At 37.6% G+C, this 72089-nt stretch overlaps 1 protein-coding gene and 2 non-coding genes across 3 annotated transcripts; 2 read left to right on the top strand and 1 right to left on the bottom strand.

The window, feature by feature from the left end:
• The first annotated feature begins 43605 nt into the window (after positions 1-43605).
• Positions 43606-43712, top strand: LOC114388856. The gene has a single exon (XR_003661646.1). It is a non-coding gene; the product is annotated as a small nucleolar RNA R71 (small nucleolar RNA).
• Positions 43713-49544: 5832 nt separating this feature from the next.
• Positions 49545-51672, bottom strand: LOC114386093 (the record flags this gene model as incomplete). Its single annotated transcript, XM_028346101.1, has 3 exons — positions 49545-50354; positions 50407-50562; positions 50782-51672. Coding segments are annotated over 3 exons (1857 nt in total), but the record flags the coding sequence as incomplete, so codon positions are not given.
• Positions 51302-51408, top strand: LOC114388855. Its single transcript, XR_003661645.1, has one exon. It is a non-coding gene; the product is annotated as a small nucleolar RNA R71 (small nucleolar RNA).
• Positions 51673-72089: the final 20417 nt, after the last annotated feature.

Raw genomic sequence — 72089 nt, 5'->3', positions numbered from 1 at the left:
AGTTGAGAAGCCTGATAATTACCCAGTTATACGAACAAAATGGGTATTTAGAAACAAGTTAGATGAAAATGGCATAGTCATTAGAAGTAAGGCTAGGTTAGTAGCCAAAGGATACAATCAGGAAGATGGGATAGATTATGAAGAAACATATGCTCCAGTTGCTAGATTAGAAGCCATTAGAATGTTATTAGCCTTTGCATCCATAATGGATTTTAAACTTTATCGAATGGATGTGAAGAGTGCCTTTTTGAATGGCTTTATCCAAGAGGAAGTATATGTAGATCAACCCCTTGGTTTTGAAAATTCAAATAAGCCTAGTCATGTTTATAAATTGAAAAAGGCTTTATATGGCTTAAAACAAGTCCCTAGGGCTTGGTATGAACATCTGAGTATGTTCCTTTTTGAAAAAGATTTTTCTAGAGGTAAACTAGATACTAATCTTTTTATTAAAATAAGTTAAATGATATATTATTAGTTCAAATCTATGTTGATGATATTATCTTTGGATCCACTAATGATTCTCTATGCAAAGAATTCTCTCAAGACATGCAAAGTGAATTTGAAATGTCAATGATGGGTGAACTAAATTTCTTTCTTGGGCTGCAAATCAAGCAAACCAAGAATGGAATATTTGTCAATCAATCAAAATATTGCAAAGACTTGATTCATAGATTTGGGATGCAAAATGCTAAGCATATGGCTACTGATGTGCCATTATTTTCTCCTATTTCTTAACCCTTTTTGCACCATTTTAAGTACTGATTAGTCTTAATTGTCAAATTAATTAGGCAGTTTTATTATTTGGGCCCATTAAGCTAATTTGATGTTTTTAATCTAATTTCAGAAATTAATGAACCATTGGGCTTGAATCCAGAATTGGGCTTGTACTTGAAGAGGACAGACTATTTTATTCTACAAAATTAGATCTTATCTTATCTAGATATTATTTAATCTAGATCTTATCTTATCTAGATTTGATTTTATTTTATTTATGGGCTTGGATTTAAAACAGATTTGTAAGCTTTGGGGCTGGAAAACTATATAACAGCACCAAGGTTCTAGTTTAGGCCCTCTCTTCTCTCTCCTTTCTCTTTCTCTCTCTCTTCTCTCTCCTTTCTCTCTTCTATTTTTCATTTTTAGTTTTAGTCTCTCTTCTCTTTCTCTTTTATTTTTGTTTTTTTTTTACAATTCCAGTTCAGACTTTTAGTTTTATCAATAAAATTTCATTCTCTATTTGATTAATGGAAGGCTAAGTCCGCAGCGTTGTTTTCCCTTGAGGATCAAGCACAGTTCTCTTTGAGGTTCTATTATTACTGTTAAATTCTGTTTAGTTTTTCCTCTTCACTAATTACTCTGAATTTGTTGCTATTAATTCATGCATGCTTAGTGCTTGATTAATTGTCTTTGTGCTTAATTTACGTTCATGCTTAATGATCGTTTATGAATAATTGGTGTGTGTGATGCTTAATCACATAATGAATGCTTTATGTTAAATTTTGTTTAGTAATTTAATTTAGGATTGGATTAAGTGGTTGAACTGATAAAGGATAAATTCTCGCAACCTAGGATAAGAGACTTGCTTGTGAATCAAGGGGAAGCAACGTATTTTAATTCTGATAGTTTCTAATTTTACTCGCTGTTTAATTTACAAAAGCAAACAATCCCCCCACCCCCCAATTTGTTACTATTTCCTACTATCTGTTATGAACATTTGGTGTATCATTGCTGGTTGGGAAACGACCTAGGATCATTTCCTAGTTACTACATTTTAATGTTTATTTGATTCGGGTACGGCCTCGATCACTATACCAATGAGTACTACTTGCTATTTGGATAAAGATGAAACCGGTCAGTCAATAGACATTAAGAAATATTGAGGTATGATCAAATCTCTTCTTTATTTATCTGTTAGTAGACCTGATATAATGTTTAGTGTGTGTATGTGTGCTAGATTTCAATCAAATCCCAAAGAATCACATCTTAGTGCAGTTAAGAGAATTATAAGATATCTGTTAGGCACTACTAATATAGGATTATGGTATCCTAAAAATTCCACATGCAATTTAATAGGATATTCTGATTCTGATTTTGCCAATTCTAAAACTGATAGAAAGAGCACAAGTGGAACTTGTCATTTCATTGGATCTGCTATAGTCTCTTGGCATAGTAAGAAACAAAATAGTGTTGCTTTATCCATTACTGAGGGGGAATATATTTCTGTTGGCAGTTGTTGTGCTCAAATACTTTGAATGAAACAACAACTTTCTGATTATGGAATATTTCTTGATCATATTCCTATAATATGTAATAACACAAGTGCTATAAATCTATCTAAGAATCCTGTTCAGCAGTCAAGAACCAAACATATAGAGATAAGAACATCATTTCTTGAGAGATCATGTTCAAAAGGGAGATTGTGTACTAGAATTCATTGATACAAAGAATCAGTTAGCTGATATCTTTACAAAACCTCTCCCTAAAGAAACATTCTTTGCAATTAGGAGAGAATTAGGTCTTTTAGATATCAATGATCTAGACAAATAGGTAACTCAATTGAGTATCATCTTCCTTATTCATAAGTAAGTTTGTTTCTTATGTTCAAATGATTGTCTTTGTTTGTGTTTTTGATAGTCATATTAATTGTTGTTTGTCATTTAATAATTGTCTTTGATTACCTTTGTTTGAATTTTTAATAGTAATGTAAATTATTGTGTGTAGTTCATTGATTGTTGATTGATTGTATTTGTTTATGCTTGATTATTATAGTTAAGTATGCATGTGACTTAAGAATAGTTAGTTTTAGTAAAAAAAAGCCTTGTTTAAGGGTCAGTAATCGATTACCACTCCCTATAATCGATTACCTTAGAACAACAAGGCTGTAATCGATTACACAAGCCTATAATCAATTACCAGTAGGCATACGCAGTTACAGGGTATTTCGTAATCGATTACAAGGGTTTGTAATCGATTATATAATGTCCGTGACTATAAAAAGCTGTGTTTCTCTCTCCTTTTCACAGAACCCTCATTCCTCTCACTCTTGTGGCGGCGCCCAAGTTTCCCAAATCTTCAAATCATCATATCTTCCTTGTTTCTTAACCAAATTGCATCAAACAAAGCCCAATTGTCATCCTTTTCAATTCTCTACAAAGCCCACCAATTAAAATCAGATGAAACAACCTCCAATGGCAGAATTTTTGAAGAAACGAAAGGGATCTTCCTCCACCACCACCGTTGCTGGCCACCACCGCCATGGAACCTCCGGAGACCCACCAGCATCAGTTCCTCCCTCTCTTTCATCTCCCCGATCATCCACCTTATTTTCCTACGATGATCAGCGTCAAAGGTATTACTCTCAATTTTGTAATAAAGTTATTCTTGACCCTAAGTACCTAGACCCTGAATTTTTTTATGGAGAAACATTTGATTGTTACCAAGTGTTTCAAAACTCTGCATTTGTCGAATTCATGTCTCTCAAACTACCTTATTTTCCTGAATTAGTTAAGGTTTTCTATAATAATTTGAAAATTCAGGACGGTGTCCTTTATTCCGAGGTGCATAAAATTCCTATAATTGTTGATCAATCTTTGTTCTATTCCTTAACTAAACTGCCCAGTCAAAGTGTTCCTTTTAAAGGCACTCTTGTTGATGATTGGAAATTTGATTATTCAAGTCATGATGCTCGCAGAATTGTCTACAATGACCATTCTGACATGATCGGCAGATTGCTTGTTCGATCATTTACTTTTTATTGTCGCATTTTGCTTCCTAGGTCCACTAACCTTGCCCAAGCCTCTAAAGAGGATTTGATTCTATTGTGGGCTCTTCAAATTGGTCGTTAGATCGACTGGGCCCATCTTGTTCGATACCAGATGCATAAGGCATTATGGGCCAATGCACCTCTGCCATATCCCCATCTTGGTACCCTTTTTCTTCATTATTTCAATGTTCCTTTGGATGATGAACCCTTTTATGAAAATTAAAAGGTCTTTTTCCATTGGTGCTGGTGCTGTTACATCTTTTGGTTACCGAAAGGACATGGATGGTCAGTGGGAACGCAAGCAAGATCTGCCATCGCCTATTCTTGATGAGCGTACACCATCTCCTCCACCACAACGGGACGCTTCCTCTTCTCTGCTGACTGAAGTCCTCACAGAGCTCTACGATCTTCGAGTATTTGTAGGTGAGCGTTTCGATGCCATGGATAATCGGATCACTCAACTTAAAGATGATATGAGTTTCATTAGGCGTTGCTTCAATCCTCCCGCCGACTCTTAGTTATGTTTCTTATGCTTTATGTCCTTAGTTTTATGGTTATTTCTTAGCCTTGTATTTTGGCTTTTGATACTTAGTACTTTGGTTACTTTTTTATTATTGTGTTCTTGATTGTCTTTGTCTTGGATGTTTCAGTTTTGAGTGGTTCGTGTTTGGATATTTTAACCTTTGTTTGGCTTTTCCCTTGGTTTGATTAGACTTGCTTCGATTATGTTCTAGATTGAATTAGTTTGTGGTTGGATTATGCTATGGTTTAAAATTGTATGGATATGGTTAGGCTTCTAATTTAGTTCTTTTCTCCGGACGTTTTTGGCTTTTTGATGTTGCCAAAGGGGGAGAGAACTTAAGGGTAGAATTTATCATCAAGTTAGGCATAAATTCCAATCTTAAGGGGGAGTAAGGAATGAGAGCACGCATTACCAATTGTGTATCGTTTATCTTGATTTCAGATTATTGTCATCATAAAAAAGGGAGAGATTGTAGAAGCATATGTGATATGAAGTTTTCATGATGCCAAAGATGAAAGCTATTCAAGTTTGATCCAAGTCAAGAATCAAGAAATTCAAGAAGAACGATGAACTTAGTCCATAATTGTTAAAATAATTTTCTTAGATGATGTTGCACAGGTTTGGCTGAGGAAAATATCTTACAAAGCTTTTTAGTAAAACTCTATTTTCAAAATAAGATGTTTTTCTCTCTGGTAATCGATTACGTAGGTAAGATGTAATCGATTACCAGTAGCTAAATGTTTTTAAAATAGTTTAAAATTTTGAATTTGAATTTTAAACTGTGTAATTGATTACACAATGGATGTAATCGATTACTAGAAGTTAAAACTATTTTAACAGCTTTTAGAAATTTGAATTTAAATTTTAAAAGTCTGTAATCGATTACAATAGTTGTGTAATCGATTACCAAACACGAAAATTTCAAATTTCAAGTCTTAAGAGTCATAACTCTTCAAAAACTAATTGTGTAATCGATTACCACATTTATGTAATCGATTACCAGTAAGGAAATTTTAAAAATAACTCCCAAAAGTCACAATTGTTCAAAAGATTTTTTAATGACCACCAAAGGCCTATAACTAGGTGACTTGGGGTTCGAAATTCAATAGAGAGTTTTTTAGAACCAAAATTTGTATTTTCATGTATTTTTGCATGGGGTAGCTATTGGAGGGGTGTGTGTAGTTCCCCCCTCTAGCTTCTCAAGGAATAAGCTAAGATGTCTTTGGCATATTCTTGGAATATTCTTGTGGCATATTCCTTTTGTTGGACAAGTGGCCTCAATAACTTAAGAGGAGGGGATGAATTAAGTTTCAAAAATTCCCACTAACAAACTTTTAACTTCCTTCTCAATGATAGGCTCAAAATGCAGAAGAAGAAGCAACAATCAATTTAATAATGTTCTTTAACGTCTAAGACAAAATTGATTGCAATAAAATTAATAAGATAAGGGAAGAGATAAATGCAAATTCGATTTATACTGGTTCGGCCACTTCCCGTGCCTACGTCTAGTCCTCAAGCAACCCACTTGAGATTTTCCACTATCTTTGTAAAAATCCTTTTTACAACTTCTGAACACCTAAGGGATCCCTTTCCCTTGTGTTTAGGAATCACAATTCAAGAGACTACCAGTCTCATGAGTACAATTGACTTTCTGAGAAAAACAGAAAGATTTCTCTCCTTTAGAGTGGATAATACAATTTGAAGTTCCTGGATGAACTCTCAATAGATTTGCAAGTGTTTGCCCAAGAGTTTTTGCGAGGGCATTTTACAATGAAGTTCTCTTGGAATATCTCTCTGTTTCTTTTTGAAGTCAGACACACATATATATATAGACCCTTCATGCCTTTTCAAAATGGTTTGAAGAGATGTGTCTTTTCAAAAAGCTTTTTCTGAAATTTTTCACCGGTAATCGATTAAAGGTTTCTAGTAATCGATTACACAGTTATATTTTGAAGGGTCATGGCTTTTGAATTTGAATTTCAAGAGTTTCGTTCCTGGTAATCGATTACAAACATCTGGTAATCGATTATAGGTTCAAAATTCAAATTCAAAACCCTTTGCAACAACTATTTTTTCAAACTTGTCTTCTAGTAATCGATTACACTGCCTGGTAATCGATTACCAGAGCCTTGGATGTCTTGGAAACACTTTGTTTTGAGGCAAGGCTTGATCTTGAGTTAATCTTGAAACAAGGCTTTGTTTGTTGAAGCAACCTTGTATTAATCATGAAGCAATGCTTATCCTTTGAAGCAACCTTGTTTGATTCTTCTTTGGCATCATCAAAATCATGTATTCATACATTCACATTCTCCCCCTTTTTGATGATGACAGTCATTATCAAGTAATTTTTGTTTAGCATCATCAAAACATGCATGATTCACATTCTCCCCCTTTTTGATGATGACACTCATTATCAAACAAATTCTTTTTTACATCATCAAAACCTGCATGATTTACACCTTTCCCATGTGTTAGAGTCACATCTTCCATTCTTGTTGCATCTAAAGGGAATATGCTAATGTGCCTTTGGCATATTCTTGGAATATGCTATGATGCACTTGGCATATCCTTGGAATATTCCTCTTAGATTCACATGAGATGAAAATGAAATTCACAGTGAATTTCATTTAGTTTGTGACCTAAACTATAAATAGAAACATGTGTAACACTTATCTCAACTTTGATGAATATGCAACTTGTGAGACACACTTCAAAGTTCAACTTCTCTCCCTCTTTTTGTCCTTCAATTTCGTGCCCCCCTCTCTCTCATTCTCTTCCTCCATTGAAGCTTCCTCTCTAAGCTTCTTATCCAAGACACTCTCCTGGTGGTGGAAGCTCCTCCTTCCATGGCTTATTCCCTAGTAGTTGGTGCCTCCTCCCACCCCTTTTGCTTTATCTTCTATTGCAACTCCATGGTTGAAAATCACCATTGAAGGACCTCATTGAAGCTCAAAGATTCAGCCTCCATAGAAGCTTCTCAAGCAAGCTTCCATCAAGTGGTAATCAGAGCACAAGAGCTTCAAGAAGGTGATCCTTAAACCTCCATTAATCTACAATGTTGTTTCTTCATTTTTCTCCATGTATTTCCTCACATGTCTTGTGTTGAATTTTGTTAACATGATTCTTTAGAATTTCCACCGATTAAACTTTCTATAGAAGCTAAATTTGATTTTCTATGGTTCAAATTTCTTGTTCTTGATCTTGAACCATGAATTGTGTTGAGTTTAGGTTCCTTCGAGTTTTGTATTGCTATTTTTGTGTGGATGAAACCTAAACCATAAAAACCTTGCAGAAATATTAAAGTAGAACAAAACCATAAAAATCTAGAGTGACATTTTCACCTATTGTAGTTATGTCATAGAAGTCATGTCTAGTCATGAAACTTGTCACATAAGATTCCTTATGTTGTGCTAAATTTTATTTTTCTTGTTCCTTTGCCTAACTTATTTGTTCATGAGTGTATGAAATTTTTTTTAGTCTATTGTCATACCCTAATTTCGTCCGGGGACCATCCGTTTGTTGGGATGCGACCCTTGTTTGACCACTTCGAGGTACTTGGCACCCATCGTTAGGCAATCCGTGAAGTTCCGTGACATGCCAGAAGTCAAAAGGAAGCATTGTTTCACAATCCGTGAAGTTTCGTAACATGCTGGAAGTCAAAAAGAAGCATTGTTGCACAATTTGTGAGGTTCCGTAACATTCTGAAAGTCAAAAAAGGGATGATTACGTAATTCGCAAGGTTCCGTAACATTACGGAAAGAAAACAAGTATCGTTACGAAATTCGTAAAGTTCCATAACGTTACGGAAAAAGAATCAACAAAAAAGGCAGGGGTTGTATTTAGTAAATTAGGGGTGCAAATAGCAACCAGGCCCACTTAGGCCTTCCAGGAAGTTCTCCAGAAGGGGGTGCCTTCTGGAGGAAGCAACCTAGCTCGCCTAGGCGAGCTAGGTGGCAAGATCCTCCCTCATTTTCCTATAAATAGGGGGAGGAGTGAAGAACAAAAATGTTCAACCCTCCTGGTATCTAAGAATCACTTAAAATTAATCAGAAAAATTGTTTCCGTGAAGAAAATTCAAGTCGAGGCACTTCCGTAATGCTTCCGTGATGTTTCCATGGGTGATTTCGCGAAGATTTTCAACCGTTCTTCGTCGTTCTTCGGTCTTCAACCGGTAAGTTCCCAAAATCGAACTTTTCAATTCATTCTATGTACCCTTAGTGGTCCTCATTTGTTTCGCGTGCTTTTATTTTAATTTCATTTATTTTCCGTACCTCCTTTTGACATGCTTTAGTCATTTATTTAAGTCATTTTCTCGCCTAATCAAGAATAAAATAAATTTCCACCGATCATTCATATTGTAACATCTCTTAATTTCTGTTAAAATGAATTCCAACCGTTCGGTCATGCCATAACCACGTTTGAAACCAAAAAAGAGTCAAAATAATAATATAATAATAAAAAATATCTTTTAGTAAAATAATAAAAAAAATCAATCGGACGTTTTTCTTTGGGATTTTCCTTTCTTAATCGAATTGACTAATAACCAAAGTGAAACTAAGACTAAAACCAATTCATAAATCAAACTTTTGTCATCACCTAAAAAAAGCCATTTTTAAGGTCCAAAAGCCTTAAAATGGTCTTTTCCGCTTTTATTGGTTAAACGTAGATTTCTAAAAAAGGCCAAAAAACAACACGTAGCTTCATTACCTCTTTTCAAAAATAAGCAAGAGATCATTAATGGTCCAATGCCTTAATGTTTTCTCTCCTTTCAAAAAGAATCGAAAGATTGTTTAATGGTCAAACGCCTTAAATGACCTTTCATTCAATAAAAACATATTTTGCAAAAAAAGGATAAAAACAAATTAACCACCGTTTAGTTCTCAAAGAACTACGTAGGTCTGATTTCCTTATCACAATTGAGGAATACGTAGGAGCAAGGGAAACACCCTCGTCGACCACAAAAAGATAAAAATATAAAAGACATAAGAACGTAAAAAAGGGGGAAAATAACATAAAATTGAAGTCATATTTGCACATTTGATTAAAGGTTGTCGTCTCTTGCGACTGACATGTGGGGTGTTAATACCTTCCCCGTACGTAAATACAACTCCCGAACCTTTCACTTAAAGTTCGTAGACCACGTCTTTTCCGGTTTTTCTGACGTTTTCCTCAAATAAACGTTGGTGGCGACTCCGCGCGTATTCCTTTCTTGGAAGATGCACCTGCGAGTCACCCGTCGCCTTCCCGCCGAAGGGTAAGTTGCGACACCTATTATTTGAGTTGAGTAAAATCTTGCATGTTAATTAGTCCTTAACATGTTCATGTATAATTCTTAGAGAGTCTTTGATTGTGAACCTTTTCTTGAACTTCTAGGTTTCCTTATGATTGTGTCTATTGTGAATTTGAGTTTTGGTAATTGAATTGCCGGCTGAAATTTTGATCGTAAGTGTATATTGAAATCCTAAAAATGTGGTAAACAAGCCTAGTGAGTTTAACATACATAGGAAACTTGAAAGTAAGCCTAAAGCAATCAATATACCATGCTTAACAAATTTGAAGCCTAAAATCGTTGGTGCTGGTAGCCTGAACATATGAACTTATAAACATTACTGGGAATTTTTCACTGCGAATTTTGAGCTGAAAGTTTTACTAAATTTTCTAGACATCTGAAAAAAATTAGAAAAAAAGAAACAAGTGATTTGGATAAAAGTAAAAACTAATAAAAATCATACAACTTGGCAGGAAAATTAGTGTCTAGGAAAAATTAAAAAAAAGTGGAAGGGAAGTGTGCTTGTTGTTTTGGCTCAAAACTTGTTCTATAATTAGTGCAATTAGTGCCTATTTTGGACCATCTTAGTTCTTAAATTTCAATTGAAAAGTAGTGTGAAAACAACTTTCAAAACTAGAGGTTTCTTGAGTCTTTTTTTGTTTTTTTACTCTACTATAGAGCCATTCTAGGTTTCTCTTTGAGTCCTAGCTTGCTTTTATGTGCTTTTCATTGCTTTAATTGTTGAATAATCCTTGAAAATTTGTCTTATTAAAACTCTATAGGTTTAGCTTTCATTTCATTTTTTGGTCTTTGGTTATTGTTTGTCTCTTTGTTTCCTTGTTTCTGAGTTGGCATATATGCAATTGGAAAGGAGGATTTGTGCTATCCCTTGAAGAATTTGAGTCAAGAAGCAAGGGGCCAACCACCTTAAGAGATATTGGACTAAGAAGCACTCCAAATTGAGTGAAACACCAAAGAGAGAATAGCCACCACAATTGAGGACTTTGTTTTTGTAATTGGCAATTTGCTTTGCTTTCAAATTTTGTAACAAAAAGGTCTTTCATTGGAAGTAAACTGGGAGCCTCTAATAGGTCACCTACTTCCATTTGTGTGTAATAATTTTTGGCAATTTTCCCTTAGAATAGTGAGTGTTTTGTTGGGAACCTTAAATGAGGTCATCCAAACACTCTTAGGATCCGCCTAGTTTACATTTCTTGCACTTTAATTTCTTTCTTACTTTCATAGCTTAACTTCTTTACTAGTCAGTCCTAGTTTATCTTGTTATTGCATAATACTTTCTTCTTGCTTATCACACTTATCTTAAGTTCTATTGAACCCTAGATTTTACCTTTTTTGCAAACCCCCAATAAGAAAGAACCACAACTTAGGAACCAACAAGAGTCATGATTCATCTAGTGCTAATGGTGAAGGTACTAGTCATAACGACCCTCTATCTAAAATATTAGATGATTTGAGTTCCCTCAAGTTATGGAAAGAAAAACTAGAAAGAAAAGAAAAAGGAAAAGAGAGGGTAGAAATAAGTCAAAATGAGAGGGAACAAATAAGGCAAGAAGAAGGGAGGAAAATACTAAAAGACTTAAGAAAAGAAAAAATTGCCTCCTATAGTAGTCATGACTCTTGCAAGAGCCTAAGTGAAGAACTTAGTGACTATTATAGAGGAAGACATAGGTCACATCCTAGACCTCACTCCCATAGGAGAGAAAAGGAAAGAAATCCTCAAGAGGCTAACATTAACCTCCCATACTTCCATGGGAAGAACAATGTAGAGACTTATTTAGATTGGGAAAAAAAGGTTGAGCAACTCTTTGCATGCCATCATGCAAGTGAGAAAACGAAAGTTCCTTTGGCTACCCTTAGCTTCTAGGGGTATGCCGTCTATTGGTGGACTTCCCTTATTAGGGAAAGAAGGATTCGTGGGGATCATCCAGTAGAGTATTGGAATGACTTGAAAAATGACCTTAGGAAGAGGCACATCCCATCCTACTATGAAAGAGAGCTTATGGACAAGCTCCAAAGGCTTAGACAAGGGAGTATGAGTGTTGAAGATTATAGGCAACAAATGGAACTACTCCTTTTGAGAGTTGGGCTTAGGGAGGAGGAAAGAACAAGTATTTCTAGGTTCCTTAGTGGACTTAATATGGAAATGAGGGATAAGGTTAAGCTCCTTCCATATAGAGACCTAGTGACTTAGTCCAACTTTTCATAAAGGTAGAGCAACAACTTAAAAGAAAGCATACTTCAAAATCTTATGGCTCTCACTCTTATCCAAAGAAAGACCAAGGTCAAGGCATCTTAGGGGCTGTAAGCCTAAAGGTGATAAGAGAGATGAGGAAGAAAAACTAGAAAAAAAAAAGAAAAAGAAGGATAGTAAGGCCTTGTTTTCAAAGGCCAAGGGGGAGGAAGAAGAGGAAAAGGATTTTTCCAAGAAGATTGTTAAGAAGGAAAACCATTTTGCAACAAAAGGTGATATCAAAAGATCACTCCTTCTTAAATAATCCTTCTACCTTCTCCTATCAAGGAAAATCTCCCTTAGCACTACCATACCTCTTGAGCTTGAGGTTATTCCTCAAGTAAAGGAGTTGTTGGATGAGGGTTTGGTCTGTAAGAGCTTAAACCCTTGTGCTTTGTTGGTGCCCAAATTAGGTATTATGAGGCACCAAATCCCTATGATAGGTGGTATGATGAATGTGTTGAGTGGTGCAACCCTCTTTGGTAAAATCACCCATGCATCCAGCGTCTTCATGACTCATATACATGGGGACTCATTAGGTAGGTTTGTTCTTATTTTTGGTTTCAATACAAGTGAAATTTGAATAGAAATTCAAAGTTCCCTCTAATTTTGTGTGACACTTAGGCTATAAATAAAGGCTTTGTGTGTGCATTTTTCAACTTTGATCATTTGAGAATTACACTTCAAGGTTCAGACCTCATTTGAGACACAAAATTTCGTGCTCTTTTTCTCCTTCTCCCTCCACTCATCTCCTACCTTCAAGCTTTTATCCATGGCTTCCTATGATGGTGAGCTTGTTCATGACTCATCTTCTCCTTGAAGTGGCCTCTCCAATCATCTTTCTTCCTTCTCCATTCTGTTGCCATTGAACTTCAAGAAGCAAAGGACTTCATTGATGAAGAAGATCTAAGGCCTACAAGCTCCACATGGAGCTACATCATGTGTAATTCTCAAATGATAAAAGTTGAAAAACTGCACAAACAAGGCCTCTATTTATAGCCTAAGTGTCACACAAAATTGGAGAGAAATTTGAATTTGTGGAGCCAAATTTGGAGGCAAAATTTCACTAATTATGATTAGTGAATTTTAGCTATGGTTCAGCCCACTAATCCAAGGTCAAGTCCATGATTTTCCACTAAGTGTGCTTAGGCATCATGAGGCATGTAAAGCATGAAGGACATGCACAAAGTGTGACTATATGATGTGGCAATGAGGTGTAGCAAGCAAATGCTCACCTCCCCCTTAGGAAGGTCCAAATTTAATTTGATTAGGCTTCTCCCAATTCAATTAAACTTCTCTCCCAACACACACATCAAATAGTGCACTTAATGCATGTGAAATTACAAAACTACCCCTAATACAAAAACTAGTCTAGGTGCCCTAAAATACAAGGGCTGAAAAATCCTACATTACTAGGGTACACTTCCTACACTATGGAGCCCTAAATGCATGGTTAAAAAATAATGAAACCCTAATCTAATATGTGCAAAGATAAGTGGGCTCATACTTAGCCCATGGGCCCGAAATCTACCCTAAGGCTCATGAGAACCCTAGGGTCTTCTCTTGCATCTCTGGCCCAATCTTCTTGGAGTCTTCTATCCAATGCCTTTGTAGGGTAGGATTGCATCACTCTCTCTCTCTCATTCTCTTCCTCCATTGAAGCTTCCTCTCTAAGCTTCTTATCCAAGGCACTCTCTTGGTGGTGAAGCTTCTCCTTCCATGGCTTATTCTCTAGTGGATGGCGCCTTCTCTCACCTCTTCTCCTTTATCTTCTGCTATAATTCCATGGTTGAAAATCACCATTGAAGAACCTCATTGAAACTCAAAGATCCAGCCTCCATAGAAGCTTCTTAAGCAAGCTTCCATCAGTAGGCTTATTTGGCTAGTGGCTAAAAGAAAAAAGGCCTAAATCATCTCAATAAATGCATGTGCAACAAGGAATGACAAGAGAAGCAAGGAAAAACCTAGAGTAATCTAGCACGAGGGTGAAATCACACATAAAAGAACATGAATGGAATAATGCAATCCATCCACAAAATCCCAAAAAACTCACAAGGAATTATTTCATCACACATGATCCACCTCAAAATTTTCAAGCTTATTTATCACTTCTACAATTGCAACAATGTTTTCACATCAAGCATGAAACCTCTTAACTAAAAGTGATACATCTGTCACAATTTATACAAGCTAGAAATCCTATGAAAAATATGAGAAAGTGCCTAAATTCAACAAAAATATTAGAAAACAGTAGTTTCAAAATCTGTATTTTTTATTTTTCTATATGTAAAAATAGTATAACAACAAACTAAAACAATTAAATACAGCAAAACAGAAAACATAAAAACATAAAATAGAAAATAGAAAATAGAAAACAGAAAAATAGAAAACATTTTTTTTCTAAACCCTCCCCCCACACTTGAAATGCACATTGTCCTCAATATGAGCATTCAAGAAATATAGACAAAGGAACAACATATAAAAGAAAATGGAAAGGAAATTCCTCAAGTGCCCTTCAAGGCACATCATAACATAAAATTGGTGGCAAGACCAAAGAGAGGTTTGCCACAAATTCCTCCTCCACTTGGGGGCTTTCATGACAAAGTTTGATTTTGTGAGCATTCACTTTGAAGAATTTGCCAGTAACTTCATTTTTAATCTCAACTACACCATGGGAAAAAACATTAGTAATAACAAAAGCATCTCATCTAGATCGAAGTTTACTAGAAATAAGCTTGAGGCGAGAGTTAAATAAGAGCACTTTTTGGACAATATAGGGTTTAGGGTCATGAAACCTCTTCACTTGCTTATTTCCCTTAAGTTTCCTCATATGGGTTCACAAATCCTTCAAGAACTTTGCATACTTAAGGTGCTCAGGTAGCAGTTTCAGCTCTAAGGAAGGTGGTTGAATGGTGGAAGGCAAGAGAAGGTTAACGGCGAATGAAAGAGAACTAGGAGGATCAGAAACTTCACCTGCATCACAATCAGAGTGAATTGCAGAAGAGATCTCTACACAAATACTACAAACAGTAGCAAACTCATCTGAATTATCACAATTACAATCAAAAGAACCAAGATCAAAGTCATAAAAATCAAAAAGTAAATCTGTACAAATATCTAGACTGGTAAAATCTATTTTGGCACCAACATATGTTGGCTTTTGAAGCTTTATGTCACTCTTCAAGGTAACAACACTCACATCATCAATTTTGGCACTAGCATCTATTGGCTTTGGAAGCTCTCTATCATTCTTCAAGGTAATAGCACTCACATTCTCCTTTGGATTGATAATTGGTTGTGTGGGAATATTGCTTGAACCTTGTTGCTATGACTGATTGACAATTGTAACTAATTGTTCAATATGAGAATGCAGGTTTTTATTGCTGGCCATCACCTCTTGCTGAAACTGGATGTTGTTGATGTTCATTTGCTTTAACAACTCCCCCAAGGAAGGTCCAAAACTGCTATTCTTCACAGGTTGTGCAGGTGGAGGTGTAAACTGCTGGAATTGTTGTTGTTGTCTGAAAAGTCGGAGCATGATATTTGCTAATGGAGGGTTGGAAGTGTTGTTGTCTAAATGGCTATTGTTGTGGACCAGGACCATACCTCAAGTTTGGATGATCTCTCCAACCAAGATTATAGGTGTTGGAGTAAGGATTATATTGTTGTTGTTGAGGTCTGAATGACTATTTAGGTTGCATGGTGGAACACACTACATGAAACTCATTCAAATGGTTGTGCGGATCTTCACCCACGAAACCATGAAACTTTGGCAACAAATGGGTTAGTCTAGACATAAGCTTATAACTAACCTCAGTCTTAGAATATTGAATACACCAAGGTTGATACACAACATCTGGTGTAGCCCATTCCTCGAGAGTTCAGCTGTTATATGCCATTATACCAACAATATTTTTTTTCAAAATCAAAGGCAATAAAAAAGGCTCAGAAATAGAATCAAAAGTAGATTTGGCAATGAATTCAGTATGCACTACACTATTATGCAAAACTACACTATCATGTAAAACTACACTTCACAAAACACTATTCACGGTATATGCTGAAATGCTACAAAAAATGGAAAATTGCCTCAAAAAAATTCCAAAACACCACAGCATATGTCTAAAATCATTTTTGAGTTTTGGTAATTTTTTGGTGATTTTTGAAAATCATGAAAATAGAAAAAAAAATTCCAAAAGTGGTTCAGATCAATGAATTTGGCAATTTTAACCCAAGCCAAACCCCAAAGTGGTTACTTTTGCTTGAAATAAGGGATAAACTTTGGACAATAAGTTGCACAAACAAACTCCACAAAACAAATCACTTTCACGACACAAAATACACTACACAATGCACACACTACTCTCTACACTACTTCAACGTTTTCTTTACACAAAAATGTGTATTATTTTTTTCTTTTTCCAATAACAGATGTGAATGATACCTATACTACTATGCTAATATCAGTTATGAGTGAATCAAACTTGGCACACAATGAATCATATCCGTTGCAACATAGGCCATGATGGGACAGAGAAATAAAAATTATTTAGATAAATAAATTGTTTTCCAAAAATTGGAAAACTTGGGGCGTCGCCACCAACGTTTATTTAAGGAAAATGTCGGAAAAACCAAAAAAGGATAAGAAATAGCCTACGATTTGAGAAAAATGATTCGGGAGTCGTTCAGGCATGGGGAAGGTGTTAGCACTCCACGCGTTCGTCATGAAGACGACAACCTTTAATCGAGTGTGCTAAAAATAAAATGTCTTTTAATTATTTATCTTCCCTAGAAAACATGAATTATATTTTGTTATTTTTTTTTCTTTAGAAAATGAAATCAAATTTTTTATTTTATTTTATTTTCTAAAAAAAGGATTTTATTTTTTTTATTTTTTATTTTGGTTGACAAGGGATTTGACCTCGCTCCTACGTATCCCCAAGTGCAATGAGGAAATCAGACTTACATAGTTCTTTGTAGAAAAAAAGTGTTTGTGTGTTGGGTTTATTTTATTTTATTTTGAAAGATTTTGGGTTTTGTGGTAAACTTTGTGAAGTCAAGCAAGTCGGATGCCTAACATGGAATTCACAAAATTTACTCACACTTTATTGAAACACTGCCAAGCAAGTCGGGGACCCAACATAAAGTGCATGTAACGTGAAAAAGAAGAATTGAGTGATCATTTATATGAGAATGTTACCTTTTGGAAAAGACTTTAGTTTTATGGTAAACTTTGTGAACTCAAGCAAGTCAGAGACCCAACATTTCATTCACAAAATTTACTCACATGTTATTGAAACACCACTAAACAAGTCGAAGACCCAGCATGGAGTGCACGGAACGTAAACAAGTACTAAAGAATGCTAATGCGGATTGGCTAAATTATATATATATTTGACATAGTGCTATGAAGTCAAATAAATAGAATGGAAATGGAAAGGGATAGAATAGAAGTGGGGAGTACACTTAATAATTAAAGATGCGGGATTGGAACGTGGAAAAAATAAGATGAATAATGAGATATTTACAATACAATATTAATTAAACTAACTAAGAAGCTGTGATAAAAAAAGAAAATCACATTGAAGAATAAACGATGGAGACAATAAAGAAATACAATAAAATAACGAGCTATTTACTAATATGTATAATTATTTTTTTTCTTTGTTTTTTTTTTGTTTTTTTGTCAAAGTCAAAGGGTTGACTTGGACTTAGTCACCACTAACAGAGTGCTGATATGGCGGGCCTAGTAACCATCCTAAGTGGCAGGGGTGCACATATAAAGAAGAAGGTGTAACCATCAGTTTTATTTTGTTTCGGACTTCAAAAAAATGTGTTGGTCCCAAAATGGAAAAGCTGCATGAATGAATCAAGAAATGGGTGTAAATAGTAGTTGCTCATTTTATATCAGATTCCACAAAAGTGGGCTAGGCCCAAAACAAAACAATGTGCATGCGTGAAAAAAATGGTGTGAATAGAATTTCCATCTTATTACATACTTTGCAAAATGGGCTAGGCCCAAAATGAAAAAAGGGTGCATGTATAAAAATGCGGTGTAAACAAAAATTGTTGATGTTGTTGTTTTTTTGTATGTTTTTTAGGGTTGGGTTAGAAACGTGTCAAGGTAACCTAGCCTAACTCGCATTTAGGCATCAAGGTTGAAACAGCCCTAGATGACCTAGCCCCAAAATGGTGTTGCAATAGGAAAAGCCACCACGGAGGGTGGCATGCCTCCCTGACACCACTGGTACATGGCACTGTAGCGAAGGAGGCTGATGTGCCATCATTTTCTTCTATTTTCTGAACCCTTTTTGCACCATTTTAATTATTGATTAGTCTTAATTGTCAAATTTATTAGGCAGTTTTATTATTTGGGCCCATTCAGCTAATTTGATGTTTTTAATCTAATTTCAGGAATTAATGAAGCATTGGGCTTGAACCAAGCCTAAGAAAAACATATGTATTAGTGGTGTTGGGTATGTTAGAGTAGGGTAAGGACTGGAAACCCCTTTCCTGGCCATCTTCCCATGAGAGAACATAGTTCCTCACCAACTCAATGAGTGGTGCTACAAGTATAGAAAAATATGGGACAAACATTTTGTAAAAGTTTCTAAGTCATCGAAGCGCCAAATTTCCCTTATACTTGGTGAAGTGGGCCACTCAGGAATGACCTTTATTCTCTTAGGGTCCGTGGGAACCCCTTGATCACTATGTGAAAAGTTAAGGAAAGTAATGGAATAAAACATACCTTTTTCTTTATTTTCATGTTGATTATTCCTACAAAAAATTACGACAAACCTAAGGTGTCCCATATGAGCAGCTAGGTTTGAATTGAAACCAAAAATAAGAACAAACTTACCTAATAAGTCCCTATCTACACGAATCTTGAAGATGTTGGGCGCATGAGTGATTTTACAAAAGAGGGTTGTATCACTCAACACATTCATCATATCACTTATTTTAGGGATTTGATGCCTAATAATACCTATTTTGGGCACCAACAAAGTACAAGGATTTAAGCTCTTACGAACCAAATCCTCATCCAACAACTCCTTTACTTGAGGAATAATATCAAGCTCAAGAGGTGTGGCATTGCTAACAAGTGTCTTTTTACAAAGGAGAAGATATGGAGGTTGTCTAAGAAGGTAAGTTTCTTTAATATTTGTCTTTATTGAAAAATGACTTTCCTTCTAGGCTAACCTCTTGGACAAGAGGAAGGTTTAGATTTCTCGGGGGTAGATTTCTTCGCTAGATCCTTCCTTTTTTGCTTCTTCACTTTCACTAGAGGAAGGCGAAGTACTAGCCTCATCTTGGCTACTATAAATGTCTTGGCCCCTCATAATCATAGTTTTCTTGGTGGGGCATTGAGAAGTAATGTGTCTTCTTCCAAGACATTTAAAGCACTTTATGTGGCGTCCCTAAATTAATGACTGGTTTAATAGTAATAATTTAAATAACAAAAACCATGGAAATTTTTTTTTTCTTTTTCATTTCTTTCTCTTTTCACCAAAACAAGGTTTAGAAGGAAAATCCTCACTATAGAGTCCTGAATGGCCAGTTCACAACTCTATTCGAAGTCATTTCTTTCTCACCGCTCATAATCTCTAAACTATTTTGCTTTTTCAAAAGGAATAATGTACCAGCCATTACTTTAGGTCGTCACGTGAAAATAAAGGATAAAATACAATCGATAAACTCTTTTACAAATAAAGTTGCTAATGCTTTCTTTTCAAATAACAAGATCGATTATAAATGCATTCATCATTTAAAGCTGTCCAAAATATGGGAGTTTTACAAAATATATAGTGTCATCCAGAGCAAAGGTGTCCATAGTGGTGGCTTCAGCCACATGTATACAATCATCAAATTCCTATACATCAGGTCTACCCATACAAAAACAAAAGAGTAAACCTAACAGTCAGTCCTAGATACACCCACCCTCAAAAGTATACAAAACTAATCCAAAAAGCTGTCCACTAGGATGAAGAGCCTCCGCTGATCGCCATCTCCCCCGGGCCACTATCCTCCGTAGAGTCTGCCTCAGATGCCGACATGACTTCCTCGGGAGAATCCACCTCAAGAAGTGGATCCTCATCACCCTCTAGAAAGTCAAGGGCATCCACAGCAGGCTCGGGAGGTAGCTCCTCCAAATCCTCCTCAGGGTCTTCCTCGGATGACATTACCTCGATCACTTGGACGGGCTCCACTAGACGATATGGTGTAGGCGTGGGTAGTATCCACTCCACCGTGCGCTGAAGCGTCCGTGCAGGTTCATCTGGATGCACCAAAGAAGTAGCCGTGAATCGAATGGTGCCCCGAAATCGGCACCTCGTGTTGCCTTCTAGGGTCTCCCAAGCTCCCTCTAGGCACTCCATCTCTACTCGATCACGGATTAGCTGCGCCGCCATCACGATCTACAAGGAAGAAAAGAAAGGGGTAGACTCTTTCACAAGAATCTAACTATGCCGCGACACAACGCTTCTCATAACCATTACATGCAAGTAAAACGGGTATCTTAAGGCTTTTCATCTCTGGTAATCGATTACACAGCCTTGGTAATCGATTACCAGAGGCTAAACTTGAATTACACAGCCTCAGGACCTGAAATATGCAAAAATGCACTGTGTAATCGATTACACATACCTGGTAATCGATTACCAGTGACCCATCCCTCTGTGTAATCGATTACACAGGCTGGTAATCGATTACCAAAGGCTCCCTTAGCTTCCTGACTTCGTTTTCAAGCCTGGTAATCGATTACATCCCCTGGTAATCGATTACCAGAGACCATCTTAGCCCCCTGTCTTCATTTTTAAGCCTTGTAATCGATTACCCACCCTTGGTAATCGATTACCAGAGGCCACAACCCACATATCAACCAAAGTTCACAGCTGGCCAGCCACCACAAGCCTCCTTGCTTTGTGGTCTTTGTTCCTTTTATCTGTTGACTGCCAGGAGCTCGCCTGTTTAGGTACATCACAGGTTCTCACTGACTGACTATGCCCGGGTTGGGTCGGGATTGGTCAAGCTTGGTTTTGGGCAATAGCACCCCACCTGACGTCCCCAAGGTCTCCTGACCCCCGCGACATATCTCCAGGTACCACTCTGTGGTCAACAATAAAAGCAGGAAGTTTCACCCTTCAACACTTCCTCATCTCAAGCTTGTAGGATTATGGGGTACCCATCACATGTGGTACTAGGTGGCGGTCGGGCGATGATGCACAACAAGCTTTCCACATCCACAATGCGCGCATAAACCCACCATCCCCTTTTGCCCACCTCCAACTGAGCTCACGTACTCCCACGTAGCCCATATCCTCGTTTCTCTCAACACCGGGTACCCATCAATCCTCCCAAGCTTCCACAACATCCAAGCAAAACAACATTCAAACAGCACAAGCTATCACAGCCAAGCAAAACAGAGCAAAGGCAGAAAACTCTGCTCAACACATCAACCAAAATCACAGCTTTTCTCACTTAAAGACCACAGTAACAATTCCTTCGATCCAATTCGTTAACCGTTGGATCGACTCCAAAATTTTACTGGAAGTCTATAGTGCATAAGCCTACATTTTGACCGTTGGGATCTACTGGCAAACATCCAGAACTCATTCTGCACTACTCTTTCCACAACCAGCAAAAACATAGCATTTTTCTGCACTTGTGCAAAATCCTGCTGCACAATTTCACAGCAAAAATCTGCACAAAGTGCAGATTTCGAAATTCACACTTCCTCTCATCCAATCTTGCCCAAATCAATTCCTACAAGTCCCAAATCATGTATCAATCATGTCTAAACCAAAGTCAAGCTTTAAAGCACAGCAACACAGAATCTAGGTGTCCAACACCCCTCCATTCAATGGGTTTTCTAGGTTTGAAAAGTGAAATTTAGAATGAGGTAAATTTGAAGCAAACTCTCACCTCACACCAGTCCATAACATCCATTTAGACTTATTCAAACTGGATTTACACCTAAAATCTCACCGAATCAAAATTTGACTCTTCAACACCCAAATTTGCCCTAGAAATGGCTCTTTGTTCACTTTGGTCATTTATTTTTCTCTCTAGCACAGTCCAAGCTTTCTCATAAGTCCTAAATGACATTTCAAGCTAGTATTAACTCACTTTAACCTCCATTTACCACAGAATTCAGACTTAGCCTTCCAACCCTCAAAGCCTCACTCTTTTTTTTTCACTCATAACACCACATTCTCACTTTCCAACCCTAGGTTAACTCTATATTTCATCTCTATCAGTTTTCCTTCAGCAACTTTAGCATACAAACATCACAAACATCATCACAAAACCCTAAAACAGAATGGGTATGTCTAACTCACCCAAACATGGCAATTTCAACAAGCTTTCAACAAAAGTCTTCACAAATAATCATCACACAGCAGAAACCTAGCAAGACTACCCATCATATCTCCCAAAACCCCATACCCACGAAATTTAAGAGAGAAAGAAGTCCACCCAAACCTGAAATTTCGAAGTCCCACTCGTAGCCACGCACTTCACGACCCCGAAAATTCCCTCCTTTTGCGATTTGGGGCAGAAATGATGGCCAAAGGTTGAAGCTTTGTTTGGAGCTTCAATGGAGAATGAGGGAGAAAGAAAGGCAACGTGAGGGAGAGGGAGAGTTGTCTGAAAAAGTGTGGGGGCTGAGTGAAGAGAGAGAAAAGCTTTTTGGTTTTAAATAAAAGGGTTTTTCTCTTTTTCTATTATTTTATTTAAGCAATGCCACATGTCTCCATTTGAGTGGAGCAAGAAGGGCCCACTTTCTCTTTTTGACTGTGACCCATACTCAGTCACAAAAGTGAGGAAAATATGACCTTTGAAACGCTAAAAATCCTGCCTCGGTTTGCGTGCCGTTTCTCTGGTTCCAGTTTCTCGCGTTTCTCTGCGTCCGTCGGGGCCAGTTTTCGAAAGTAACCAATATATATATCAAAACGCTCAGAATAAAACCCCGAGCGTGGTTCAGAGGTTGGTTTCGTTAAATTCTAAGTCGCACGCAAAACGATAATTTTTAAACTAATTAATTAAGAATTAACCCATAACCTCCCAGTTATGGATTTCTCTTCCTTAATTAGCCTAACCCGCATATCTTGCCCCCACTATTCCTACTTCTATCAAGAACATATATGCATATACAATGAATAATACTTGTATATAATCATTCAAAATACATCATTTCCAAAAATTCCGGATAGAAATTTCCAGGATGTCACACTTTATAGAGCTAGTCTTCTCTTGTATACTATCCTTAGGGGGTTGCTTTTCCATTATCTTCCCTTTATCATCTTTGGTCTTTCTTTGCATAAGAGTAAGAGCCATAATATTTTTAAGTAGACTTTCTTTTAAGTTGTTGTTCTACCCTTATTTCTCAATCAAAATAAGCCTCTACATTGTCCTTCCCATGGAAGTATAGGAGGTTAATGTTAGCCGCTTGAGGCTTTCTTTCCTTTTCTCTCCTATGGGAGTGAGGTCTAAGATGTGACCTATGCCTTCCTTCATAATAGTCATAAAGTTATTCACTTAGGCTCTTACAAGAGTCATGACTACTATAGGTGACATGTTTTTCTTTTCTTAACTCTTTTAGTATTTTCCTTCTTTCTTCTTCCCTTATTTTCTCTCTTTCATCTTGACGTATTTCTTCCACTCTTTTTTCCCCCCTTTTCTTTTCTCTCTTGTTTTTCTTTCCACAACTTAAGAGATCTCAACTCATCGAATATCTTATACAAGGAGTCCTTAGGAGTAGAACCCTCACCATTAACACTAGATGAAGAATGAAGACTCATGTTGGTTCCTGAGTTGTGGTTCTTTCTTGTTGGGGGTTTGAAAACAAAAGGTAAAAGAAACTATGGTTGAAACTAGCCAAAATAAACACTAAAAGAGGTGTGAAAGATAAGGTAAAAACTAATTGGTAAAAGGCAAGTTATCTAGGTGGTATGACAATGGAAGGTAAAGGAAATAAGCTATGAAAGTAAGCAAGAAATTAAAGTGCAAGAAATGTAAACTAGGTGAGTCCTAAGAGTGTTTGGATGACCACATTTAAGGTTCCCAACAAAACACTCACTATCCTAAGGGAAAATTTCCTAAAATTATTACACACAAATAAAAGTTTGGTAACCTATTGGTGGCTCCCAACACACTTCCAATGAAAGGCCTTTTTGTTACAAAAACTTGAAAGCAATGATGGTAAGTAAATTGCCAATTACAAAATTACAAAAGGTCCTCAATTTTGGTGGTTGTTCTCCCTTTGGTGATTCACTTAATTTGGAGTGCTTCTTAGTCCAATAGCTCTTAAGGTGGTTGGCTCCTTGCTTCTTGACTCAAATTCTTCAAGGGATGGCACCGATCCTCCTTTCCAATTCCCTATATAGCATCTCACAATCAAGGAAACAAAGAGACAAGCGATAACCAAAGACCAAAAAATGAAATGAAAGCTAAACCAATAGAGTTTTAACAAGACAAATTTTCTAGGATTATTAAACAATTAAAGCAATGAAAAGCACATAAAAGCAAGCTAGGACTCAAAGAGAAACTTAGAATGGCTCTACAATAGTGTAAAAAAACTATAAAAAAAATGACTCAAGAAACCTCTAGTTTTGGCACTTGTTTTCACACTAATTTTCAATTTAATTTTCAGAACTAATATTTGTATAAAATAGGAACCAATTATAGAACAAATTTCGAGCCAAAACAACAAGCACACTTCCCTTTCACTGTTTTTTCCCTTGACACTGCTTTTCCTGCCAACTTGTGTGATTTTTCGTATTTTTTACTTTTATCCAAATCACCTGGTTCTGTTTTTATAATTTTGGTCCAGATGTCTAGAAAATTCACTAAAAATTTCAGCTCAAAATTCGCAGTGACCAATTCCCAACAATGTTTACAAGTTCATATGTTCAAGCTGCCAACACCAGTGATTTCAACCTAGAAATCAAGAGTAGTGTTTATGTTGTTTAAGGCTTGGATAATTACAATTTGTGTTTGATTATGCTCAATTGTATTGAATAAAATGATTCAAGAAAGCTTAAGACTTATTTTAATTCACAAATCCAACCACAACTCAGCACCACAACTCAATTTCTTCATAGGCATCATATAGGAAACATAGAAAACAAAACGAAGTTCAACAACAACACTACTTCTAGGAATTGATTTAGAACATGTTATGAACTAAATTGTGGAAGCAAAGCTTTCCAAGTTTATTTTGATGATGCCAAAGACTCAAGTCAAGAATCAAGAGTCAAAAGAGTTTCAAGAATCAAAGAGTCGTTCAATCAAGAATCAAGATTCAAGTGAAGATTTAAGAGAAGACTCAAGATATGCAAGAACTTCAAGAAAAGCATCAAGATAAGTATAAAAAGATTTTTTCAAAAGAAATGATTGAATAGCACAATTTTTCCAAAAGAATTTTTCAAAGAAAAATCTTTTACCAGAGTTTTTACTTTCTGGTAATCGATTACCAGAAGGCAGTATTCGATTACTAGAAGCCCAAAAAGTTTTATAACTATTTTACAAAGTAGTAATTGATTTCCATGGGCATGTAATCGATTACCAATGTTTTTGAACGTTGAGATTTCAAATTTCAAGAGTCATAACTTGTGATAAAATAGTTTCAAACTTGTGTAATTGATTACACAATACTTGTAATCGATTACCAGTGTTTCTAAACGTTTTGATTTTTAAATTTAAACATGAAGAGTTACATCTGTTGATGTGTAATCGATTACACTATGATGGTAATCGATTACTAGTGACTTATTTTGAAAATTAAATTACCAAAAGTTACAATTCTTAAAGTGACTAGTTTTTGAAGATATTTTAAAGAGTCACAACTTTTAAAGTGACTAGTTTTCAAAAAGAGTCACAACTTTTAAAGTGACTAGTTTTTGAAAGAGTCATAACTTCTAAAGTGACTAGTTTTAAAGAAATTGCCAAGAGTCATAAACTTTAACTTGAGTCATCAAATGACTATAAATATGTGACCATGGCATGAATTTCAAAGAGAGAACTTTCAGATTCCTTTCATTAAAAAAACTGATTTCATAAAATTATTCTCAACATCTTTCTATGAGTTTTTGTTCAATACTTTCTTTATCAAGAAAAGTTCATTAAATTATTCTCAACATCTTTCTTCTTCATTCCTTCTTCCTTTTGCCAAAAGAATTCAAAGAACTAACCGCCTAAAAATTCTTTTGATTCTTTCCTCCTCCCTCTATACAAAAGATTACAAAGGACTAACTGCCTGAGATATCTTTTGTTTCACCCTACAAAGATTTCAAAGGACTAACCGCCTGAGATATCCTTGTCTTAACACATTGGAGCATACATCCTTTGTGGTACAAGTAGAGCGTACATCTACTTGGGTTGTAATACTGAGAACAAGAAAGTGTACATCTCTTGTGGATCAGTTCAAGTGGAGCGTACATCCACCTTGGTGTTACACTGAGCACAAAGGAGGGGACATCCTTTGGGGCTCATTGCTTGTAAAGGATTTTACAAGGTTAAAGGAAATCTCAAGAACCGGTGGTTGCATGGGGACTGGATGTAGGCACGGGTTGTTGCCGAACCAGTATAAATCTTGTGTTTGCTTTCTTCTTCCTTACACTCTTTACTTTTCCGCTGTGTACTTTTTATTTCCGCTTTACTTTTGTCTAAGTTATTGTTTCTGTTCCTTACTTTCTCATAACTTAGTAGTAAAGCCTAATTGAATCTAGTAATATTAAGAAGGATAAATTTTAAATTAGTCAAGACACATTAATAATTAATTCAACCCCCCTTCTTATTTATTCCAAGGCCACTTGATCCAACATAAATAACATGCATGAATTAGAAGCAAAATTCAAAAGATAGGCTAAGAATGACAAGAATAAATGAACAAATATATCTAGAATTCAATTAACAAAATCAAATTCAACACAAACTTAGAACATAATGTGCAATTATTATGACTAAACATGACTCTAAGACAACATGGATTAAGTGATTTACACTTAGATTTTTGTCCTTTTTATTCTAATCAATATTTTGGAATAAAATTTAGATCTAAAGGTTCAGCACAAGACTATTATGAATGAAAAATGATAGAACCTAAAATCAACACAAAAACATGATTCAAGGGTAGATCTATAATATTTGAACCATAGAAATGCAAGAACAAGTGTAGATCTAAGATTTAATCGGTTTATTTTTTTGAATCTACTCTAAACAACACCCAGCCACAAGACAATGGAGGATATACATGGAGAATAAGATGAAGAATAAGGAATTAAAGTGAACTCACCGAACAAAAAGATAGAGGAAGCAAAAGAACATCACCTAGACGAAGATGCTCTGATACCACATGATGTAACTCCATGTGGAGCTTGTAGGCCTTGGATTTTCTTCATCAATGGAATCCTTTCCTTCTTTAAGATCATGGCAGCGGAATGGAGAAGGAAGAAAGATGATTGGAGATGCCACTTCAAGGAAAAGATGAGTCAAGAAGAAGCTCACCACTATAGGACGTCATGGATAAGAACTTGAAGGTAGGAGAAAATGAGTGAAGAGAGAGGGAGAGAAGGGGCACGAAATTTTGTGCCTCAAATGAGGTCAAATTTGAAGTGTAATTCTAAAATGATCAAAGTTGAAACAATGCACACACATGACCTCTATTTATAGCCTAAGTGTCATACAAAATTGGAGGGAAATTTGAATTTCTATTCAAATTTCACTTGAATTTGAAATTGAATTTGTGGAGCCAAAATTTCACTAATTATGATTAGTGAATTTCAGATATGGTTCAGCCCACTAATCCAAGATCAAGTCCAAGATTCTCCACTAAGTGTGCTTAGGTGTCATGAGGCATGTAAAGCATGAAGGACATGCACAAAGTGTAACTATATGATGTGGCAATGGGGTGTAGCAAGCAAATGCTCACCTGCCCCTCTAAACTTTAGTTGGATTCGGCTTCTACCAATTCAATTAAATTTATTTTGCAACACACACATCAAATATTCACTTAATGTATGTGAAATTACAAAACTTCCCCTAATACAAAAACTAGTCTAGGTTTTTTTTTTAAAAAACACACAACTTATTTGTTGTGTGTGTTGATGCTTTACCTTTTACTTTACATCCCAATCAACTCCCCCAAATTTGGGGTAATTTGCTTTGAACTATCTGCTCTCCTAGAATCTAAACAAGGTATCTGGAGATATTCATTCAAGTTCAGGGTTCAATTTTGAAAATGTAATTCAGCTCACAAAGGGTGCAAAGGATACAATTATAATTCAAGGTAAGCTTTTTGGTCAATTGGTTTGTATATAAAATGTTGGCCTTCATCATGTCCTCATTCATACATTTCATTCTAAAATTCAGAGATTGATGCAAAGACTATTACTCAAAGCTAGTCGTTCACTCACAGTTTAAGATCACACTCTCACCGATTATGGTTCAAGCTTTTCTTTCTCAATGAACCTGTCTATTGACTAACAATTCTAATTGCAAGTTCACATTCTTGTTATTTCTTTGTCTAACATACATACTTGCTCAAACTTATGAAAAGAAACACAAACTCCATCACAATCATGCATTCAATCCAAAATCAATTCATAACACCAATTTTCACAAAAAGATAAAAATGTTTCACTTCATAATCATCCAAGTCAAGTTAAATTGTTCCATATGCTTCAAAATATGCATACTAACTATCCACAGAAGAAAAAGAACAGAAGTGTATATAAACATTAACCAAAATAACTAAGACACTATACTGAAATATAATAATTATATAAAAAATATCCGAAAAGCAAAATCCTCAGGAATTTAAAATCCTTGAGATAGGTCCTGGGCATCCTGAGTCTGGGCCTCCTCCTTATCTATCAGATGGAAAAATAGGGGAATCAGAGAGAGCAACAACATCTCTAGATAAGGAATCAGAAAGATCAACAGCTTCTCTAGTTGGGGATTCAGGGGGAGCAGCAGCTTCTCCAGATGGGGAATCGGAGATGATAATCAAAGGTGGAGATGGGGGAACTACTTCAAGCTCAGGAGAAGAAGGTGGATTCACCACTAGAGATTGTGGATCAGCTGGCACTGGTTCAACCCGTGCAGGTGTGGGCTCAGGAGAAGCAGCCTCATTGGGCCCACCAATGGAGGTTGAGCTCCAGGCCAAGCTACTCGCTCAAGGAAATGCTCCATAGTTATAATTGGCCTGTGGTGAGACAATTCTTGCAGGCTGTGCATGATAATAAATTTTCCTCAGAATAAGCTTTGTAGCATATGGACTAAGGTTTGAGAGCTTTGGACATCCGGTCCTATGGTTGCTAACAGAGGAGTTGAAGTGGATGATGAAGGGATGTCATCTGCGCTAGCCCTTTTTCTCGATGCCATCTGTAAGTAAAAAGAACTCAAAATTCCTTGGACCAAATTTATTCAAGTTTAAAAACAGAAATAAAGGTTGAAATTAACGATGGGCGCTTATAGGGATGCAGCTCAGTCAGCATGCCCTAAGAAATATAACATATCGGCTTAGCAAAACGGCGTGCGCTTTAGCCTAATCAATGTTGCAACAGATATGCGCTAAGCTCAGCAGGGTTGCGCTTAGCGGCACCATGAAATTTAGAAAATTCACTAAGTATGGGAACTTAGCAAGCAAGCCTCGCTTAGCGCAATGGCTGCTGCAATAAAATGAGCTTAGCCCAAATAGGCTCGACTTTCAACAAAAAATTGGACTAAGTTACCTGGGCTTAGCGATTCAGCCTCGCTGATGCAATCGTCCCTAGGAAGGGACCAGTCACCAAAGCCTAGAGCTGCTGAAGAAGGCCCTAGGGTTCTCATGAACCTCAGGGTAGATTTTTGAGTCCATGGGCCAAGGTTGGGTTTGATTATCTTTGTACATATTAGATTAGGATGTCATTATATTTGGTCCTTTCATTTAGGACTCCATAATGTAGGCAAGGTACCCTAGAAATATAGGATTTTTCAGCCCTTGTATTTTAGGGCACCTAGACTAGTTTTTGTATCAGGGGTAGTTTTGTAATTTCACATGCACTAAGTGAATATTTGATGTGAGTGTTGGGAAATAAATTTAATTGAATTGGTAGAAGCCCAATCCAATTAAATTTTAGAGGGGGTGGTGAGAATTTTCTTACTACACCCCATTGCCACATCATATACACTTTGTGCATGTCCTTCATGCTTTACATGCCTCATGACACCTAAGCACACTTAGTGGAGAATCTTGAAATTGATCTTGGATTAGTGGGCTGAACCATAACTGAAATTCACTAATCATAATTAGTAAAATTTTGGCTCCAAAATTTGGCTCCACAAATTCAATTTCATATTCAAGAGAAATTTTAATTGAAATTCAAATTTCTCTCACATTTTGTGTGACAATTAGACTATATAAATAGAGGTCATGTGTGTGCATTTTTTCAACTTTGATCATTTGAGAATTAAATTTCAAAGTTCAGACATCTTTAGAGGCACTAAATTTCGTGCTCTTCTCTTTCTCTCCCTTCATTCATCTTCTTTTACCTTCAAGCTCTTATCCATGGCTTCCTACGGTGGTGAGCTTCTTCTAGACTCATCTTCTACTTGAAGTGGCATCTCCATTCATCTTTCTCCTTCTCCATTCCGATGGAATCAGACCTCAAGAAGCAAAGGAATCCATTGATGAAGAAGATCCAAGGCCTACAAGCTCCACATGGAACTACATCATGTGGTATCAAGAGCATCTTCATCGAGGTGATGTTCTTTTGCTTCCTCTATCTTTTTGTTCGGTGAATTCTCCTTAATTCCTTGTTCTTCATCTTATTCTCCATGTATATCCTCCATTGTCTTGTGGTTTGGTGCTGTTTAGAGTAGATTAAAAAAAACCGATTAAATCTTAGATCTACATTTGTTCTTGCATTTCTATGGTTCAAATTTTGTAGATCTACTCTTGAATCATGTTTTTGTGTTGATTTTAGGTTCTATCATTTTTCATTCATAATATTCTTGTGCTGAACCTTAGATCTAAATTTTCTTCCAAAATATTGATTAGAAAAAAAAACACAAAAATCTAAGTGTAAATCACTTAATCCATGTTGTCTTAGAGTCATGTTTAGTCATAGTAATTGTCACATTATGTTCTAAGTTTGTGTTGAATTTTTATTCTGTTGATTGAATTCTAGATACATTTGTTCATGTATTCTTGTCATTCTTAGCCTATCTTTTGAATTTTGAGTCTAATTCATGCATGTTATTTAGTTCATAACATGTTGTAAATCAATACCTAGAAGTAATCTTGTTGTTGAACTTTTTTTTTTCCTAAGTTTCCTACACGATGCCTATGATGAAGTTGAGTTGTGGTGCTGAGTTGCGGCGGGATTTGTGAATCAAAATAACTCTTAAGCTCTCTTGAATTGTGTTATTCAAGATAATTAAGCATAAGCAAACACAAATTGTAACTATCCAAGCCTTAAGCAGCATAAACACTACTCTTGATTTCTAGGTTGAAATCGATGGTCCTGGCAACTTGAACATATGAACTTGTATAAATTACTGGGAATTGGTCACTACGTATTTTGAGCTGAACTTTTTACTGAATTTTCTAGACATCGGGACAAAAATTATGGAAAAAAGAACCAAGAAATTTAGATTAAAAGAAAAAATAAGAAAAATCACACAATTTTGCAGAAAAATCAGTGTCCAGGAAAAAAAAGTGAAAAGGAAGTGTGCTTGTTGTTTTGGCTCAAAATTTATTCTATAATTGGTGCCTATTTTATACCAATCCTAGTTCTGAAATTTCAATTGAAAATTAGTGTGAAAAAAAGTTCCAAAACTATAGGCTTCTTGAGTCTTTTTATTTTAGTTTTTTTACTCTACTCTAGAGCCATTCTAAGTTTCTCTTTGAGTCCCATCTTGCTTTGATGTGTTTTTCATTGCTTTAATTGTTGAAAAATCCCTGAAAATTTGTCTTGTTAAAACTCTATTGGTTTAGCTTTCATTTAATTTTTTGGGTCTTTGGTTATTGCTTGTCTCTTTGTTTCCATGTTTGTGAGTTGCCATATAGGGAATTGGAAAGGAGGATTGGTGCCATCCCTTGAAGAAGCACTCCAAATTCAGTGAATCACCAAAGAGAGAACAACCACCAAAATTGAGGACCTTGTTGTAATTTTGTAATTGACAATTTACTTACTTTTATTGCTTTCAAATTTTGTAACAAAGAGGTCTTTCATTGGAAGTAAGTTGGGAGCCTCCAATAGGTCACCCTACTTCCATTTGTGTGTAATAATTTTAGGCAATTTTCCCTTAGGATATTGAGGGTTTTGTTGGAAACCTTAAATGTGGTCATCCAAACACTCTTAGGATTCACCTAGTTTACATTTCTTGCTTACTTTCAGCTTATTTCCTTTACCTTCCATCGTCAAACCACCTAGATAGCTTGCCTTTTACCAATTAGTTTTTACCTTATCTTTCACACCTCTTTTAGTGTTTATTTTGGCTAGTTTCAACCATAGTTTCTTTTACCTTTTGTTTTCAAACCCCTAACAAGAAAGAACCATAACTTAGGAACCAACATGATTCTTCATTCTTCATCTAGTGTTAATGGTGATGGTTCTACTCCTAAGGACCCCTTGTATAAGATATTAGATGAGTTAAGATCCCTTAAGTTATGGAAAGAAAAACAAGAGGGAAAAGAAAAAAGGCAAAAAAAAGAGTGCAAGAAATAAGTCAAGATGAAAGAGAGAAAATAAGAGAGGAAGAAAGAATAAAAATGATGAAAGAAATGAAAAGAGAAAAACATGTCTCCTATAGTAGTCATGACTCTTGCAAGAGTTTAAGTGAAGAACTTAGCGACTATTATAGAGGGCGCCATAGTTCGCATACTAAACATCACTTACAAAGAAGAGAAATGGATAGAAGGCCTCAAGAGGTTAACATTAGCCTCCCATATTTCCATGGAAAAGATAATGTTGAGGCCTACTTAGATTAGGAAATAAAGGTTGAACAACTCTTTGCTTGCCATCATATTAGTGAAGAGAGAAAAGTTCCATTGGCTACCCTTTGCTTTCAAGGGTATGCCCTTTATTGGTGGACTTCCCTTGTTAGGGAACGAAGGATTCATGTGGATCCTCCAGTAGAGTATTGGAATGATCTTAAGAATGCCCTTAGGAAGAGGCACATTCCCTCTTACTATGAAAGGGAGCTTATGGACAAGCTCCAAAGGCTTAGACAAGGGAGTATGAGTGTTGAAAAATATAGACAACAAATGGAACTACTCTTTTTAAGAGCTGGACTTAGGAAGGAGGAAAGAACAAGCATAGCTAGGTTCCTTAGTGGGCTTAATATGGAAGTGAGGGACAAGGTTGAACTCCTTCCATGTAGGGACCTAGATGAGCTAGTCCAACTTTGTATAAGAGTGGAGCAACAACTTAAAAGAAAGCCTTCTTAAAAATCTTATGCAACAAAAGGTGATATTAAAAGAGCACTCTTTCTTAAACAATCTTTCTACCTTCTCCTATCAAGGGAAACATCCCTTAGCACTTCCACAATTCCTACATTTGAGAATTTACCCTCAAAGGTCCAAGAACTCTTACATGAATTTGGTGATATATTTCCCAAAGAGATACCCTCTCGGCTACCTCCTTTAAGGGGAATAGAACACCAAATAGATTTAGTCCCAGGAGCAAGCCTTCCTAATAGGCCAGCCTATAGGACTAACCCTCAGGAGACTAAGGAGATAGAGTATCAGGTTAAAGAATTATTGGAGAAGGGCTTGGTCCAAGAGAGCCTAAGCCCATGTGTTGTGCCAGTGTTGTTGGTGCCTAAAAAGGATGGTACATGGAGAATGTGTATAGATTGCAGGGCCATCAACCACATCACTGTTAAATATAGGCACCCCATTCCTAGACTTGATGATTTGCTTGATGAGTTTCATGCTGTCAATATCTTTTCAAAAATTGATCTTAAAAGTGGTTATCACCAAATCAGGATGAAAAAGAGTGATGAGTGGAAATCCGCTTTCAAGACCAAGTTTGGTTTGTATGAATGGATAGTGATGCCTTTTGGGCTCACTAATGCACCAAGCACCTTTATGAGGCTTATGCATCATGTCTTAAGAGATTTTATAGGTAGATTTGTAGTTGTTTATTTTGATGATATTTTAGTGTATAGTAGGAGCCTAGATGATCACTTAGGACATCTCAGGCAAGTTTTTTCAGTCCTTAGGAAAAATACCCTCTATGCAAATATAGAGAAGTGTACCTTTTGTGTAGATAATATAGTTTTCTTAGGGTTTGTAGTTGGTAGAAATGGGATCCAAGTGGACCCTGAGAAAATCAAGGTCATCCAAAAGGTATTAGGAGCTTCCATGGGTTAGCAAGCTTCTATAGAAGGTTCGTTCCTAATTTCTCTACAATTGCATCACCTCTGAATGAGCTGGTGAAGAAGAATGTGACATTTACTTGGGGTGAAAAACAAGAGCAAGCCTTTGCTCTGCTCAAAGAAAAGCTTACTAAGGCACCTGTTCTAGCTCTTCCTGACTTTTCTAAAACTTTTGAGCTAGAATGTGATGCCTCTGGAGTGGGAGTTGGAGCTGTATTGTTACAAGGTGGGCACCCTATTGCTTATTTTAGTGAAAAACTTCATAGTGCCACCCTCAACTACGCCACCTATGATAAATAGCTTTATGCCTTAATAAGAGCCCTCCAAACTTGGGAACATTACTTTGTTTCCAAGGAATTTGTCATTCATAGTGATTATCAATCACTTAAGTACATTAGAGGGCAAAGGAAGTTAAACAAAAGGCATGCAAAATGGGTAGAGTACCTAGAGCAATTTCCATATGTTATCGAATACAAAAAGGGAAAAAAAAGTGGTAGTTGATGCCCTCTCTAGGAGACACACATTGTTTTGCTCCCTAGGAGCTCAAATTTTAGGATTTGATAATATTAGGGACTTGTATGCTTTAGATGAACATTTCTCTCCCATTTACAAGAGTTGTGGGAAAAAGGCCCAAGATGGATTCTATTTGGCTGAGGGGTATTTGTTCAAAGAGGGAAAGCTTTGCATACCCCAAGGATCCATTAGGAAATTACTTGTGAAAGAGAGCCATGAGGGTGGGATCATGGGCCACTTTGGGATAGACAAGACCCTTATCTTACTCATAGAAGAGTTTTATTGGCCCCATATAAAGAAAGATGTCCATAAGCATTGCACTAGGTGTGTGGCTTGTTTACAAGCCAAGTCTAGGGTGATGCCTCATGGGCTATACACACCCTTACCCATCCCCTCTGCACCTTGGGTAGACATTAGTATGGACTTTGTCCTTGGGCTTCCTATAACCCAAAGAGGTGTAGCCTCTATCTTTGTAGTGATGGATAGGTTTAGCAAGATGGCAAACTTTATACCATGCCAAAAAGTGGATGATGCTTCCCACATCTCAAAGCTCCTTTTCAGGGAAGTTGTGAGACTCCATGGTTTGCCTAGGACCATTTTGTCAGATAGAGATGCTAAGTTCCTTAGCCACTTATGGAAAACCTTATGGGCTGAGCTAGGAACTAAACTTCTTCTTTCTACCACTTGTCATCCATAAACTGATGGGCAAAAATAGATAGTGAATAGGTCTTTATCCACCCTTTTAAGGGCTCTTCTGAAAGGAAACCATAAGTCTTGGGATGAGTATCTTCCTCATGTAGAATTTGCCTACAAAAGGGGGGTTCATAGAACCACTAAGCAGTCCCCTTTTGAGGTTGTCCATGGGTTCAATCCCCTAACACCGTTAGACCTCATTCCCCTCCCACTAGACACTTCTTTTATACATAAAGAAGAGGAATCTAGGTCAGAGTTTGTAAAGAATTTGCATGAGAGGGTTAAGAACCAAATAGAGAACCAAACAAAGGTGTATTCAACTAAAGGCAATAGAGGAAGAAAAGAGCTAGTTCTTAATGAGGGTGACTGGGTTTGGCTCTATCTTAGGAAGGATAGATTTCCTACTAAAAGGAAATCCAAGCTTAGCCCTAAAGGGGATGGATCTTTTTAGGTTTTGGAGAGGATCAATAACAATGCCTATAGGTTGGACCTCTCAGAAGAGTATGGAGTCAGCACCACTTTTAACATTTCTGATTTACTTCCTTTTGTAGGTGAAGCTAATATTGAGGAGAAGGTGATCGAGGCCGTACCCGAATCAAATAAACATGAAAATGCAGTAACTAGGAAGTGATCCTAGGTCGTTTCCCAACGAGCAGTGACAAGCCAAATGTTCATAATATACTTGCAGTAACAGTAACGATGGGGGGGGGGGGGGGGGGTTTGGTTGTTTGGTAATTAAAGAGTAGAACAAATAAAATGGAATACGAAACTACTAATATTAAAAACGGGTTGTTTACTCTGATTCAGAAGCCACTCTCTTATCCTGGGTTATGGAGAATTCGTCCCTAACAGTCAACCACTTAATCCAACCCTATTTCAATTTACTAAGCGAAAATCAACTTAGGGTTTTCAATACGTGATTAGGCACCACATACACCAGTTAGCCCTTCGTCCATTAAGCATGAACGCAAGTTAGGCTCAGAGGCAATTAATCGAACACGAAGCGTGCACTGATTAATATTCACGAAATTGGGATAACTGGTGAAGGGAAAAACTGCCAGGAAACCACATTACAAACGAAACCTCAAAGAGAGTTGGGCTTCGTCCTCAAAAGGAAACAACACCAGAAAATCTAGCCTTCCATGGATTCAAACAGAAAACGCAAATGAAACATGAAGCAGAAACGTAAATGAACAAGAACGTAAATGAACAGAAACGTAAATGAACAGAAACGTAAATGAAAGTAGAAGAAGAAGCAAGAATGAACTCGTAATTAGAAGCAGAAAACGGAAATTTGCATTAAGAACGAAAACTGTAACAAGGGAACAGAAAAACGTGAAAACCTAAAACCAAACCTCTGAATAATGAAAATAGCATAGCAGAATAGAATGCCCTGCACGAATCCCAAGGCAGCTATTTAAAAAGAGTCACTCAAAGTCACTGGGCCCTATTACAATACTCTGGCCCAAAACGAAATAAACACTGAACAACATAAAATATGATTGCGAAATTTCCTAATTAGAAATTAACTAAGGTAAGCGCTGCTTTATTTGCCCTCTTCAAGTCCACAACCAAAATCTGGATTAAGCCCAATGTTTCATTAATTCCTGAAATTAGATTAAAAACATCAAATTAGCTAAATGAGCCCAAATAATAAAACTGTCTAATTAATTGACAATTAAGACCAATCAATAATTAAAATGGTGCAAAAAGGGTTTAGAAAATAGAAGAAAATGATGGCACATCAAAACCCCCCATACTTAGCCTTTTGCACTCCTGGGCAAAATGAAACAAAGAACAAAATCCAAAGATATCAAAGGGAGACAAACAAAAACATTCACATATTTCTCAATGAACATCAAGGAATGAAAGGAATGGGTAACATCTAACATAAGGAGATCCAAAAAGTCAAGACATTCATGAAAATCATCCAAGCAACCCAATCATGGCAAAATAGTTAATCAGCTCAAGAATGAAAAGTGATAAAGCCTCACAAGATATACACTCTATCTCTCAAGTGTCTAGGCTACTATTTACCCTCAAAGCACCCATGAAAGCAAACACCACATAAACTTGGCAAGATTCTAAAATTGACAATCAACCCATAAACACAAGCACATGAGGATCAAAAGGTCTTTTTTAAGGTTGTAATGGGGCCAAGGACAAGGTATGGAGAAATATGGAATAAGTGGCTAAATCCCAAAGGAATAGAGGAGCAAAGGGGAATAAGTGCATATTAAGAAAAAAATAAGAAAATAAAAAGAAGTAAAGATAAAAATTAAACATGAAGAGTAGAACCAAGAGTTTCATCATTCTTGTGCCATTTAAGATCTAATTCACTCAACTTTATTGCTTTTCTTTTTCTTTTTTCGAATTTTTTTTTTTTTACTCTTTAGCCTTTGAGAAACAACATTTCATTCAGCATGTCCAACATTTAACCAATATACAATGTACATCAAGTATGGCCCAAAATACATCATGAAGCATAGCCAACAAAACAAGTTGTCCAATGAAACAAAAACCCCCCACACTTATTCCCAAAACAATTCCAAAGCTCCAAAATTCCTTAAGGATATGGTAATATCATGGTTTTTCACTTAAGGCTTGTAGTGAGCTTCAAAACAAGGAAAGGGAAACAAGGCTCAAAAGGGCTATCAAAGGAATTAATTCAAGGTAAGTCCATTTGGCTAGAAGCTTATAAGAACAAAATTGCCTTAATCATTTCCAAATATGCATGTGAATTAGGATGAATCAACAAGAATCAAGCCAAGGCTATTGTGCAAGCAATCAATGGGGCAAAACACACCAAATGATTATAATGATGGATGGCTCAAATTCTCACAAAGGTAAAATCATCACTTTCAAATTGAGCTTTCAAAACTATCATGACATGTAGAGAAGAATCAAGGATTTCAAGTCACAAAATGTCAAGAACTTTTATTTTCAAAACAATTACCCATTTCTTGAACATATCCTATAATTCAAAGAAAAACATGCAAAGTCGTACGTGCACATGAAATTGACCCAAAATATTAAACTGAAAATCCGACGAAACTAACAACATTAACAAATTAACACAACTAACAAATTAACAAAACCAACAAAACTAGCAAAACCAAAGAACACTCCCCCCCCCCATACTTAAACAACACATTGTCCTCAATGTAGCACAATTAAAAGATTAAAAACAATTAAATCATCAAAGAGAATCGGACAAGTGTAATAAAAGCAAAGAAGGAGATAGGAAAAGAAAAACTCCCTAAGTATGGTGGAGGAAGAGTAGGGTGGAGTAAGGAAGTCTCTTCCACCACTACGTCCACTAAAGAAGGGTTCGTGAGGAATGGCTTTAGTCGATGTCCATTGACCTTGAAGCTCTTGTTTGTGGAGTCGCTTTTGATCTCAACTATACCATAAGGAAAAACATTAGTAACAACAAAAGGACCAATCCACTTAGACCTCAACTTACCACTCATGAGTCCAAGCCTAGAATTATACAATAACACTTTTTGCCCAACCACGAAGTCTTTTTTAACTATCATGCTATCATGGAACTTCTTGGTCTTTTCTTTGTAGAACTTGGCATTCTCGTAGGCTTCTAGGCGGATTTCATCTAACTCACTCAGTTGCAACTTCCTTTCCTCGCCAGCTTGATCCATAGAGAAGTTGCAAGTCTTCACTGCCCAATATGCTTTGTGCTCAATTTCCACTGGAAGATGACATGCCTTTCCAAAGACAACCCGATAAGGAGACAATCCTATGGGTGCTTTGTAGACAGTCCGATGTGCCCAGAGAGCATCATCAAGCCTGGTACTCCAATCTTTCCTGCTTGGCTGCACAATCTTCTCTAGAATTCTCTTGATTTCCCTGTTAGAAATTTCTGCCTGTCCATTAGTCTGGGGGTGGTATGGTGTGGATACCCTGTGTACCACCCCGTACTTTTTAAGCAGGGCATGCATTGTCCTGTTGCAAAAATGGGTTCCTTGATCACTAACAATTGCTTTAGGTACTCCAAACCTGCAAAACAGATTAGACCTGACAAAGTCTGTGACAACTTTAGCATCATTAGTTCTAGTGGGCTTGGCTTCCACCCATTTTGAAACATAATCAACTGCAAGGAGAATATAAACATAACCAAAAGAGACAGGAAAAGGACCCATGAAATCTATACCCCAGACATCAAACACCTCACAGAATAGCATAGGTTGCTGAGGCATTTGTTGTCGCCATGTAAGTGTATTTCCTGCTCTCTGACACTGCTCACAAGTGCTGCAGATCTTCCACACATCTTTAAAGATGGTGGGCCAATAAAAACCACAATCAAGCACTTTGCGAGCTGTCCTTTGAACACCCAGATGACCTCCCGGTGCGGAAGAATGACATAACTGCAAGACTGAGTCAGTCTCATGATCTGGAATGCACCGTCTAATGACCTGATCACTGCACAATTTCCACAAGTAGGGGTCATCCCAAATAAAATGCTTAGCATCACTTTTAATCTTATCTTTTTGGGCCTTAGATGCTAAGGGAGGAAAAACAGAGGCAACTAAATAATTGACAATGTTAGCAAACCAGGGAGTAGAAAGAGAGTCAGAAATACTATACAAGATATACAAATGATCATCCGGGAAATCATCCCGAATAGGTGAATCTGCATCAGAGACACGTTCGATCCGACTCAAATGATCAGCAACTAGATTTTGTGCTCCGCTCCTATCACGGATCTCCAAGTCAAACTCTTGGAGCCAGAGCATCCATCGGATCAACCTAGGCTTAGAATCAGCCTTCTTCAACAAGTACTTTAGAGCTTCATGGTCAGTATAAACAATAATGCGAGTACCAAGCAAATAAGATCGAAATTTTTCAAGAGCAAAAACTATGGCTAGAAGCTCTTTCTCAGTAGTAGTATAATTTGCTTGGGCAGCATCTAAAGTCCTAGAAGCATAATATATCACCCTGGGCAATTTATCAATTTTCTGAGCAAGGACAGCCCCCAATGCATAATTTGATGCATCACACATAAGCTCAAAAGGGGCTGTCCAATCAGGTGCCTGGATGATGGGGGTGGTAGTCAACGCTCTTTTGAGGCAATCAAAAGCCTCTTTGCATCTGTCATTAAAGTCAAACTCCACCTCCTTTTGCAACAAGTTGGACAGTGGAAGGGCTACTTTGCTAAAATCCCTTATAAAGCACCTGTAGAATCCTGCATGACCAAGAAAAGATCGCACCTCTCGCACACAAGAGGGGTAAGGCAATTGTGAAATAACAGAAATTTTTGCAGGATCTACTTCAATACCCTTATTGGAAATAATGTGGCCTAAAACTATACCTTGCTCAACCATAAAATGACATTTTTCAAAATTTAGAACAAGGTTAGTTTCAGTGCATCTATTCAAAACTTTTTCCAAACTATTCAAACAACCATCAAAAGAGGATCCATATACAGTGAAATCATCCATAAACACCTCTATGCAATTTTCTAAAAAATCACTGAAAATACTAATCATGCACCGCTGGAAGGTACCAGGGGCATTGCACAGGCCGAAAGGCATCCTCCTATAAGCAAAAGTGCCGAAGGGGCAGGTGAATGTGGTCTTTTCCTGATCCTCAGGAACAATAGTAATTTGCATATAACCAGAAAAAACCATCAAGGAAACAGTAGTGGGATTTACCTGCCAGGCATTCAAGCATCTGGTCAATGAATGGCAGGGGAAAATGGTCCTTTTTGGTAACCTGGTTCAGCCTCCTATAGTCAATGCAGACTCTCCAACTGTTCTGCACCCGAGTAGGAATCAGCTCCTCCTTCTCATTTCTGATCACTGTGAGGCCAGTCTTTTTCGGGACTACCTGGACGGGACTCACCCATTGGCTGTCGGAGATAGGATAAATGATTCTAGCTTGCAAAAGCTTGGTTATCTCCTTCTTCACTACATCAAGAATCACCGGGTTGAGTCTTCTCTGTGGCTGTCTTACTGGTTTAGCTCCATCCTCTAAATTTATTCGATGCATACATGTGGATGGGCTAATACCAGGAATGTCCGCCAGGGTCCAGCCTATAGCCTTCTTATGTTTCTTGAGAACTGACAACAACTTCTCCTCTTGCTCATTAGCAAGGGAAGCAGATATAATCACTGGAAAACTCTTGCTATCATCCAAGTAAGCGTATTTTAAATTTGATGGCAGAGGCTTCAATTTTGGTGTGGTCGGCTGGACAGTGGTAGAAGGAGATGGTTTCTCAGCCTTTACCTCATAAAGAAAGTCAAAGGTATGTGTACTTCCTGAAACATGGTTAGTCCTATCTGACTCTATAAAATCAATCTCAAGAGGTAAAACACCACCACCAGGCATGCAATCAATATCACTCTCAGATTCACTCTCAGCATCAAATTCAGACATATGATCAAGTACAATTTCAGACTCAATGCATGAAGAGTGAGAGGCATGCAGATTAGAATAAAGATCAGTCATGTATTCATCAACAACATGGTCAATTATTTCAGCACGAAATACAGAAAGATCTTCAGATGGGTATTTCATAGCATCCAGAATATTAAAATGAACAGTTATATCACCAAACTCCATGGACAGTGTGCCTGCATAAACATCTATCTTAGTTCTAGCAGTTTTCATAAAGGGTCTGCCTAGAATGATGGGAACTGATCCTTGAGAAAATCCATCTTCCATATTCAAGATATAAAAATCAACAGGGAAAATCAGTTCACCAACTCTAACTAAGACATCTTCTATGAAACCAACAGGATAGGCAACACTTCTATTAGCTAAATGAATTACCACATCAGTTGACTGCAAGGGACCTAGAGATAGAGAATTAAAAATCGACAGAGGCATAACACTAACAGAGGCTCCTAAATCTAGCATGGCATTGTCAAACTTACTATTCCCTATAATACAAGGTATGCTGAATGTACCTGGATCTTTGCATTTTTCAGGAATTTGAGGAAAAGATTTACCAATCAATGCGGAGACATTTCTGCCCATGCTAATTCGTTCACTTCCTTTAAGCTTCCGCTTATTAGTGCACAGCTCCTTCAAGAATTTGGCATATCTTGGAATTTGCTTTATTGCATCCAACAGAGGTATGTTTACCTCTACGTTTCTAAATGTTTCCAAGATCTCTTTCTCTGCCTCTTCCATTTTTTTGTTGGAAACTGCTCTTGGAGGGAATGGAAGAGGGGGAATGTGCTGCTTCTGCAAATCAGAATTACCTGTGGAAGAAGATTCACCTGCACAGAAATTGTTAGGTAGATTTTTGTCATCACCTTTTTTCTGGAATAGAGTGAAGTTTGGCAGGTTCATTTGCAGATGAGGAAGGTGCTACGGGTTGAGGTCCTTGACACTGCTTTCCCGACCTCAATGAAATGGCACTGACATTTTTGGGATTTTGGACAGCTTGAGAAGGCAGCTTGTCAGAATTCTGGGACTGTTGTTGATTCAATTGAGTAGCTAATTGTCCCATCTGATTGGTTAAGCTCTGAATGGAGGCTCTGGTCTCTTGCTGAAACTGCATGTTCTGCATAGTCATTTGCCTCACAAGTTCTTCGAGGGAAGGTTGTGGAGGGGCCTCAACTGTTGGCTGTTTCTGGGGTTGTTGCTGTTGTTGGATTGGTGGAGGAATGTATGGTCTGCTTGGGCCAGCAACATTTTGGAAGGAAGGAGCAGGCTGCTGTTGTTGTTGCTGAGGGCTGGACCATCTGAGGTTAGGGTGATTCCTCCATCCAGGGTTGTATCTGTTGCTGGAAAGGTCATAATTGCTCTGCTGTGGTTGATTTTGCTGCTGAGGTTGAGGAGGTCTATTGTAAATATTTGCAGCATAAGCTTCAGGCTGCTCAATTGCTCCAGGTTGCTGCATGGAAGGGCAAAGGTCTGTATGGTGGTCAGCAGAGGAGCACAAACCACAAACCCTTGCGACAGGTACAGATTTCTGATTCAAGGCCAGCTGGGTTACCAAGTTGACCAACGCATCCAGTTTGCCTTCAAGCTTCTTAGTTTCAGATGATGCAAATGGGTTTGTAGCTACCTCATGCACTCCTCTAATGACTATGGCATCATTTCTGGCACTAAATTGCTGGGAGTTGGAGGCCATCTTCTCAATTAAATTTCTGGCTTCAGCAGGAGTCATGTCTCCAAGGGCTCCACCACTGGCAGCATCTATCATACTTCTCTCCATATTACTGAGTCCTTCATAAAAATATTGGAGAAGAAGCTGTTCTGAAATCTGATGGTGGGGGCAACTGGCACATAGTTTCTTAAATCTCTCCCAGTACTCATACAGGCTCTCTCCACTGAGTTGTCGAATACCTGAGATATCCTTCCTGATGGCTGTGGTCCTGGAAGCAGGGAAAAAATTTTCTAAGAATACTCTCTTAAGGTATCCCAGCTCGTGATGGACCTTGGAGCAAGGTAATACAGCCAGTCCTTTGCCACTCCTCTAATGAATGAGGAAAAGCCTTCAGAAATATGTGATCCTCTTGGACATCTGGGGGTTTCATGGTGGAGCAGACAATGTGAAATTGTTTCAATGTTTGTGCGGGTATTCACCTGCAAGGCCATGAAACTTTGGAAGCAAATGAATCGTCCAGTTTTAAGAACATATGGGACATCCTCATCAGGGTATTGGATGCACAAGCTTTCGTAGGTGAAATCAGGTGCAGCCATTTCCCTTAGAGTCCTCTCATGAGGTGGAGGTTGTACCATGTTCTCAGAATGTGCAAAATCAGAATGCTCAAAATTATAATGCTCAAGATCAGGATGTTCAAAATCACCAATAACAGAATGCACAGATTCACCAGTTATGGAATGCTCAGAATGATCAAAAGGTATAAATGATGCCTAACTAATCTATGAAATGTCCTATCTATCTCAGGATCAAAGGGTTGTAAGTCAGATGGATTGCCTCTAGTCATACACTACATTCAGCATGCACAACTAGTTGCCTTCAAAAGGCCTCTTTGCATCTGTCATTAAAGTCAAACTCCACCTCCTTTTGCAACAAGTTGGACAGTGGAAGGGCTACTTTGCTAAAATCCTTATAAGCACCTGTAGAATCCTGCATGACCAAGAAAAGATCGCACCTCTCGCAACAAGAGGGGTAAGGCAATTGTGAAATACAGAAATTTTTGGCAGGATCTACTTCAATACCCTTATTGGAATAATGTGGCCTAAAACTATACTTGCTCAACCATAAAATGACATTTTTCAAAATTTAGAACAAGGTTAGTTTCAGTGCATCTATTCAAAACTTTTTCCAAACTATTCAAACAACCATCAAAAGAGGATCCATATACAGTGAAATCATCCTAAAACACCTCTATGCAATTTTCTAAAAAATCACTGAAAATACTAATCATGCACCGCTGGAAGGTACCAGGGGCATTGCACAGGCCGAAAGGCATCCTCCTATAAGCAAAAGTGCCGAAGGGCAGGTGAATGTGGTCTTTTCTGATCCTCAGGAACAATGTAATTTGCATATAACCAGAAAAAACCATCAAGGAAACATAGTGGGATTTTACCTGCCAGGCATTCAAGCATCTGGTCAATGAATGGCAGGGGAAAATGGTCCTTTTTGGTACCTGGTTCAGCCTCCTATAGTCAATGCAGACTCTCCACTGTTCTGCACCCGAGTAGGAATCAGCTCCTCCTTCTCATTTCTGTTCACTGTGAGGCCAGTCTTTTTCGGGACTACCTGGACGGGACTCACCCATGGCTGTCGGAGATAGGATAAATGATTCTAGTTGCAAAAGCTTGGTTATCTCCTTCTTCACTACATCAAGAATCACCGGGTTGAGTCTTCTCTGTGGCTGTCTTACTGGTTTTAGCTCCATCCTCTAAATTTATTCGATGCATACATGTGGATGGGCTAATACCAGGAATGTCCGCCAGGGTCAGCCTATAGCCTTCTTATGTTTCTTGAGAACTGACAACAACTTCTCCTCTGGCTCATTAGCAAGGGAAGCAGATATAATCACTGGAAAACTCTTGCTATCATCCAAGTAAGCGTATTTTAAATTTGATGGCAGAGGCTTCAATTTTGGTGTGGTCGGCTGGACAGTGGTAGAAGGAGATGGTTTCTCAGCCTTTACCTCATAAAGAAAGTCAAAGGTATGTGTACTTCTGAAACATGGTTAGTCCTATCTGACTCTATAAAATCATTCTCAAGAGGTAAAACACCACCACCAGGCATGCAATCAATATCACTCTCAGATTCACTCTCAGCATCAAATTCAGACATATGATCAAGTACAATTTCAGACTCAATGCATGAAGAGTGAGAGGCATGCAGATTAGAATAAAGATCAGGGTTTTTCACTTAAGGCTTGTAGTGAGCTTCAAAACAAGGAAAGGGAAACAAGGCTCAAAAGGGCTATCAAAGGAATTAATTCAAGGTAAGTCATTTGGCTAGAAGCTTATAAGAACAAAATTGCCTTAATCATTTCCAAATATGCATGTGAATTAGGATGAATCAACAAGAATCAAGCCAAGGCTATTGTGCAAGCAATCAATGGGGCAAAACACACCAAATGATTATAATGATGGATGGCTCAAATTCTCACAAAGGTAAAATCATCACTTTCAAATTGAGCTTTCAAAACTATCATGACATGTAGAGAAGAATCAAGGATTTCAAGTCACAAAATGTCAAGAACTTTTATTTTCAAAACAATTACCCATTTCTTGAACATATCCTGTAATTCAAAGAAAAACATGCAAAGTCGTACGTGCACATGAAATTGACCCAAAATATTAAACTGAAAATCCGACGAAACTAACAACATTAACAAATTAACACAACTAACAAATTAACAAAACCAACAAAACTAGCAAAACCAAAGAACACTCCCCCCCCCCCATACTTAAACAACACATTGTCCTCAATGTAGCACAATTAAAAGATTAAAAACAATTAAATCATCAAGAGAATCGGACAAGTGTAATAAAAGCAAAGAAGGAGATAGGAAAAGAAAAACTCCCTAAGTATGGTGGAGGAAGAGTAGGGTGGAGTAAGGAAGTCTCTTCCACCACTACGTCCACTAAAGAAGGGTTCGTGAGGAATGGCTTGAGTCGATGTCCGTTGACCTTGAAGCTCTTGTTTGTGGAGTCGCTTTTGATCTCAACTGTACCATAAGGAAAAACATTAGTAACAACAAAAGGACCAATCCACTTAGACCTCAACTTACCACTCATGAGTCCAAGCCTAGAATTATACAATAACACTTTTTGCCCAACACGAAGTCTTTTTAACTATCATGCTATCATGGAACTTCTTGGTCTTTTCTTTGTAGAACTTGCATTCTCGTAGGCTTCTAGGCGGATTTCATCTAACTCACTCAGTTGCAACTTCCTTTCCTCGCCAGCTTGATCCATAGAGAAGTTGCAAGTCTTCACTGCCCAGTATGCTTTGTGCTCAATTTCCACTGGAAGATGACATGCCTTTCCAAAGACAACCCGATAAGGAGACAGTCCGATGTGCCCAGAGAGCATCATCAAGCCTGGTACTCCAATCTTTCCTGCTTGGCTGCACAATCTTCTCTAGAATTCTCTTGATTTCCCTGTTAGAAATTTCTGCCTGTCCATTAGTCTGGGGTGGTATGGTGTGGATACCCTGTGTACCACCCCGTACTTTTTAAGCAGGGCATGCATTGTCCTGTTGCAAAAATGGGTTCCTTGATCACTAACAATTGCTTTAGGTACTCCAAACCTGCAAAACAGATTAGACCTGACAAAGTCTGTGACAACTTTAGCATCATTAGTTCTAGTGGGCTTGGCTTCCACCCATTTTGAAACATAATCAACTGCAAGGAGAATATAAACATAACCAAAAGAGACAGGAAAAGGACCCATGAAATCTATACCCCAGACATCAAACACCTCACAGAATAGCATAGGTTGTTGAGGCATTTGTTGTCGCCATGTAAGTGTATTTCTGCTCTCTGACACTGCTCACAAGTGCTGCAGATCTTCCACACATCTTTAAAGATGGTGGGCCAATAAAAACCACAATCAAGCACTTTGCGAGCTGTCCTTTGAACACCCAGATGACCTCCCGGTGCGGAAGAATGACATAACTGCAAGACTGAGTCAGTCTCATGATCTGGAATGCACCGTCTAATGACCTGATCACTGCACAATTTCCACAAGTAGGGGTCATCCCAAATAAAATGCTTAGCATCACTTTTAATCTTATCTTTTTGGGCCTTAGATGCTAAGGGAGGAAAAACAGAGGCAACTAAATAATTGACAATGTTAGCAAACCAGGGAGTAGAAAGAGAGTCAGAAATACTATACAAGATATACAAATGATCATCCGGGAAATCATCCCGAATAGGTGAATCTGCATCAGAGACACGTTCGATCCGACTCAAATGATCAGCAACTAGATTTTGTGCTCCGCTCCTATCACGGATCTCCAAGTCAAACTCTTGGAGCCAGAGCATCCATCGGATCAACCTAGGCTTAGAATCAGCCTTCTTCAACAAGTACTTTAGAGCTTCATGGTCAGTATAAACAATAATGCGAGTACCAAGCAAATAAGATCGAAATTTTTCAAGAGCAAAAACTATGGCTAGAAGCTCTTTCTCAGTAGTAGTATAATTTGCTTGGGCAGCATCTAAAGTCCTAGAAGCATAATATATCACCCTGGGCAATTTATCAATTTTCTGAGCAAGGACAGCCCCCAATGCATAATTTGATGCATCACACATAAGCTCAAAAGGGGCTGTCCAATCAGGTGCCTGGATGATGGGGGTGGTAGTCAACGCTCTTTTGAGGCAATCAAAAGCCTCTTTGCATCTGTCATTAAAGTCAAACTCCACCTCCTTTTGCAACAAGTTGGACAGTGGAAGGGCTACTTTGCTAAAATCCCTTATAAAGCACCTGTAGAATCCTGCATGACCAAGAAAAGATCGCACCTCTCGCACACAAGAGGGGTAAGGCAATTGTGAAATAACAGAAATTTTTGCAGGATCTACTTCAATACCCTTATTGGAAATAATGTGGCCTAAAACTATACCTTGCTCAACCATAAAATGACATTTTTCAAATTTAGAACAAGGTTAGTTTCAGTGCATCTATTCAAAACTTTTTCCAAACTATTCAAACAACCATCAAAAGAGGATCCATATACAGTGAAATCATCCATAAACACCTCTATGCAATTTTCTAAAAAATCACTGAAAATACTAATCATGCACCGCTGGAAGGTACCAGGGCATTGCACAGGCCGAAAGGCATCCTCCTATAAGCAAAAGTGCCGAAGGGGCAGGTGAATGTGGTCTTTTCCTGATCCTCAGGAACAATAGTAATTTGCATATAACCAGAAAAAACCATCAAGGAAACAGTAGTGGGATTTACCTGCCAGGCATTCAAGCATCTGGTCAATGAATGGCAGGGGAAAATGGTCCTTTTTGGTAACCTGGTTCAGCCTCCTATAGTCAATGCAGACTCTCCAACTGTTCTGCACCCGAGTAGGAATCAGCTCCTCCTTCTCATTTCTGATCACTGTGAGGCCAGTCTTTTTCGGGACTACCTGGACGGGACTCACCCATTGGCTGTCGGAGATAGGATAAATGATTCTAGCTTGCAAAAGCTTGGTTATCTCCTTCTTCACTACATCAAGAATCACCGGGTTGAGTCTTCTCTGTGGCTGTCTTACTGGTTTAGCTCCATCCTCTAAATTTATTCGATGCATACATGTGGATGGGCTAATACCAGGAATGTCCGCCAGGGTCCAGCCTATAGCCTTCTTATGTTTCTTGAGAACTGACAACAACTTCTCCTCTTGCTCATTAGCAAGGGAAGCAGATATAATCACTGGAAAACTCTTGCTATCATCCAAGTAAGCGTATTTTAAATTTGATGGCAGAGGCTTCAATTTTGGTGTGGTCGGCTGGACAGTGGTAGAAGGAGATGGTTTCTCAGCCTTTACCTCATAAAGAAAGTCAAAGGTATGTGTACTTCCTGAAACATGGTTAGTCCTATCTGACTCTATAAAATCAATCTCAAGAGGTAAAACACCACCACCAGGCATGCAATCAATATCACTCTCAGATTCACTCTCAGCATCAAATTCAGACATATGATCAAGTACAATTTCAGACTCAATGCATGAAGAGTGAGAGGCATGCAGATTAGAATAAAGATCAGTCATGTATTCATCAACAACATGGTCAATTATTTCAGCACGAAATACAGAAAGATCTTCAGATGGGTATTTCATAGCATCCAGAATATTAAAATGAACAGTTATATCACCAAACTCCATGGACAGTGTGCCTGCATAAACATCTATCTTAGTTCTAGCAGTTTTCATAAAGGGTCTGCCTAGAATGATGGGAACTGATCCTTGAGAAAATCCATCTTCCATATTCAAGATATAAAAATCAACAGGGAAAATCAGTTCACCAACTCTAACTAAGACATCTTCTATGAAACCAACAGGATAGGCAACACTTCTATTAGCTAAATGAATTACCACATCAGTTGACTGCAAGGGACCTAGAGATAGAGAATTAAAAATCGACAGAGGCATAACACTAACAGAGGCTCCTAAATCTAGCATGGCATTGTCAAACTTACTATTCCCTATAATACAAGGTATGCTGAATGTACCTGGATCTTTGCATTTTTCAGGAATTTGAGGAAAAGATTTACCAATCAATGCGGAGACATTTCTGCCCATGCTAATTCGTTCACTTCCTTTAAGCTTCCGCTTATTAGTGCACAGCTCCTTCAAGAATTTGGCATATCTTGGAATTTGCTTTATTGCATCCAACAGAGGTATGTTTACCTCTACGTTTCTAAATGTTTCCAAGATCTCTTTCTCTGCCTCTTCCATTTTTTTGTTGGAAACTGCTCTTGGAGGGAATGGAAGAGGGGGAATGTGCTGCTTCTGCAAATCAGAATTACCTGTGGAAGAAGATTCACCTGCACAGAAATTGTTAGGTAGATTTTTGTCATCACCTTTTTTCTGGAATAGAGTGAAGTTTGGCAGGTTCATTTGCAGATGAGGAAGGTGCTACGGGTTGAGGTCCTTGACACTGCTTTCCCGACCTCAATGAAATGGCACTGACATTTTTGGGATTTTGGACAGCTTGAGAAGGCAGCTTGTCAGAATTCTGGGACTGTTGTTGATTCAATTGAGTAGCTAATTGTCCCATCTGATTGGTTAAGCTCTGAATGGAGGCTCTGGTCTCTTGCTGAAACTGCATGTTCTGCATAGTCATTTGCCTCACAAGTTCTTCGAGGGAAGGTTGTGGAGGGGCCTCAACTGTTGGCTGTTTCTGGGGTTGTTGCTGTTGTTGGATTGGTGGAGGAATGTATGGTCTGCTTGGGCCAGCAACATTTTGGAAGGAAGGAGCAGGATGCTGTTGTTGTTGCTGAGGGCTGGACCATCTGAGGTTAGGGTGATTCCTCCATCCAGGGTTGTATCTGTTGCTGGAAAGGTCATAATTGCTCTGCTGTGGTTGATTTTGCTGCTGAGGTTGAGGAGGTCTATTGTAAATATTTGCAGCATAAGCTTCAGGCTGCTCAATTGCTCCAGGTTGCTGCATGGAAGGGCAAAGGTCTGTATGGTGGTCAGCAGAGGAGCACAAACCACAAACCCTTGCGACAGGTACAGATTTCTGATTCAAGGCCAGCTGGGTTACCAAGTTGACCAACGCATCCAGTTTGCCTTCAAGCTTCTTAGTTTCAGATGATGCAAATGGGTTTGTAGCTACCTCATGCACTCCTCTAATGACTATGGCATCATTTCTGGCACTAAATTGCTGGGAGTTGGAGGCCATCTTCTCAATTAAATTTCTGGCTTCAGCAGGAGTCATGTCTCCAAGGGCTCCACCACTGGCAGCATCTATCATACTTCTCTCCATATTACTGAGTCCTTCATAAAAATATTGGAGAAGAAGCTGTTCTGAAATCTGATGGTGGGGGCAACTGGCACATAGTTTCTTAAATCTCTCCCAGTACTCATACAGGCTCTCTCCACTGAGTTGTCGAATACCTGAGATATCCTTCCTGATGGCTGTGGTCCTGGAAGCAGGGAAAAAATTTTCTAAGAATACTCTCTTAAGGTCATCCCAGCTCGTGATGGACCTTGGAGCAAGGTAATACAGCCAGTCCTTTGCCACTCCCTCTAATGAATGAGGAAAAGCCTTCAGAAATATGTGATCCTCTTGGACATCTGGGGGTTTCATGGTGGAGCAGACAATGTGAAATTGTTTCAAATGTTTGTGCGGGTATTCACCTGCAAGGCCATGAAACTTTGGAAGCAAATGAATCAGTCCAGTTTTAAGAACATATGGGACATCCTCATCAGGGTATTGGATGCACAAGCTTTCGTAGGTGAAATCAGGTGCAGCCATTTCCCTTAGAGTCCTCTCATGAGGTGGAGGTTGTACCATGTTCTCAGAATGTGCAAAATCAGAATGCTCAAAATTATAATGCTCAAGATCAGGATGTTCAAAATCACCAATAACAGAATGCACAGATTCACCAGTTATGGAATGCTCAGAATGATCAAAAGGTATAAAATGATGCCTAACTAATCTATGAAATGTCCTATCTATCTCAGGATCAAAGGGTTGTAAGTCAGATGGATTGCCTCTAGTCATACACTACATTCAGCATGCACACAACTAGTTGCCTTGTCATGTAAATAAAGGTGTAGGTTTGAACTACAGCTACCCAAAAATGATATCCAAATGACTTGAAATTTTGTGAGCAACCTTATAAAATGATGAGAAGATAGCACAAAAAATTTCAGACAAAAATTAAAAGTCTAACTATGAAAGCTAAAATTGGTAGGTTAAGAAAAATAAGTGAATAAAACTTGAAAAATAAAAAACTTTTGACAGAATCGCTTTTTTTGGACGATGGAGACCTCAGCCGGCCTACGGCAGGCGGCCATGGCATAGGAGATTTTTTTCTACCCCAAATGCATATATAATAATTGCGATTCTGATAACCAGAGCAAAAGTTATGGCCGTTTGAAGTTTTGACAAACAAAAAATTTGCTAGTTTTTTGGAACTTTCAAATCTGACCAAACTAAATGCTCTAGCTATTTTTCCCACAAAATATGGATTAAAAGAAGTTAACACAAAAAAATTCAGCCAAAAATAACAACCCTAGCTACTAAAACAAAAAATCCCAATTAATTAAGCATGGGTGGTCGCTAAAATCCGTCTCTAATTGATTTCTACTACTACTCTGTTTTTCCGCAAGCTGATTTCTACTACTACTCTGTTTTTCCGCAAGCTGATTTCTACTACTACTCTGTTTTCAAGCACAATCTTCACAACAAAACACCCAAGACTGAAACAGGGGAAACGCTTAATGGTAAAACTGAAACAGAACACACATTAAACAAAATACCAGGACACTAATCAACACAAACACACATACTAACACAATACTAACAATTAAACATAAAACATGAAAGGATTAAACACACAACACTAGCTAGCTATTATGAACCTTTGGACATTGCTCCCCGGCAATGGCGCCAAATTTGATCGAGGCCGTACCCGAATCAAATAAACATGAAAATGCAGTAACTAGGAAGTGATCCTAGGTCGTTTCCCAACGAGCAGTGACAAGCCAAATGTTCATAATATACTTGCAGTAACAATAACGATGGGGGGGGGGGGGGGGTTTGGTTGTTTGGTAATTAAAGAGCAGAACAAATAAAATGGAATACGAAACTACTAATATTAAAAATGGGTTGTTTCCTCTTATTCAGAAGCCACTCTCTTATCTTGGGTTATGGAGAATTCGTCCCTAACAGTCAACCACTTAATCCAACCCTATTTCAATTTACTAAGCGAAAATCAACTTAGGGTTTTCAATACGTGATTAGGCACCACATACACCAGTTAGCCCTTCGTCCATTAAGCATGAACGCAAGTTAGGCTCAGAGGCAATTAATCAAACACGAAGCGTGCACTGATTAATATTCACGAAATTGGGATAACTGGTGAAGGGAAAAACTGCCAGGAAACCACATTACAAACGAAACCTCAAAGAGAGTTGGGCTTCGTCCTCAAAAGGAAACAACACCAGAAAATCTAGCCTTCCATGGATTCAAACAGAAAACGCAAATGAAACATGAAGCAGAAACGTAAATGAACAAGAACGTAAATGAACAGAAACGTAAATGAAAGTAGAAGAAGAAGCAAGAATGAACTCGTAATTAGAAGCAGAAAATGGAAATTTGCATTAAGAACGAAAACTGTAACAAGGGAACAGAAAAACGTGAAAACCTAAAACCAAAGCTCTGAATAATGAAAATAGCATAGCAGAATAGAATGCCCTGCACGAATCCCAAGGCAGCTATTTAAAAAGAGTCACTCAAAGTCACTGGGCCCTATTACAATACTCTGGCCCAAAGCGAAATAAACACTGAACAACATAAAATAAGATTGCGAAATTTCCTAATTAGAAATTAACTAAGGTAAGCGCTGCTTTATTTGCCCTCTTCAAGTCCACAACCAAAATCTGGATTAAGCCCAATGTTTCATTAATTCCTGAAATTAGATTAAAAACATCAAATTAGCTAAATGAGCCCAAATAATAAAACTGCCTAATTAATTGACAATTAAGACCAATCAATAATTAAAATGGTGCAAAAAGGGTTTAGAAAATAGAAGAAAATGATGGCACATCAAAACCCCCCATACTTAGCCTTTTGCACTCCTGGGCAAAATGAAACAAAGAACAAAATCCAAAGATATCAAAGGGAGACAAACAAAAACATTCACATATTTCTCAATGAACATCAAGGAATGAAAGGAATGGGTAACATCTAACATAAGGAGATCCAAAAAGTCAAGACATTCATGAAAATCATCCAAGCAACCCAATCATGGCAAAATAGTTAATCAGCTCAAGAATGAAAAGTGATAAAGCCTCACAAGATATACACTCTATCTCTCAAGTGTCTAGGCTACTATTTACCCTCAAAGCACCCATGAAAGCAAACACCACATAAACTTGGCAAGATTCTAAAATTGACAATCAACCCATAAACACAAGCACATGAGGATCAAAAGGTCTTTTTTAAGGTTGTAATGGGGCCAAGGACAAGGTATGTAGAAATATGGAATAAGTGGCTAAATCCCAAAGGAATAGAGGAGCAAAGGGGAATAAGTGCATATTAAGAAAAAAATAAGAAAATAAAAAGAAGTAAAGATAAAAATTAAACATGAAGAGTAGAACCAAGAGTTTCATCATTCTTGTGCCATTTAAGATCTTATTCACTCAACTTTATTGCTTTTCTTTTTCTTTTTTCGAATTTTTTTTTTTTCGAATTTTTTTTTTTCGAATTTTTTTTTTTTTTACTCTTTAGCCTTTGAGAAACAACATTTCATTCAGCATGTCCAACATTTAACCAATATACAATGTACATCAAGTATGGCCCAAAATACATCATGAAGCATAGCCAACAAAACAAGTTGTCCAATGAAACAAAAAACCCCCCACACTTATTCCCAAAACAATTCCAAAGCTCCAAAATTCCTTAAGGATATGGTAATATCATGGTTTTTCACTTAAGGCTTGTAGTGAGCTTCAAAACAAGGAAAGGGAAACAAGGCTCAAAAGGGCTATCAAAGGAATTAATTCAAGTTAAGTCCATTTGGCTAGAAGCTTATAAGAACAAAATTGCCTTAATCATTTCCAAATATGCATGTGAATTAGGATGAATCAACAAGAATCAAGCCAAGGCTATTGTGCAAGCAATCAATGGGGCAAAACACACCAAATGATTATAATGATGGATGGCTCAAATTATCACAAAGGTAAAATCATCACTTTCAAATTGAGCTTTCAAAACTATCATGACATGTAGAGAAGAATCAAGGATTTCAAGTCACAAAATGTCAAGAACTTTTATTTTCAAAACAATTACCCATTTCTTGAACATATCCTATAATTCAAAGAAAAACATGCAAAGTCGTACGTGCACATGAAATTGACCCAAAATATTAAACTGAAAATCCGACGAAACTAACAACATTAACAAATTAACACAACTAACAAATTAACAAAACCAACAAAACTAGCAAAACCAAAGAACACTCCCCCCCTCATACTTAAACAATACATTGTCCTCAATGTAGCACAATTAAAAGATTAAAAACAATTAAATCATCAAAGAGAATCGGGTTGAAAATGCAGTAACTAGGAAGTGATCCTAGGTCGTTTCCCAACGAGCAGTGACAAGCCAAATGTTCATAATATACTTGCAGTAACAGTAACGATGGGGGGGGGGTTGGTTGTTTGGTAATTAAAGAGCAGAACAAATAAAATGGAATACGAAACTACTAATATTAAAAACGGGTTGTTTCCTCTGATTCAGAAGTCACTCTCTTATCCTGGGTTATGGAGAATTCGTCCCTAACAGTCAACCACTTAATCCAACCCTATTTCAATTTACTAAGCGAAAATCAACTTAGGGTTTTCAATACGTGATTAGCCACCACATACACCAGTTAGCCCTTCGTCCATTAAGCACGAACGCAAGTTAGGCTCAGAGGCAATTAATCAAACACGAAGCGTGCACTGATTAATATTCACGAAATTGGGATAACTGGTGAAGGGAAAAACTGCCAGGAAACCACATTACAAATGAAACCTCAAAGAGAGTTGGGCTTCGTCCTCAAAAGGAAACAACACCAGAAAATCTAGCCTTCCATGGATTCAAACAGAAAACGCAAATGAAACATGAAGCAGAAACGTAAATGAACAAGAACGTAAATGAACAGAAACGTAAATGAAAGTAGAAGAAGAAGCAAGAATGAACTCGTAATTAGAAGCAAAAACGGAAATTTGCATTAAGAACAAAAACTGTAACAAGGGAACAGAAAAACGTGAAAACCTAAAACCAAAGCTCTGAATAATGAAAATAGCATAGCAGAATAGAATGCCCTGCACGAATCCCAAGGCAGCTATTTAAAAAGAGTCACTCAAAGTCACTGGGCCCTATTACAATACTCTGGCCCAAAGCGAAATAAACACTGAACAACATAAAATAAGATTGCCAAATTTCCTAATTAGAAATTAACTAAGGTAAGCGCTGCTTTATTTGCCCTCTTCAAGTCCACAACCAAAATCTGGATTAAGCCCAATGTTTCATTAATTCCTGAAATTAGATTAAAAACATCAAATTAGCTAAATGAGCCCAAATAATAAAACTGCCTAATTAATTGACAATTAAGACCAATCAATAATTAAAATGGTGCAAAAAGGGTTTAGAAAATAGAAGAAAATGATGACACATCAGAAGGAACTAACAGATTTGAGGTCAAATCCTCTTCAATGGGGAGGGGATGATGCAATCCTCCCAAGTAAGGGCCCGGTCACTAAAGCCATGAGCAAGAAGCTCAAAAAGGATTGGGCTAGAGCTGTTGAAGAAGGCCCTAGGGTTCTCATGAACCTCAGGGTAGATTTCTGAGCCCATGAGCCAAGGTTGGGTCCAATTATCTTTGTACATATTAGATTAGGATATCATTATATTTGGTCCTTGTATTTAGGGCTCCATAATGTAGGTAGGGTACCCTAGAAATATAGTATTTTTCAGCCCTTGTATTTTAGGGCACCTAAACTAGTTTTTGTATTAGGGGTAGTTTTGTAATTTCACATGCACTAAGTGAATATTTGATGTGTGTTGGGAAATAAATTTAATTGAATTGGTAGAAGCCCAATCCAATTAAATTTTAGAGGGGACGGTGAGCATTTGCTTACTACACCCCATTGCCACATCATATAGTCACACTTTGTGCATGTTCTTCATGCTTTACATGCCTCATGACACCTAAGCACACTTAGTGGAGAATCTTGGAATTGATCTTGGATTAGTGGGCTGAACCATAACTGAAATTCACTAATCATAATAAGTGAAATTTTGGCTCCAAAATTTGGCTCCACAAATTCAATTTCGAATTCAAGTGAAATTTTAATTGAAATTCAAATTTCCCTCCAATTTTGTGTGACACTTAGGCTATTAATAGAGGTCATGTGTGTGCATTTTTTCAACTTTGATCATTTGAGAATTAATCTTCAAAGTTCAGACTTCTTTAGAGGCACTAAATTTCATGATCTTCTCTTTCTCTCCCTTCATTCATCTTCTTTTACCTTCAAGCTCTTATCCATGGCTTCCTATGGTGGTGAGCTTCTTCTATACTCATCTTCTACTTGATGTGGCGTCTCCATTCATCTTTCTCCTTCTCCATTCCGCTGCAATCAGACCTCAAGAAGCAAAGGAATCCATTGATGAAGAAGATCCAAGGCCTACAAGCTCCACATAGAGCTACATCACTCGCTTAGCCACAGGTATCTCAACAGGAGGATGAAAGTTCATCCTCACAAGATGAACTCGCATAGCGCGGTAGGTGCCCTTAGCGAGTTCGTCTGGAAATGCATATATCCAATGAATATTGATGAACTCGCTTAGCGCATCATGCTCGCTTAGCGAGTTCATCGCGTTTTCCAGAAAAAACACAGAAAATGAAGTTCATTTTCTTCCATTGTTGAGCCTCTAAAAGGCTTATCAAACATGCAAACTAGTCAAAACTATCTACACAGCACAATCATTCACAAAATCCTAATTTTTAACTAATCTAATATCATTAAAACCCTAAAAATTAAAAGCTACATCTATGGTTTTCTAACCTAAGGTTGGGCAAGAGAGAAAAATGCAGGGAATGCTTTGAGAATTATGGGAAAATGTTAGTGTAACTGACGTTACACTCACTTAAGCAATTTTTTACCTTTTTGCTTAGCGAACCGCAACGCTAAGCGAGCCAGAGAGATGTTTGGTTTCTCAAAGCGGGTCGCTTAGCGGAACTTCGCGCTTAGCCCAAGTTTGAAATTCAAAATCTGATTTTTTTTATAGTTGGGCTTAGTGCACAGAAGCGGCGCTTAGCGAATTCTGCAGGTCATAAAACCTGTAACTTGTTGGATCAAGTGGCCTCGGAATAATTAAGAAGGGGGGAGTTGAATTAATTATTAATGTGTCTTGACTAATTAAAATTTATCCTTCCTAATATTACTAGATTCAATTTGGCTTTACTACTAAGTTATGAGAAAGTAAAGAACAGAAACAATAACTTAGACAAAAGTAAAGCGGAAATAAAAAGTACATAGCAAAAAAGTAAAGAGTGTAGGGAAGAAGAAAGCAAACACAAGATTTATACTGGTTCGGCCACAACCCGTGCCTACGTCCAATCCCCAAGCAACCCACGGTTCTTGAGATTTCCAATAACCTTGTAAAATCCTTTACAAGCAAAGATCCACAAGGGATGTACCCTCCTTTGTTCTCTTTGAACAACCAAGTAGATGTACCCTCTACTTGAAGCGAACCACAAAGGATGTACCCTCCCTTGTGTTCACTATTACAACCAAGAAGCTACCTTCTTCTTACACATAATTCTCAAATGGTTAGTTCTTTGAATTCAGTGTTTGGGCAAAGAATTCTCATACAGTTAGTTCTTTGAATTCTTTGTTTGGGGAATCAAAAGAATTCTCAGATAGTTAGTTGTTTGAATTCTTTTGGCAAGAGGGAAAAGGAAAGAATCAAAAGAATTCTCAGACGGTTAGTTCTTTGAATTCTTTTGGCAAAAGGGTAAAGGAATGAAGAAGAAGAATAGCACAAGTTTTTGACCAATGAACTTCTCTTGACAAAGAAAGTATTGAACAAAAACTCTTCGAAAGAATGCTTTGAATGAATGAAAGAAATATGAAAGTTCTCTTTTAAAATTCGTGCAGTGGTCACATATTTATAGCCATTTGATGGCTCTAGAAAAACCAAGTTAAAAGTTGTGACTCTTGGCAATTTCTTCAAAACTAGTCACTTTAAAAGTTGTGACTCTTTTTGAAAACTAGTCACTTTAAAAGTTGTGACTCTTTTTGAAAACTAGTCAAAAAAATCTTTAGAAACTAGTCAGTTTAAGAATTGTGACTTTTGGTAATTTAATTTTTCAAAATCAGTCACTGGTAATCGATTACCATAATATTGTAATCGATTACAAATCAACAGATGTGACTCTTCATCTTTAAATTTTTTTATAAAAAATTTAGAAACACTGGTAATCGATTACACAAGTTTGAAACTGTTTTATCACAAGTTGTGACTCTTGAAATTTGAAATCTAACTTTCTAAAACATTGGTAATCGATTACATGCTCATGGTAATCGATTACTGCTTTGTGAATCAGTTTGAAAAGAATGTTGGCTACTGGTAATCGATTATTTCCTTCTGGTAATCGATTACCAGAGAGTAAAACTCTTGGTAAAAGATTTTTTCTTCGAAAACTTCTCTTGAACAAAATTGTGCTATTCAATATTTTGAAAAACTCTTTTAATACTTATCTTAATGGTTCTTGCATATCTTGAGTCTTCTCTTGATTCTTTACTTGAATCTTGATTCTTGATTGAACGACTCTTTGATTCTTGAAACTTGCTTGACTCTTTGATCCCACCAGATAAGATTGAAATTTCTCAACTGCATAAACGATTGCCAGCAATTCTTTCTCAGTGGTGGCATAGTTAATCTGAGCATCATTCAAAACTTTGCTAGCATAATAGATGGTATGAAACATTTTTCCCTTCCACTGCCCCCAGCACAACACCTACTACATAATCACTTGCATCACACATCAATTCAAACTCTTGTCCCCAATCTGCTGCTGTAATCACAGGAGCAGAGACCAACTTGGCTTTGAGAGTGTTAAAGGCTTCTAAACATTCTTCATTAAACACAAACACAACATTCTTGTTCAGCAGATTACTTAGGGGTTTAGCGATTTTGCATAAGTCTTTAATGAATCGCCGATAAAATCCAGCATGACCTAAAAAACTCTATATGCCATTCACATTAACTGGGGGTGGAAGTTTATCAATAACATCTAGTTTTGCTTTATCCACCTCAATTCCTCTTTTAGAAATCTTGTGTCCCTGCATGATACCTTCTTGAACCATAAAGTGACATTTCTCCCAGTTGAGCACCAAATTAGATTCTTCACAGTGTTGTAACACTTTCTCTAAATTTGATAGACAATTTCCAAAAGATGCACCAAAGACCGATAAATCGCCCATAAAGACTTCAATACATTTCTCTACCATGTCAGCAAAAATTGCCATCATACATCTCTGGAAAGTAGCTGGGCATTACATAAACCGAATGGCATGCGATGATAAGAAAATACACCGAAGGGGCATGTAAAAGTTGTCTTTTCTTGATCCTGAGGATCTACTGCAATCTGATTGTAGCCTAAGTATCCATCCAAGAAACAGTAGAAAGATTGGCCTGCAAGTCTCTTAAGCATTTGGTCCATGAAGGGAAGCGGGTAATGGTCTTTCCTTGTGGCTTCATTGAGCTTCCTGTAATCAATACACATTCTCCATCGGTGACTATTCTTGTAGGAATTAGCTCTTCTCTATCATTCTTTACCACTGTCATACCTCCTTTTTTAGGACAACTTGAACAGGACTAGCCCATGAACTGTCCGAAATTGGATAGATGAGCCCTGCCTCTAGCAACTTGAGCACTTCTTTTCTTACTTCTTCTTTCATTATAGGATTCAATCTTCTCTGAGGTTGTCTCACAGGCTTGTAATCAGCTTCCAAATTGATGTTGTGCATACAATATGATGGACTAATTCCTTTTAAATCAGAGATGTGCCAACCAATAACAGCTTTATGGCTTTTTAGAATTTGTACCAGCTGATCCTCTTCTTCCTTCTACAAGGAGATGCTAATTATAACGGGTTTAGTCTCATTATCCTCCAAGAATACATACTTTAAATGCACTGGAAGGATCTTCAATTGTACTTTAGGCTTTTTTGTTGGTCTAATTTTTTCTAATTCTTCAAGAACCACATGACCAACAAAGTTTTCTTTTGGATCATCAAGCTCTTCATCACAAACTAGGCACTCTGTCACATAATTAGGTTCTTTTTCCAAAGGGAACTGTAGTACCATGGTTGAAGCTGATAATGTTATCTCCTGCTCCACCTCTTCTTCTTCAAAACAGGCATCACTTATATCTGGGTGCTTCATTGCTTCAAAGAGGTCAAAGGAGATTTTCTGATCCTCTACACTGAGTTCCAATCGACCTTTATCTTTGCCTACAACATATCCAGTAGTTGCTATGCATGGATATTCTGGAATAATGGAGACTTCATCCTTTTCTTCTTTGGTGATCAATTGATGATGTATTGTGTTAACTTGAAGAATGCTTTCTTGATGTGTTTCAATCTTTGCATACTCTTCTTCTATTCTGACCACAACTTTAATCATGTTGTCCACCAACTGACCAATCTGAGTCTCAGCTCTTTTAAATGCTTGTTGCATTGAATCTACTGTACCCTTGAATTGCATTAACAGGTCATCCAGATTAGACACCCCTTCTGCTTCATTGTGATAATAAGGTTGCCATTCTGACTCCCATTGATAATCTGCAAAAGAATAGTCCTTTTCAAACTGAGTTTCCTATTGTTGCATTCAATAGCAATCACCTTTAGAGCTAGCTTGATATGTGATGAAGTCTGCCAATACACTTTCAAGATCAGGAGCTCTTCCTTTCTCATGATAATTGTACATGGTCGACTCCTGTCTCCAGTCGGATTTATTTATAGAATAGAAATAACAATTCTCCTAGTAATGTTCTCCTCCAGCAAAATCACAATTTATTAATGGAATAGAGATAACAATCTTCATGATACAACGGTAGGACATTGTATTTCTTCGGAATAACTAGGCTACCTGTAGGAGATTCTATACATACAAAACACTAACATAAACAACGATTATCCAGTTCAAGAGGAAAACAAATATGAATAGAAAGTAAATATTCACAATTTATCAAAGAATAAAGAATAGACACCTAGGACTGAACTAACTTTCAAAATAGAAAGAAGTTCCCCGGCAACGGTGCCAAAAACTTGTTCGAACCCGGCAAGTGCACCGGATCGCACAAGTAGTATAAAATGGTAAAAACTGAGTATCGAACTCTCGGGGAACTTGTGTTACTTGGTAAAGCTATATTCAGTTAATATGTGTCTAGTATGAAAAGAGATGTGTCAACTATGTACAGGTATGTAAACTAACTATTAAAAGGAAAATCATGTGAGTAATAATGTGTAAAGACAAGTAGACAACACATCGGTCTTCCTATTAGGTGCCTGATGTTAAAAGGATATTCTCTACTTAACAATGCTCATATGTTCTATGGTGTTTCCTGCAATGCTAAACCCCGATTTCTCATGATAGTCTAGCCTAATCCTGATCAAGCATCATCCTCAGATTCCTCCTCTTGGACTAACTCGACCAGAACCGCATTAAGACAAACATACAAACAACTAGGTTACTGTACCCCGATCCTTCGTGATAATATGATAAACTAGCCCTGTCCTATCAAGTTCTAAGAATCAAACCAATTTTCACTGTTGAATGATCCTAACAAAGCGTGCACCTACATGATCAAGGAAAAAGCACATTGAAATGAAGTACTGATAGCACAAAGAACACAAAAAACATCATTAAATAGATATACAAGTATTTACATCAAGTACCTACAAGGAAGAACCAACAGAGGATTTAGCTCTCTATATCTGGGAAGCTTCCTTTACAACAAAGAGAAAAGAAAAATAAAGGATTGAAGAAATACAAGTAGTGGGGATGTCTCATCCACCTCTAGAACCTCACAATCACTCACAGACTCATCTCATGCTCTCAGGATGGCTTCCTCTTCTCGCTCAGTTCTCTGCCAGTATTCTCACAGCAAAAGCTCTCAAAACTCTCTGGAACTTAGACCTTTCTCTCTCTACAAATCTCTAAACATGCAAAGCCTTCAAGAATTGCCCAAACTCCCCCTCCATTTCTGATTTCAAGCTTAAATAGGTGGCCTTGTTGGTGCTTTTGCGCTTAGTGCAACTCTGGCTCGCTTAGCGCATATTAGTGAATTTTGGCTTAGCGCTCGTCTTTTCGCTCAGCGGATGGACTCAAGCGATGCGCTTAACGGGATTAGCCCTCGCTCAGCGAACATGCACAACTCATCCTTCTTCTAGATTCTTCCTCGCACTAAGCCAAAGGAGTGTTGCGCTCAGCGGATGGCTTGGTAAGCCAGAAGATTGGCTTAGCGAGCAGATGAAAATCAGCACTTCACAAACTTGCCTAATTAACCTGAAATTGAGAGGAAGATTATTAAACACACAAAATGGGAGTACTAAGTATTTATTACCTATCTTTAACAAAAAGTAATTACAACACTACAGAATAATCATAAATTGGAGGAGTTTGATACAATTTACACAGGTTTTATACACAAAAGTTAGTCGTATTCATCGATTAACAGTGCCCTAAAATACAAGGGCTGAAAAAATCCTTTATTTCTAGGGTAACCTACCTACATTATGGATCCCTAAATACAAGGCCCAAAAATAATGAAATCCTAATCTAATATGTACAAAGATAAGTGGATTCATACTTAGCCTATGGGCCCAAAATCTACCCTAAGGCTCATGAGAATCCTAGGGCCTTCTCTTGCCTCTCTGGCGCAATCTTTGGTTTGAAAGATAAGTGGGCTCATGAGTTTCCGTGTAAAATTAAGGGCTGGGTTCAATGTTTGTTTTGAAAGAATAACAAAGAATATGCTAAGACTTTTGGCAAGCATACCAACTGTAGTTGTAGGTTTCACATTTATAAAAGAGTTTGTCTCCACAGGGACTTGAGTTTACCCTAATATGTACAAAGATAAGTGGCCTCATGAGTTTCTGTGTAAAATTAAGGGCTAGGTTCAATGTTTGGTTTGAAAGAATAACAAAGTATCTGCTAAGACTTTTGGCAAGCATACCAACTGCAGTTGTAGGTTTCACATTTATAAAAGAGTTCGTCTCCACAGGGACTTGAGTTTACTAGTTCAATAGTTATGTATAAATTCAATTAAATGTCATTGGTTTTGGTTTAACTAACTAACGACAGCTTAAAGTAAAAGAATAGTGAAAATAACAAAATTACAAAAATAACGAATTAACAAAAGTAACGAAATTTAGTGCGTCAGAAATACATAAATTACAGAAACAATAATCACAACTTTAATTAATTCAAGAAAACATAGGATTGGATTTCATTGTTTATACCCTTAGTATTCTAATAAGATTAACATATATAAATCATTTTCTAACATTACTGATGCACACATAGTCATCCCAAGTCGATCCCTCGCACTTGGAACCTAAGAATATTTACTAAATATTGATCCCTCGCATAAGCAGTAAATACCCCAACATTACAATTATATTCTCGTGCTTTTTGCAATCAAAGCGTTATGCTCTATTCCTAGTAACGTAATGTAAATAGTAAAATCATCCAATTCAAATTCTAAGATTACTTTCCAGTCTCACTTAAAATCCAATTTCATGACACTAGTAATCAAATAGAATCAAACATTATGAGTAGAATGAAATCACCAATAAAGAGAAGAAAAGACTCATACATATATAATATCAAAAGTGATACATAAGGGTACAAAGATTACATCCAATCCTTAAGAAAAACTAACCGATCATTGCACAAAGCACAAGACTAACAAGAGAAATGACAAAGGAAGTGATCCATGGTCACAACTCTGCAGCGCCTCGACTCCACTTTTTCTTTTCACCTTCTTCTTCCTCTTTCTTTGCATTTTTCTATGGTTCTGGTTTAGTTGGGATTCTCTTTTCCTTCAACAATGCATGGCTATTTATAAAAAAAATAGCCAAGCAGTACAGGGAAATTCACCCAAGCAAGCTGCAGCTCGCCCAAGTGATTTGTGGCTTAATGTTGAAGTAACCAATTTGCCCAGGTGAGTTGTTTACTTAGGGCTAAAGCAAGATCACCAGCCCAAGCGAGCTGGGTGCTAGCCTAGGCGAATTGTGTGTCAGAAATCTTTGTAAAATGACCATTTTGCCATTCTTTTTGGATTTGTTTCTAGATCTAACAAACAACCATCGACACCTGCAAAATCATGGGTGAATCTTTCATATTTAAACAACAACATTAGTAAATGTACAATATATATAAACACCTAGATTTAAGGGTAGTTTATAAGAAAATTATTACAATCAAAAGATAAGTGCTAACAATTTAATCCCAAAAATAACTGAACTTTGGCACTTATCAACTCCCCCAACCTAGAATCTCGCTTGTCCTCAAGCAAAGTAAGGAAAAATTAAAAATAACAATAGTATAAGTATAAAATAAATATGCTTCAAAAATTATGAACATGATTTGTAAAGAATCAATCCCCAAATTGATCAGAACAACATTTTTCAAAATGAAACAATGAGAAATAAAAGTATAAAGATGGAATTCACAAAACCAAAAATGAGATTAAGATAAATTCGTATTTTGTTTCTAAAGAACATTAGAGGAAACCCTAGATGCATTCAAACAGAGGAAAACCTCTCAAAGGTGTATAATTCTCACAGATGCAATTGTTTCATCTCAAATACAATAATTGATATGTCATTAATCAATTTTGCAGGTCATTTGCCATCAAATCAAAGATAGATTGCATAATCATCATGGATCAATAGGTCTTTTTAAGGTTAGGCCTAGTTTTGAAGGAAGTCATGGTTTTTTTGGATATTCAAACATACCTTGAGAATAGGAGAGTAGACCTAAAAATCTAGCTATTGACTTAAATGAACAATCACTACCTATCCCTTTTTCATTTCAACCAAGTTATCACTTTTTTATATTTAGATATTTACAACAACTCTCATAAAATGTACATGATTCAGACTTTTTATTTATCCATAAAGAACTTGTTTTTCCATTTCCTTTTTCTTTTCTCTTTTTCTTTTCTTTTCTATTTTTTTTATTTTATGTTTTCCCTTAATACCCATATTAAAAATAGAGTATTTACATCACATTAGCCACCAAATGATAGAAATCCCCAACAAAACACCTTTGCTCTCCTAACCTAGGGTAAGGTAGGAACATTTTATCCTAGGTTAGTGTTCCAAAAATATCAAGTATTTGGCTCGTAGGGATTGCAAATGGCAAAGATAATATACATTGGAATAGCTTTTTGGAGAATGGCTTAAAATGTAAAGAAAGAAAGAAAGCCAAAATCATATCCATGAATCATATGTTATGACAATTAGAAATTTATGCAAAATCGACTGTAGAACATATCAATGAGGACACTCAATATAAAATCTATGGTTACACACAGTCACTAAAGCTTAAGGCCCAGTTGCATATTCAAATACAATTAGTGTTTTGAAAGTTGTTCTTTTATCAAGTCCATGCAAAACATCTGAATTCATTTGGTTTTTGGGAAAGTCCTTCATTGTTTTCCATTCTCAATGTTTTCAAAAGAGTTCTTTTGTTGTGTTCTGATCCAAAAATAAGTTTCAAAAATATTGGTTGTTTGATTCTTTCCAAAGCATGGTATGTTCAAGAAATATTTTTTGCTTACGTCCCAAAAAGAGTAATAATCTATAACTATACTAATAGAATATCAAAGCATGCATAAATTAGTCAAAATAAACTCGTGTAAGCTTTTCAAATAATTCAAAACAATAAATAAGGTAATAAAGTACTGAAATTTAATACAAAGCGATAAAAAAGCATAAAGACAAGTTCACGAATTTTTGAAGATCATGGCTAAGGAGCTTAGTCTCCTTGATGATCATGGTTGAGGAACTTAGTCTCCTCTAATGAAATAATCAACAAGATCTGCCATGTCTTCATCCTCCTCTTGAAAATAGGTCTGTCCCTAGGCCATGCTGTAACGACCCGTCTCGTCGCTACGGTATCCACATTCTAATATTCGATAATTTCAATTTTTATAAAAATAAATCCCTTAATTTTTGCTTATGAAAATAGAAGTGATTTTGTCACAACATAAATTCATCCAACAACACGCCATTACTTAAGTGAATATGCATAATTACATAGAAACGATAATTCGGTACATGTCATACACGTAACGAAAATAAAATTTGTTCATAGATATAATTAACATCCCAATTTTACATCTTTAACTCAACAAAATAAAACTTAAAAACCAACTACGGTGGAGTTGATTACAAAAAACAACTCTCCCAAAATAACGCCAACGTCATCACGTCGGCTTGGCAGCTCCTCACTAGAATCTTACTCCCTGCACCCTGCCACTGTCATTCTGCTCCCACGAACAAGGTTCGTGATCATCATAGGCATCAACCACATGATACAAAATTGCAAGGGTGAGTTCATTACAAATTCCAAATAACCACAATTAGCAAGGAACATAGGCAAACATGATGAGCATACACAACGATCATTATTCAACACTCATATCCAACAAATATTCATCATCCACATCCAACAATTACTCATCATCCATCCATGGACCCAATCAAGACTGCACAGAATGATGCATGCACCTGACTCAACACTCAAATGCAATGTGGTACGTACCAACAACAACCAAATCTCAGGAAATAGCCTAAGTGTGTCCACACGACACTCTCACTTAAGGAACTGTGCTGAGTTTGTCGAGACCACACGGTTGTGCACACTACGACCCCCCTCCTATAGGTGATCAGCCTGGGAGCCCAAAGGTGTTCCCTACCAGGTGACAAGCCCCCTAGTACAAAGTACACTTGGCTGCAGTTACTCTATTTCCTGTGTCGTATGAGCTATGATCACGGCCAAAAGTAAGTGCCAAAGACCATGGACCAATTAAAGCGCCTAAGCATCCCCTCAAAAATGCTTAGATTCTCTAACCACGCTAGTTACCCACGTCTGGGCCATCCGACAAGGTCAGTGCACTCTACCCCCCATGACATACACTCCATACGACGTATGATCGTGGCCAAAAGCTAGTGCCAAAGACCCTGGAAGGTCAGTGCACAGTGCCCCCCACGAACATACACAACATGCACATGCCAATGCATTTCCAACATCAATCAACATTCCATTTCCATGTCATTCTCAACATAAATATCATCTCGTCTCAATGACGTTATCAACAACAACAACAAATCGCATTTCCCACACACACACACACACACACACATATATATATAGATATATCTTTCATGCCTGAGATTCACACTCACAGTCTTCAAACAACACAATTCAAACAAATACAACAATATCATTCATCACAATACATATATATATCACATCCCTTTCGTCAAAACATAATTTCTCCTGAAAAACCAGCATACATATCAATAACAATTTTATTGCATCCCATTAGTTAAAAACATAATTTTCTTGATAGAAAAATCAGCATGCAACAGGGATAGGAAGATATCCTCATAGCTAGGTTCCCTGACCCTAACAATGGTGTTAAAGCGGTAAATTTTATAACAAACTCCCCTCACCTATCGTGAGCTACCCCGTGGGTTCCTCGTCGCGTCACTTGAAGATTCCTTTTTGTCCTTGCTCGTCGATTCCATGCAAGCCTCTACCATGCCAAAATGAAGGAGACTTAATATGGATTTCATAAAACAAAGCTAACAACAATGCTCTAGGTCAAACACCCACGTTACTTCATGAAAGAGCTGAGAGCATTTCGGGTTTTACAAAGGGATATCATTTGAAAATTCCGACCACGCCAATGTGATCGAGGTTCAGTGTAGGTTACGAAAATAACATGCATTTCATGAAAAGATAGCGTTTACAAAGTCTCTTTCTCTAGGGTTTTTCAAAGCAAACGTAAAACATGCAATGACGGTTCCAAAGTCAGAAAAGATACAAGGATAAGCTGAAACTAACAAGAAACAAGCGTAGAACCGTGGTTACCTTGAAGGAAAACAAAAAGTCAGATTAGGGTTTCTTTCTCTATCAAACCCGCAAGGCAAGTTGGAAGATTTCGCTTCGGTTGAAGGGTTCCTCTCGGTGTGGGGTTTCAATGGAGAACAACGGCAATTTGTTGTGGCTAATGGTGGCTGTGGGTAATGGAGAAAGTGCTTAGGATGTTAGGAATTGCTTTGGAAGAAAGAAAGGAGAAGAAATGGTGTTTTTCCTAAGCTACACGAAAGCAAAGGCTGAAAACTCTCAAGTGAGAAATGGTCTCGGACACGGAAACGTCTAGCACACTCCAGATATCTTCTCGAGGATCCCGACGGTCAAATCAGGGACAAGTGTCTTGTGAAGCTGCAGACCAAATTTCGAGAAGATCCAACGGTTAATGGAGGCTGTGCAGCATTTTTACCGAGGCAGCTTCATGTAGCTTCCTTGAGAAGCTTCATTAAGAGACTTCCTCAAGAAGCTTCCTCGTGGCTTCTTTGAGAAGCTAGATCCTTATCTACCCACACCCCTCTATTAACTAAATTAACCTCCTTGAAAATAATTATGGATAAAAATAACGCAACAAATATAATCAAATATCAAACATAATTACTAATAACATATATATACATATCAGGGTGTTACAACTCTCCCACCCTTTTAGAAATTTCATCCTCGAAATTTACCTTACTCAAACAAGGATGGGTGAGCTTCTCGCATCTGACTTTCTAATTCCCACGTGACATCTTCTCCTGATGCACCTCCATAGATCACCTTGACCAACGGAATCTCTTTCCCTCTTAGGTGTTTTATTTGCCTATCCTCGATCCTCAAAGGCAATGTTTCATATGTCAAATTCTCCTTCACTTGTACATCATCCAATTCAATCACATGGGATGGATCATGGATATACTTACGGAGTTGAGACACATGAAAGACATTGTGAAGATTAGAAAGAGACGGGGTAATGCAATTTGGTATGTCACAGGGCCAACTCTCTTAAGAATTTAGAAAGGACCAATAAAGCGAGGTGTGAGTTTTTGGGATTTCAATGCTCGACCAACCCCAGTCCACGGAGTGACTCTCAAGAATACATGATCACCAACCTCGAATTCTAGATCTTTCCTCCTCTTATCATGATAACTTTTCTGCCTACTCTGAGCAGTCCTCATCCTTTCCTGGATTAACTTAACTTTCTCGATGGTTTGTTGTACCACTTCCGGGCCTAAGGTGAGCCCTTCTCCAGGCTCTAACCAACATAAGGGTGTCCTACACCTTCTACCATACAAAGCTTCATAGGGAGCCATGCCAATGGTAGAGTGAAAATTGTTATTGTAAGTGAACTCTATCAATGGAAGAAAACTCTCCCAGCTTCCTTTCTGCTCTAAGACACACGCCCTCAAAAGGTCCTCCAATGACTGAATGGTCCGTTCAGTTTGGCCATCAGTCTGAGGATGGTAAGCTGAACTTAGTCTAAGCTTGGTCCCCAACGCTCTGTTCAAGCTCTCCCAAAATCTAGAGGTAAATCTAGGATCTCTATCAGATACTATGCTAAATGGCACACCATGTAACCTAACAATCTCACTTATATACAAGGTGGTCAACTTCTCCAAGGAAAATTTGATATTAATGGGAATAAAGTGAGCAGACTTAGTCAATCTATCAACAATAACCCAGATAGAATCTAAACCTCTAGGGGTTCTAGGTAGTCCTACCACAAAATCCATGGAAACATTGTCCCACTTCCACTGGGGTATCTCTAAGGGTTGTAACTTCCTTGAAGGTCTCTGATGTTCTATCTTAGCCTTCTGACAGACTAGGCATGCATACACAAACTCACTAACCTCTCTCTTCATGTTGGGCCACCAAAACATCCTCTTTAAATCCTGATACATCTTGGTAGCACCTGGATGGATGCTCAAATTACTCCTATGTCCTTCCTCTAAGATCATCTTCCTAAGTTCAGGCACATTGGGAACACAAATCCTATCTTGAAGTCTCAAAAACTCCATCTAATCCAACCTTGAAACTACTGTCCCTTCCTGACTCTATAGCCTCTAACTGAGTCCTTAGAAAAGGATCAATCTTCTGACCTTTCTTGATACCACCTAGTAACTCACTAGTGATCCTCAAAGTTCCTAATCTTACACTATTAGGAGTAACCTCACATGGAAGACTAAGGTCTCTAAACTGTTCCAGGAGATCCATCTCCCTAACCATCAAAGCAGACATATGCAGAGATTTCCTACTCAAAGCATTAGCCACTACATTGGCTTTACCAAGATGGTAACTAAGCTCAAAATCATAATCCTTAAGAAACTCTAACCATCTCCTTTGTCTCATGTTCAGCTCCTTCTGACTAAACAAATATTTAAGGCTCTTATGATCACTAAACACCTCGAACTTAGAGCCAAACAAATAATGCCTCCAAATCTTAAGGGCAAAAACTACAGCAGCCAACTCTAGATCATGGGTGGGATAATTCCTCTCATGAGTCTTAAGCTGTCTAGAAGCATAGGCCACCACTTGGCCATTCTGCATCAACACTCCGCCTAAACCCATCTTTGATGCATCACAATACACCTCAAATGGTTCTCTCGGGTTAGGCAAAACTAGCACTGGAGCGGTCGTTAATCTTTCCTTAAGGGTTTGGAAACTATGCTCACATTGGGTATCCCACACAAAAACTTGACCCTTACGAGTCAGTTTAGTTAAAGGTAGAGCCAACTTGGAGAAACCTTCTATGAATCTCCGGTAATATCCTGCTAATCCTAGAAAACTCTTAATATCAAAAACAGACTTAGGACTCTCCCACTTAAGAACAACTTCTATCTTAGAAGGATCCACAGCTATACCCCCTTGAGATATCACATGCCCTAGGAAACTAACTTTCTCTAACCAGAACTCACACTTGGACAACTTAGCATAGAGTTG

This window comes from Glycine soja, chromosome 15 (genome assembly GCF_004193775.1).
Source record: "Glycine soja cultivar W05 chromosome 15, ASM419377v2, whole genome shotgun sequence".
NCBI lineage: Eukaryota > Viridiplantae > Streptophyta > Magnoliopsida > Fabales > Fabaceae > Glycine > Glycine soja.
The sequence above is the reverse complement of the archived record's forward strand: the minus strand, read 5'-3'. Positions and strand labels throughout refer to the sequence as shown.